This window comes from Stegostoma tigrinum, chromosome 41 (assembly GCF_030684315.1).
Source record: "Stegostoma tigrinum isolate sSteTig4 chromosome 41, sSteTig4.hap1, whole genome shotgun sequence".
Lineage (NCBI taxonomy): Eukaryota > Metazoa > Chordata > Chondrichthyes > Orectolobiformes > Stegostomatidae > Stegostoma > Stegostoma tigrinum.
The window spans coordinates 2,542,735-2,614,168 of record NC_081394.1 but is presented as its reverse complement, the minus strand read 5'-3'; the positions used below and the strand labels follow the sequence as shown (position 1 = coordinate 2,614,168).

At 48.1% G+C, this 71,434-nt stretch overlaps 2 protein-coding genes and 1 long non-coding RNA gene across 5 annotated transcripts in view; 1 reads left to right on the top strand and 2 right to left on the bottom strand.

Moving 5' to 3' along the window:
- Window positions 1–1,636, bottom strand: part of LOC132206698 (uncharacterized) — a 43,321-nt gene extending 41,685 nt beyond the window's left edge. The window contains exon 1 of the long non-coding RNA XR_009443100.1: window positions 1,536–1,636. This is a non-coding gene — a long non-coding RNA (uncharacterized LOC132206698). The remainder of the gene's footprint in view (window positions 1–1,535) is intronic.
- The window catches only part of LOC125448450 (nectin-1-like), a 25,504-nt gene extending 1,957 nt beyond the window's left edge, over window positions 1–23,547 (top strand). The window contains exons 2-8 of the mRNA XM_059641354.1: window positions 5,971–6,318; window positions 10,177–10,470; window positions 14,155–14,272; window positions 17,658–17,827; window positions 20,270–20,383; window positions 21,418–21,452; window positions 23,335–23,547. Of these exons, the coding sequence (XP_059497337.1) occupies window positions 5,971–6,318; window positions 10,177–10,470; window positions 14,155–14,272; window positions 17,658–17,827; window positions 20,270–20,383; window positions 21,418–21,452; window positions 23,335–23,454 (1,199 nt within the window). The 3' untranslated portion in view covers window positions 23,455–23,547. The remainder of the gene's footprint in view (window positions 1–5,970; window positions 6,319–10,176; window positions 10,471–14,154; window positions 14,273–17,657; window positions 17,828–20,269; window positions 20,384–21,417; window positions 21,453–23,334) is intronic.
- Window positions 23,548–32,393: 8,846 nt separating this feature from the next.
- LOC125448590 (uncharacterized) lies at window positions 32,394–68,591 on the bottom strand. Of its 3 annotated transcripts, none has more exons than XM_048523979.2 (8): window positions 68,480–68,591; window positions 61,208–61,359; window positions 54,350–54,703; window positions 46,051–46,164; window positions 45,672–45,694; window positions 42,695–42,736; window positions 42,323–42,366; window positions 32,394–33,650 (listed from the first exon to the last, which is right to left on the bottom strand). In XM_048523979.2, coding segments are annotated over exons 2-8 (624 nt in total). In that variant the 5' UTR covers window positions 61,254–61,359; window positions 68,480–68,591; the 3' UTR covers window positions 32,394–33,649. The 3 variants fall into 3 exon arrangements, with proteins under 3 accessions (XP_048379936.1, XP_048379937.1, XP_048379938.1); XM_048523980.2 differs by lacking the exon at window positions 68,480–68,591 and adding an exon at window positions 61,558–62,124; XM_048523981.2 differs by lacking the exon at window positions 42,695–42,736.
- Between the last annotated feature and the right edge of the window lie 2,843 nt (window positions 68,592–71,434).

The window sequence follows — 71,434 nt, the reverse complement described above, 5'->3', positions numbered from 1 at the left end:
TCATTTGCCCACAGATGCAGCCAGAGCTGCTGAGTTTCTCCAGAAATTTTTTTTTCTAATTTCTGGCATATGCACTTCTTGGTTTTATTCATGAAAAAGAGATAGTAGGAACAGCAGATGATGGAGAATCTGAGATAACACAGTGTAGAGCTGGATGTACACAGCAGGCCAAGCAGGGTCAGAGAAGCAGGAAGACTGACCTTTCGGGTCAAGACCTTTTCCATTTATTCATGGGATGTGAGTGTCACTGGCTGGGCTCAGCATTTATTGCCCGTCCCTAATTGCCCCCATTGAGAATGTGATGTGGACCTGCCTTCTTGAACCACTGCAGTCCATGTGCTGTGGTTTGACCCCCAGATACAGAATTCCAGGATTTTGACCCATTGTCAGTGAAGGAATGGCGATATATTACCAAGTCAGGATGATTAAATTCATTCACAGGCTGAGGGCATCGCTGGCCGGGCAGCATTTATTGCCCATCCCTAATTGCCCAGAGGGCCGTTATCAGTCAACCGCATTGCTGTGGTTCTGGGGTGGCTTGAAGGGGAGTTTGCAGGGGGTGGTGTTCCCATGTCCCTGCTGCCCCTTGTCCTTCCCGAAGGAAGTGGTCTTGGGTTTGGAAGGTGCTTCCTGAGGATCTTTAGTGAGTTTCTGCAGGGCACCTTGTAGATGGTACACACTGCTGCGACTGAGCGTCGGTGGGGAGAGGGAGTGGGATGTTTGTGGATGTGGTGCCAATCGAGCGGGGGCTGCTCTGTCCTGGATGACGTCGAGCTTCTTGAGTGTTGTTAGAGCTGCCCCCATCCAGGGCAAGTGGGGAGTATCCCATCCCACTCCTGACTTGTGTCCTGTCGATGGTGGGACAGGCTTGGATAGACAGCCCCTGGAGTATTGTGTGCAGTCGGGTGGGATGTCAGAAGGGTTTAACAAGATCACAGGACCGATATATCAAGAGAGATTGAATAGCTAAGGACTATTCTCTCTAGAGTTTAGCAGAACAGCAAGGGTGTTATAGAAACTGATAAAATTCCCACAGGACCAGACAGGATAAACACAGAAAGGAGGAACACAGCAGGCCAGGCAGCATCAGAGGAGCGGGAAAGTTGGTGTTTCGGGTCTGGACACTGTGTTATCTCTGACTCCAGCACCTGCAACCCCTGCTATCTCCAAACCAGGAAGGATGCTCTCGAAGACCAGGAGAGTACAGGACCAGGGGGTCACAGTCTGAAGGAAATGGGGAGGGACTGAGATGTGGAGAAATGTCTTCACCCAGAGAGTGGAGAACCTCAGGAATTCTCTGCCACAGAAGACGATTGAGGCCAAAACACTGAATGTGTACAAGAAGGAGATGGAGATAGTTTTTCGGGCTAACGGAATCAAAAGTTATGGGGAGAGCAAGCAGGAACAGGGGCTGAGATGGATACTCAGCCATGTTTGAATTGAATGGGGGAGCAGGCTCGAAGAGCCGAATGGCCTACTCCCGCTCTTATTTTCTCTGTTTCTCATTTGAGGAGGGCAGGAAGTGAGTTACTTACCACAACGAAGCTCTGTTAAGCTCCAATTCAAACATGGTAGAACATCGTCCGAAAGTATCCCATTTTGATTCTGCGTGTCGGTGAGCCTGTGCTGTTCTCGTTGGAACCAGGGGAACTGAGGCTGTATCTGTGAATACATTCACAGTTTCCAATTGCAGTGTTTCACATCCTTCAGCATTTCAGACTGTTAACCTTTTGAGATTTAGGACATTATCTGCCTAGTTAGAGACTTTAATTATTGTTTGCTTCAATTTAATTATGTCTAAAGCAGAAATTTATGCTCAACGGCGCAAAAGTTGTGGTGAAAATTTAACTTGTAAAATAACGATGTTTGTTGACTCATTTCGCTGTTGCTGACAGAGAGAGCAGAACATTCCTAAATGCAATCAATTACCTCACTACCTATATCTTTTCCGACTCCTATCATGGAAGAACTGAAAATTATTTTTCAAAATGTATCATCTCTCTGGATACCTCTTCAAATTTGGCCAAATCCCTTCGGGATTGAGGACAGTGAAGGAATTCAGCAATATCCTCATTTCCAAGTGGTAGAATTACAGAATTATTAAGGAGGCTGTTTGGTTTGTTGAGTCTGCACCTATCCAATGCCAACTCCGACTTTTATCTTCAATCTTTGAACCCTCTTTCTATCAAAATAACCATTGTGAATGCATCGATTAACCTGCCTCCACTACATTTCTAGACAGTTCATGCCAAACCTTCTCCCAATTCATAAAGCAAACAACATGCTCCCATCAGGGAAGGTCGTACTTTCTATCAAACTCCAGTTCCTAACTAAAATCCGAAAGAGCTGCGGAAGCTGGAAATCAGGAACCGAAACAGAAGTTGCTAAAAAAGTTCAGCCAGTCTGGCGGCATCTTTGAAGGAAAAAAAACAAAGTTAACAGTTTCATGTCCTTCATACAAAAACCAGCCCAGCTCGTCCCCGCCTCCCTCACCTGACCTTCCTCCCACCTATTCCCTCCTCCCACCTCAAGCCACAACCCATTTCCTACCTACTAACCTCATCCCGCCCCCTTGACTTGTCCGTCTTCCCTGGACTGAGCTATCCCCTCCCTACCTCCCCACCTACACTCACCTTTACTGGCTCCATCCCCGCCTCTTTGACCTGTCTGTCTCCTCTCCACGTATCTTCTCCTCTATCCATCTTCGATCCGCCTCCCCCTCTCTCCCTATTTATTTCAGAATCCCCTTCCCCTCCCCCATTTCTGAAGAAGGGTCTAGGCCGGAAATGTCAGCTTTCCTGCTCCTCTGATGCTGCTTGGCCTGCCATGTTCATCTAGCTCCGCACCTCATGACCTCATGAAACTGTTAACACTGATTTTGTTCTCTTCACAGATGCTGCCAGACCTGCTGAGCTTTTCCAGCTGTTTCTGTTTTTGTCCCAGTTGCTAACTATATTTTTTCAGCGCATAGTCATAGAGCTAAACAGCATGGAAAGAGACCCTTCAGCCCGCCCAGTCCATACTGAACATAATCCCAAACTAAACTAGCCTGCTCCTGGCCCGTAGCCCTCAAAAACTTTCCTGTTCATGTACTTGTCCAAATGTCCTTTAAATGATGCAACTGTACCCACATTCACTCCTTCCTGTGGAAGCTCATTCCAGGCATGAGCCATCCTCTGTGTAAAAATTGCCCCCTCTATGTCCTTTTTAAAATCTCTCTCTCACCTTAAAAATGAATCTTGAAATCCCGCATTCTAGGGAAATGACACATACCATTAACTGTATCTATACCCGTATTATTTTATTGCCTTCTATCAGGTCGCCTCTCAACCTCTTACACTCCAGTGTAAGAAGTCCCAGACTATCCAAACTTTCTTTATAACTCAAACGTTCCATACCCAGCAATATCCTGATAAATGTGGTGCTTGTGTTGAGTCAGCCAGGTTGATTTCATTGAATATGAGTTCCCCGATTGGAGTGTTGTTAATCTGGCCCAATCAGGGAGCCCTGGCTGACAGACAGAAACAGGAGGGTCAGGGGCTCGGCTCACTCTGACAGCTGGCTCTGAGGGAGCTGGGTCAGTGTCAAGGACTCTCCCCCTGTAAATAAAAGGGGGACTTGGTGACACGATACCAGCCTCTGTGGGGGGTATTTCACAGTATTTTCCTGAAACCATTTTTTTTACTCCCTGATCGAGCCATAGAGTGATACAACACAGATGTAGGCCCTTCGGCGCAAATAGTCCATGCCAACTATGCTTCCTAAACCGAACTAGTCCCACTTGCCTGTATTTGGTCCATATCCCCCTAAACACTCCTTATCCATGTATCTGTCCAAATATATTTTTTATTTGTATGTAATTTTAATGTTTCATTGTACCAGCCTCCACCACTTCCTCTGGCAGCTCATTCCTCTGTGTGAAAATGTTGCCCCTCAGGTCCCTTTTAAATCTTTCCCCTCTCACCTTAAACCTGTGCTCCTCTAGTTTTGGACTCACCCCTATCCTATTGGCTATTTACCCCATCCAAGACCCTCAAGATTTTATAAACCTCTATAAGGTCACCCCTCAGCCCCCGACGCTCCAGGGAAAATAGTCCCAGCTTATTCAGCCCCTCCCTAAGTCTCAAATCCTCCAGTCTTTTTAATATCTTGGTAAATCTTTGGTGCAACCCTTTCCAATTAAATAACATCCTTCCTATAGCCAGGTGATCAAAATTGTACAGAGTACTCCAAAAGTGGCCTGTTGTTCAGAAGAAAGGAATCATGCTAACTGTTCTTCCTTCAGCAATCTGCTGACGTTAGGTTTTTGCAGCCCTTGACGTTGCTAATTAACCTTATTGAGGAGAAAAGGACACATCTCGAGCCCAATGTTTCAAACAAAAAACTTGGACAATGCACTTTGCACTTCTGCTAAATACTCTCTCAGAAACCAAAATATTGGGTAAAAATCTTGTTGATGATGTATCCTCTTCATTGAGTGCTGTTATAGATCAGATCAAATCCCCTCAAAATATTCAGAACATAGTCTAGACCCTAATTTTTTTCTCTTTTTAGGGGTAGAGTACAGGGAGAAAGAGGGAGAATGGGGCGAGGAACTTATCGGTCTGATTGAATGACGGAGCAGATTCGACGGGCCGAATGGCCTAATTTCTGCTCCTGTGACTTTTGGCCTTATAAAATGTGAGGGTGCTGTGTTCCAGATGCAATTCGATTGGTCAGACTTAAAACAAAACGCCACTGTATTCAAACACTATAGTTAAAATGCCACAAAAGAAAGAAAAAATTAGAATAATTTAATTCTATTAGAAACTTGACAGAATAGTAGAGACGGTAACTATGACTAATTAACTGTTCTAATGTGATAACATCCCGTACACACATCCTTGGCAACAGGGAAATTCAGAAAGCAGGATGTCTCATATGCAACTCTCACAGCAAGAAATTAAATCACAGATTTTAGCTGTGAGCAAGAGAGGGAGAAAATTGCTTTTCCTTCTTTCAGACCCCAATGCAACGCCTGAATGCTAAACTAAAAATCTTGGTTAGAACATAGAACTGCAGAGCACAGTGCAGGCCCTTCAGCCCATGATGGTATGCTGAACTTTTATCCTAAACCTAAGGTCTATCTAACCTCCACCCCTATCTTATTCTGTGAGAGCTCACTCGCACTCGGTCAGGCTGCTTTTGTTGTTCCAACTTTGAAAAGGAAATACCTCAAGGCCTTAAAAGTTCTGTATCTGCTCAGAGACGGTTTCCCCTGTCTCTCATAAAGTATTGAACATTACAGCGCAGTACAGGCCCTTCGGCCCTCGATGTTGTGCCGACCTGTGAAACCAATCTGAAGCCCATCTAACCGACACTATTCCATTATCATCCATATGCTTATCCAATGATCATTTAAATGCCCTTAAAGTTGGCGAGCCTACTAGTGTTACAGGCAGGGCATTCCACGCCCTTACTACTCTCTGAGTAAAGAACCTACCTCTGACATCTGTCCTATATCTATCACCCCTCAATTTAAAGCCATGTCCCCTTGTGCTAGCCATCACCATCCGAGGAAAAAGGCTCTCATTGCCCACCCTATCTAATCCTCTGATCATCTTGTATGTCTCTATTAGGTCACCTCTTAACCTTCTTCTCTCTAACGAAAACAGCCTCAAGTCCCTCAGCCTTTCCTCGTAAGACCTTCCCTCCACACCAGGCAACATCCTAGTAAATCTCCTCTGTACCCTTTCCAAAGCTTCCACATCCTTCCTATAATGCGGTGACCAGAACTGTACACAATACTCCAAGTGCGGCCGCACCAGAGTTTTGTACAGCTGCAACTCTGTCTCTCTGTCTGAAAGAAACCAGGAGAAAATGCGTGTCGGAAAGCCGCGGCGTTATGACAGCGTTGTTTTTTCTGTGTTTACGGAGGGATCAGTGATCACGGAGGGAGTCTCACTCTGTTATGTTTTCTGTATTCCACAGGGGCCGTGGCTCAGAGCATTGAAGCTGCTGCTTTCGTGATAGGGGTTGCCGGGGAGCAACTCAACCTGCCTTGCCTGTTCATCCATGATGCTGCTAAACTCCACATTGTACAGGCCACTTGGCTGAAGCACGTAGGCAGGGTGGACGAGAACATCGCTGTGTACAACCCTCTCTTTGGGACGAGTTACCCCACCGTGTCTGGGAGGGTCAGGTTCCACAACGCCACATCCAGCAATTGTAAGCTGACCATCGACCCTCTGGAACTGGAGGACGAGGGTGCTTACAGTTGTGAATTCAATGTCTTCCCTTCGGGGAAGTTCGAATCTCAGACTAGACTCACCGTTCTAGGTGAGCGTCTGCTTTCGTCCTGGAGCCAGCTCGCGCCGTGTATCTCCCTCCCTCCCTCCATCTGAGGAGGCAACAATCTGAGCACCACCCCCCTGGCCCCAGCACCACCCCCCCTACTCCTCACCTCCACCAACACTCCTTGCAACGGATTGCCAGGATCCTCCTGTGCAAGGGATTCGCAGACCAAAGGAGGGATCCCAGGCCGCACGCCTGAACACGTGGAGTGGGCAGTGGTGCTACGGCCAGAGGCCGTAGATCCCGCACAGCAGGATCCCACAAGCAACGACATGATGCCAACCTGCCTCTGTCATTTTGGGGGAGTAGGGGGGTGGGTGGATGTGCGATGTTGGTTTTGAGGGATAAATATCACCGGGGTGGGTTTCCGTTGCAGCTCAACGCCCGAGACGTAGTGACCCTCAGGATAAACCCACCACCAGCCACCTCATTCCCATGAGAGAGAGACAGAGAGAAGGACTAGGGTGGCGGTACCTTTCTATAGAAAACAGGAGTAGGCCATTCGGCCCTTCAAGCCTGCTCTGCCATTCAAGAGGGATTCAGCTAATCATCCAACTCAGTGCCCTGTTCCTCACTTTCTCCCCCTTCGATCCCTTTAGCCCAAAATCCAACTCCAGTTCTGATGAAGAGCTGCTGATCCGAAAACACTCAAGTTTGCTTTCTCTTTCCACGGATGCTACCCAGACCTCCAGCAATTTCTGTTTTTGGTTTCAGATTTCCAGCATCTTCGCTATATCCAACTCCTTCCTGAAACATTTGGCGCTTTGGCTTCGACCGCCTTCTGAGAGAGAGAATTCCGCAGGCTCCTCACTCTCCTCATCCAAATCTGAATTGATCTGCCCTGTATCCCGGGACAGTAACCCGCCCCGGGTCATTGGGAACTTCCTATCTTACTCTATCTTAGCATTGTTGGAATTTTGTAGGTTTCAATGTGATTCCCCCTGCTTGTTATAAACTCCAGTGAACCAATCCAGTCTCACTCTCCTGGTGCAACGGAGCTGCTAACCCAGGGATCTTCCCAGAGCTACTGAGACAAAGTCTAGTTGAACATAGAACAGTGCAGTGCAGTACCATCCCTTCGGCCCATGATGTTGTGCTGAACTTTTACCCTAACCCTAAGATCTATCTAACCTCCACCCCTACCTTATACTATCATCCATAAGCCTATCCAGTAGCCGCTTATATGTCCCTAATGAGGCTGACTCCACTCCCCTCTCCGGCAAAGCATTCCACGTCCCGAACGCTCTCTGAGTAAAGAACCTACCTCTGAGGTCTCCCCTATATCTACCTCCACTCACTTTAAAACTATATCCCCTCGTAATAGCTATCCCCACCCTAGGAAAAAGTCTCTGGCTGTCCACTCTATCCATAGCTACATCTCTATCAAGTTCTGATCATTTTGTACACCTCTATCAAGTGACCATGATGAGTGAGTTAGCTAACAAATATCTCACTGCTCTGAGCCTATTTTTCAGGTTGAACAATAATTACTGCTGCCATCATTACTGGAGTCAATCCTTCATCAATGCAGAACAGACAATCCCACAGGGAATGGCTAGGGTGAATCCTGAAAGGATATTTTGCCTTCTAGTGGAATCAAGGAATAGGTGCCATGATTGAAACAGATCCCATGGAAGAAACACTGATTTTTTTTTCTCCCTGCCGTCATTTGTCTGTGTAAATCTTTTTCTCCGAGAAAGAGGCATTGAATATTTTTAAGAGATAGTAGGAACTGCAGATGCTGGAGAATCTGAGGTGTAGAGCTCTATGAACACAGCAGGCCCAGCAGCATCAGAGGAGCAGGAAAGCTGACGTTTCGGACTTAGATTTGGAGGAAGGTGTAGGTGGTCTGATCAGCAAGTTTGCTGATGACACTAAGATTGGTGGAGTAGCAGACAGTGAAGGGGACTTTCAGAGATTACAGCAGAATTTTGATAGACTGGAGAGTTGGGCAGATAAATGGCCGATGGAGTTCAATTCAGGCAAATGTGAGATGATGCATTTTGAACGATCAAATTCAAGGGCGAACTGTACAGCAAATGGAAAAGTCCTGGGGAAAATTGATGAACAGAGAGATCTGGGTGTTCAGGTCCATTGCTCCCTGAAGGTGACAACGCAGGTCAATAGGGTGGTCAAGAAGGCATAGGGCATGCTTTCCTTCATCAGACGGGGTATTGGGTACAAGAGTTGGCAGGTCATGTTGCAGTTGTATAGGACTTTGGTTCGGCCACATTTGGAGTACAGTGTACAGTTCTGGTCGCCACATTACCAAAAGGATGTGGATGCTTTGGAGAGGGTGCAGAGTTACCAAAAGGATGTGGATGCTTTGGAGAGGGTGCAGAGGAGGTTCACCAGGATGTTGCCTGGTATGGAGGGTGCTAGCTATGAAGAGAGGTTGAATAGATTAGGATTATTTTCATTAGAAAGATGGAGATTGAGGGGGGTCCTGATAGAGGTCTACAAAATCATGAGGGCTATAGACAGGGTGGATAGCAAGAAGCTTTTTCCCAGAGTGGGGGACTCAATTACTCGGGGTCATGAGTTCAAAGTGAGAGGAGGAAAGTTTAGGGGAGATATGCGTGGAAAGTTCTTTACACAGAGGGTGGTGGGTGCCTGGAACGCGTTGCCAGCGGAGGTGGTAGACGCAGACACGTTAGTGTCTTTTAAGATATATTTGGACAGGTACATGGATGGGCGGGGAGCAAATGGACACAGACCGTTAGAAAATAGATGACAGGTTAGACAGAGGATCTCGATCAGCGCAGGCTTGGAGGGCCGAAGGGCATTTTCCTCTGCTGTAATTTTCTTTGTTCTTTGTTTTCTTTGTTTAGACCCTTAGGCCTGCTGTGTTCATCCAGCTCTACACCTTGTTAGCTCAGATTCTCCAGCATCGGCAGTTCCTACTGTCTCTGAAACAATTTTAAGCCCACTGCGAAGCCATTTCTGAAGAAGGGTCTAGGCCTGAAACGTCAGCTTTCCTGCTCCTCTGACGCTGCTTGGGCTGCTGTGCTCATCCAGCTCCACACCTTGTTATCTCATGAATATTTTTCAGACTTGAGTTGCTGTGAAGTTCTTTACCACAGATGGCTGTCGAAGCTGGGTCATTAAGAATACTCAAGCCTGAGAAAGTATGTTTAATCAGGAAAGAGAATCAAGGATCATGGGGAAAAGGCTGGAGAGAGGAGTTGAGGATGATCAGATTAGCCATGATCTATCAAATACTAGGGCACACTCAATTAACTGATTCACCTACCTCTGATCCTCTATCTTATGGCCTCCCCTTATTATGGAACGCACAGTCTGAGGAGCTATTTAGGACTCAGATGAGGAGAAATATCTTCACCCAGAGAGTGGGGGAGCCTATGGAATTCTCTTCTACAGAAAGCAGTTGAGAGCAAAACAATGAATGTTTTGAAGAAGGAGATAGATGGCTATTCTATGATAGATAGATTCTCATGGATAAAGGAATCAAAGCGTTTCGGGAGCGGGGGAGAAAGAGGGAACAGTGGACTGAATAAAAACCGAAAGAACCGCGGGTGCTGTAAATCAGAACCGAAGTTCTGAGGAAGGGCAACCGAACCCGAAACGTTAAATCTGATTTTTGTTTTCTTCTTCACAAATGCTGCCATATCTGCTGAGCTTTTCCAGCGATTCCTGTTTGAGCAGGGGACTGAAAAAGATGATCAGCCACCATCATGTTGAATAGCAGAGCAGGCTGAAAAGGCTGAATGGCCTACTCCTAGTTCGTATTTTTAAGTTGCGTTTTGCTGCGAAATTACTCTTCGAGATTGTACGCTGAGCTCCAATATGTGCGCTCACCCTACTAACCCATCTCTCCCCCAGCCAGGCCCGTCAGTACCGTCAGCGCCATGCCAACAGAGACTGGGTTGGCCCAGGCACTGGTTGCCAATTGCACCGCAGCCAATGGGAAGCCTCCAGCCAACGTCACATGGATCGCACCATTCCTGGGGAAGGTGACATCATCTCGGAGAGAAAATCCGGACGGGACAGTGACTGTCTTCAGCCAGTACAGAATGGTGCCCAGTAGGGAGGCCAATGGGCAGAATTTGACATGTATGGTGTCCCACAATGCACTAGTGCATCCACTAAGCTTACCTGTGACATTATCAGTCCGATGTAAGTATTACAGGAGGTGGCCACGTTAAACATGGGTGTTGTTTTTCTCATAAAATTCTTTCATAAGACATTGGAACTCAGTGATAAGGCCAACTGTTGATACCTAATGCTATTAACCCTCGAAGTGAGCAGCTTGTTCACAGGGGACCAGTCGGGAAGCAATCGGTTTGTTGTGGGCCTGAAGCCGTGTGTAGGCCGGAACCAGTGCAAAGCAGTAGATTATCATCCCAAAAGGGCATTTTACCATAATCAATGGCAGGGCCCTGGCATGCTTTTTTTGGCATTACTGCTCCAAAGGCAGGCTCATGACACTCGAGGCTGTGGTCCAAGTGCTGGAAAGTGGGACCTCGTGTAGATTTTAGGGTAGTTTTCTTTGTCGGTGAAGACCCGATGGGCCAAAGGGCCTCCCAGAATCCCTGCTGTGCAGAGGAGGCCCTTCGGCCCATCGAGTCTTCACCGACAAAGAAAACTACCCTAAAATCTACACAAGTTCTCACTTTCCAGCACTTGGACCACAGCCTCGAGTGTTATCAGTCTGCCTTTGAAGCAGTAACGTGGGCCGAAGGCCCTCTTAGAGTCCCTACAGTGCAGAAGAAGCCATTTGGTCTACTGTGTCTGTAACTCTTACCGCCCACCCCGCCCCCCCTTCCTTGCAATTCAAATGGCTAACCCACCTAGCCTGCATATCCCGGGGCACTATGGGTAATTTAGCACGGCCAATCCAGCCTAACCTGCACATCCTGGGCACTATGGGTAATTTAGCACAGCCAATCCACCCTAACCTGCACATCCCTGGGCACTATGGGTAATTTAGCATGGCCAATCCATTCCTAACCTGCACATCCCTGGGCACTATGGCTAATTTAGCACGGCCAATCCACCCTAACCTGCACATCCCTGGGCACTATGGGTAATTTAGCATGGCCAATTCACCCTAACCTGCACATCCCTGGGCACTATGGGTAATTTAGCATGGCCAATACACCCTAACCTGCACACCCCTGGGCACTATGGGTAATTTAGCACGGCCAATCCACCCTAACCTGCACATCCCTGGGCACTATGGGTAATTTAGCACGGCCAATCCACTCTAACCTGCACATCCCTGGGCACTATGGGTCATTTAGCACGGCCAATCCACCCTAACCTGCACATCCCTGGGCACTATGGGTAATTTAGCATGGCCAATCCACCCTAACCTGCACATCCCTGGGCACTATGGGTAATTTAGCATGGCCAATCCACCCTAACCTGTGCATCATTGGACTGTGGGGGAAAACCAGAGGAGACCATGTGGAGAACATGCTAACTTCACACACTCACACAAGGCTGGACTCGCCCTGGATCCCTGGTTCCGTGAGACATCAGTGCCAACCACTGAGCCACCGTACCACCCTAGCCACTTCTGTGCCATGACAATCTAGTTTTAGAAGTATTTTATCAGATTTTAACTCCTCCAATTGCCATAGTGGGTCATGAATACCTGTGCACAGGGTGTGAGGTGGGCTTGTGATTTTACAAGTCGAGTTGGCATTACCATTGAAAATACCAACCCTTTCGAATTCAACATCATCTCAAAGTAGAAGGTTCACACATTAGGTACAACACTATATCACGATGAATGGAACGAAATGACAACATTTTTGACTTCTATCATGTGACTTCCCCAGCACTATTTACATTTCATCCTCATTCTTCCTTTCTGATGTCCTTGGGAAATTTCTGGGGAGCGAAGACATACATATTATGTAAAAGCAGTGCTATTGACCCAGCATGGTCATTGCATTAAGATAACATAGTGTGTGAAGCTGGATGAAGCAGGAAAGTGTGACGTTTCCGGTCGAGGTCCTTCTTCAGAAAATGAAGAAGGATGCCCAACTTAAAGAATCTCTGTAACATGGTCATTGCACCGTCTTCTTCCTTACTTGCAACATATAGTACTATCCAAGTGATTTATTAAATAAGCTTAAAGTGTTCCACAGTCAATCTCGATGATTCTCAACGACAGAACAGTTCATTTGTGCTAGAGAAGAGAGTTTGCAAAGATTGGCAACAGACAGACTGACCTCCAACAGCAGCAGTGTGTACTATCCACAAGATGCACTGAAGAAATTCACCAAAGTTCCTCAGAAAGCGCCTTCCAAACCCACAACCACTTCCATCTGGAAGGACAAGGGGAAGCAGATACATGGCAACACCATCCCCCTGCAAGTTCCCCTCCACTGCCCATCCTGACCTGAAGATATATCACCATTCCATCAGTGTCGCTGGGTCAAAATCTTGGAATTTCCTCCCTCAGGGACATTGTGGGTCAACCCACGGCACATGGGCTGCAGCGGGTCAAGAAGGCAGCTCATCCCCACCTTCTCAAGGGGGGCAACTAGGGACAGGGGCAAAAAATACTGGGCCCAGGCAGCGATGACCACATCACATGAACAATTGAGAAAAAGATAAAACTGAAACTGTTGTTGGTTTCTTCGAGAGATATCATATCCATATATTTTCTCTAAAATGAAAGTAGCAGGTGTTGGAATTAATTTATATTTCTAACTTATATTTAAATACGTTATTTTAAGAACTTGTACCTGAGAAAGAAAGACGTGGTTATTCCCATCTTTATTAACTTTGCATTATGTTAAAAATTGATATTTCCTTCTCAATTTTCCAACCAAAAGCAACATGGGTAAGACAAGGAGGAGTTCTGAAGTCCGTCCTGGCCTGGACTGGGCCTTGAGTTGCCGTGACAACTAGCGCATTGGGGCATCTTTCTCTTGTTATTCATTGGTGGTCTCCACCAGTGTTTATTACCCCATCCCTAGTTGCCCCCCTCGAGAAGGTGAGGGGTGAGCTGCCTTCTTGAGCCCCATGTGCTGTAGGGTAGACCCACAATACCCTTCAGGGAGTGAGTTCCAGGATTTTCATCCAGGAAGGAACAGCGATACATTTCCAAGTCGGGATAGTGAGTGTCTTGGGCGGGAACTTGTATGGGGTGTTATTCCCAAGCACCTGCTAGCCCTTGTCCCTCGAGGTGGACTTAGTCGTGGGCCTAGAAGGTGCTGTTGGGAAATCAGTACATTTATCACCAATCTTTGCAAACTCTCTGCTGTAGAGCGCGTTCATCATTCCAGCACTGAGTATCATTGAGACTGAGTGAGGGAGATTTTGCGATGTTCATTAAATCATAGGTTTAGTACAAGACAATGCAAGTAAGATGCAGAGCCAGTACCCCACTCTTATATTCCATGATAAATTTTGGGTACACCTCTTTGCTTGTAACCCTGGAGTTTTGGCAGAGGCTGCAGTGTTAATGTTCAAGATAACTAGGTGTGGAGCTGGATGAACACAGCAGGCCAAGCAGCATCAGAGGAGCAGGAAAGCTGACGTTTCGGGCCTAGACCCTTCATCAGAAAATGTTAACGTTCAGCCTTGTGATGAAGTGCGATTCGAAACTGATTGTTCCTGATCTCAAGGTGCAAAACATTTTTGTTTCACCACACGCACCTGATCTATTCATCTGGAAACACAACTGTGCCAATATGTTCTAATTACAGCCCTCAATAATTATATTTTCTTGCATTTGTTCAGACATTTCATGAACAACAGACCTCCCCTCCATTCTAAAATGATGATACAGAGTTGGCTGATTTTTTTTGTGTGTGTGTTTTTGGTTTTTTTCTCCTTCAGACCCACCAGAAGTGAGAATTACTGGATACGATGGCAACTGGTACGCAAAGCGACAGAAAGTTAGCCTCAGGTGCCTCGCAGAAGCTAATCCTCCAGCAAGAAGCTATCACTGGACAATGTATGTCAAACCCATGGGGAGGTGATGGCCTTGTGGTATTATCGCTGCACTGTTAATCCCAGAGGCCCAGATAATGTTCTGCGGGCAGTAGAAACTGCAGAAGCTGAAGAATCTGAGACAACAAGGTGTGGAGCTGGAGGAACACAGCAGGTCAAGCAGCATTAGAAGAGCAGGAAAGCTGACGTTTCAGGCCTACACCCTTCTTAAGGGTCTAGGGCCGAAATGTCAGCCTTCCTGCTCTTCTGAAGCTGCTTGGCCTGCTGTGTTCATCCAGCTCCACACCTTGTTATCTTTAATTTTCTGGGGCCCAGGTTCAAATCCTGCCACAGCGGCTGGTGGGGTTTGAATTCAATAAACTTCTGGGAATTAAGAATCTAATACAACGGTGAATCCATTGCCGGGGGAAAAACCCATCTGGTTCACCAATGTCCTTTACCTGGTCTGGCCTCCAGACCCAAAGCAATGCGGTTCACTCTGAACTGCCCCCTGGGCAATTGGGAATGTGCAATAAATGCTGCCGAGCCAGAGATGCCCTTAACATGTTCATGAATGAAATAAAGTCTCAATTTAGCTAACAAGACATCCTTATGCCAACATGACCTGGCACATAGAGCGTGCTTAAAATTCAGAAACCCTACAGTGCAGGAAGAGACCATTCGGCCCATAGAGTCTGTGCTGACCTTCTGAAAAACACCCTACCTTATCCCTGCAATTCCCACAGTTAATCCACCCAGCCTGCACATCCCTCCGCACTATAGGGCATTTTAGCAAGGCCAACCCACCCTAACCTGCACATCTTTGGACTGTGGGAGGAAACCGGAGCTCCTGGAGGAAACCCACACCGACATGGGGAGAATGTACAAACTCCACGCAGACAGTCGCCCGAAGGTGGGATCGAACCCAGGTCCCTGGCGCTGAGCCACCATGCCGCCTATCGTGCCACCTCTAATATTCCATTAAAATATTTAACATTCTGCCACATTCTTCCTGGTAGCCAACCTCTCAAGTCCCCTCAGCATCTTACATGTTTCAATGAGATCTGGTTGCTTCATCGAAACTCTAATTGGGAAAGGTGCAAATGTTCTACATTCAAAGGATGATTCAAGTGATCTTTCTCTGAACTAGTTCAAAAGCAATTATATCTTCAATGAAGGAGACCAAAACTGTAGCTGATGTTCTAAATGCTGTCTCACCAATACCCTGTAAAACTGCAGAACTGTTCTGAGGAGGTGTCACCGGACCCGAAACGTTAATTCTGCTGCTTTCTTCACAGAGCTTTCCCAGCAACTTCTGTTTTCGTTCATGAATTAATGGTCGTTGTCTGTTCCCTCGGGTGGGGAGGGGGTGGGAGGGGGACGTCGTCACAGTTTTAAGGTGAGAGGAGAGAGATTTTTAGAAAAGACGTGTGGGGTGTTTTTTTTACACGGGATTGTTTGTGTGTGGAAACTTCGTGAAGAAGTAAAAAACACTTAGATAAGTACATGAATAGGAAAGGTTTGGAGGGATGTGGTAGGCGAGAATGGATTATGTTTGAGATTATGTTCGGCACAGCCTGGTTGCACCGAGGGGTCTGTTTCTGAGCTGTATAATTCTGTGACTCTCTAAGGCATTAAGAATGTGGAATCCTCCACTAAACAAGAGGGTTAGAGCAAGTGAGATTAATGCTCTCAAGGGGCAGATTAGATTACAGTGTGGAAAAAAGCCCTTCGGCCCAGCAAGCCCACACCACCCCTTGAAGCATCTCACCCAGACCCATCCCCCATAACCCACACAGCCCTGAACACTATGGGCAAGTTAGATTAGATTTTTTTTGATTCCCTACAGTGTGGAAACAAGCCCTTTGGCCTAACAAGTCCACACCACCCCTTGAAGCATCCCATCCAGACCCATCCCCCTATAACCCACACAGCCCTGAACACTACAGGCAATTTAGCATGGCTAATCCACCTAGCCTGCACATCTTTGGACTGTGGGAGGAAATCGGAGCACCCGGAGGAAACCCACGCAGACACAGGGAGAATGTGCAAACTCCACACAGACAGTTGCTCGAGGCTGGAATCGAACCCGGGTCCCTGGCACTGTGAGGCTGCAGTGTCAACCGCTGAGCCACTGTGCCACCCCTGAGCCACTGTGCTGCCCTAAATTCTAATGAAGAAGGATGGTAGGAGTTTGGACTGGGCAGACTGTCTCGGCATAATGGCTTTACATTCATGCCAACTCACCAATGCCAGCCACAATCTTCCTCCAATCCTACTCTCTACTCATCACTCATCTTCTCTAACCTTCCCCATAAACAGTTTTACATTCTGCTCAGGAAGGATGTAGACACCTCGGCTACAGCTTAATACATTGTTGAAGGATATCAGTCAGGTCTTAGCACAGCGGTAGCACAGAGATAGTAGGAACTGCTGATGCTGGAGTCAGAGATAACACAGTGTGTGGAGCTGGAGGAATACAGTGTGGGGCTGGATGAACACAATGTGGAGCTGGGGGAACACAGTGTGGGGCTGGAGGAACACAGTGTGGGGCTGGAGGAACACAGTGTGGGGCTGGAGGAACACAGTGTGGGGCTGGATGAACACAATGTGGAGCTGGGGGAACACAGTGTGGGGCTGGAGGAACACAGTGTGGGGCTGGAGGAACACAGTGTGGGGCTGGAGGAACACAGTGTGGAGCTGGGGGAACACAGTGTGGAGCTGGAGGAACACAGTGTGGAGCTGGGGGAACACAGTGTGGAGCTGGAGGAACACAGTGTGGGAGCTGGAGGAACACAGTGTGGAGCTGGAGGAACACAGTGTGGGGCTGGATGAACACAATGTGGAGCTGGAGGAACACAGTGTGGAGCTGGAGGAACACAGTGTGGAGCTGGGGGAACACAGTGTGGAGCTGGAGGAACACAGTGTGGGAGCTGGAGGAACACAGTGTGGGGCTGGAGGAACACAGTGTGGAGCTGGAGGAACACAGTGTGGGGCTGGAGGAACACAGTGTGGGGCTGGAGGAACACAGTGTGGGGCTGGAGGAACACAGTGGGGAGCTGGAGGAACACAGTGTGGAGCTGGAGGAACACAGTGTGGGGCTGGAGGAACACAGTGTGGAGCTGGAGGAACACAGTGTGGGGCTGGAGGAACACAGTGTGGAGCTGGAGGAACACAGTGGGGAGCTGGAGGAACACAGTGTGGAGCTGGAGGAACACAGTGTGGGGCTGGAGGAACACAGTGTGGGGCTGGAGGAACACAGTGTGGAGCTGGAGGAACACAGTGTGGGGCTGGAGGAACACAGTGTGGGGCTGGAGGAACACAGCAGGCCGAACAGCATCACAGGAGCAGGAAAGCTGATGTTTCAGTTCGAGACCCTTCTTCAGAGAGTTGTTTCTTATTATTCCTAGGAGCGGAGGTTCTGTTCCCAAACACGCCCGCATAGCAGGTGATCACCTGATCATTGACCAAGTGGATTATTCTATCAATGGAACATGGACATGCGAAGCCACGAATGATCTTGGCAAGGGGAAAGGAGAGATTGTAATTGAAGTGAGAGAACCAGACTCGCCCCATGGAGGTAAGTGGACACGTAAAGTTAACTTTGCTTTTTGGAGGTGGAAAGACTTTTTTTGTCTTAACTAATGCGTGTGACAATTATAGAATCCTGACAGTGCAGACAGAACCATTCACCCCATCAAACCATCAGCGATCCTCCAAAGAACATCCCACCAAAACCCTACCCATCCACATAAGGCCACTAGAACCATAGCTCACCCACCTGGACAGCACGTTCTTTAGACACTACGGGCCAAATTAACAGGGTCAGTCCACCCTAACCTGCACATCCATGGGCACTATGGGTAATTTAGCACGGTCAATCCACCCTAACCTGCACATCCCTGGGCACTATGGGTAATTTAACACGGCCAATCCACCCTCTCCTGCACATCCCTGGGCACTATGGGTAATTTAGCATGGCCAATCCACCCTAACCTGCACATCCCTGGGCACTATGGGTAATCTAGCACAGCCAATCCACCCTCTCCTGCACATCCCTGAGCAGTATGGGTAATTTAACATGGCCAATCTGCCCTAACCTGCACATCCCTGGGCACTATGGGTAATTTAGCACGGCCAATCCTCCCTCTCCTGCACATCCCTGAGCACTATGGGTAATTTAACATGGCCAATCCACCCTAACCTGCACATCCCTGGGCACTATGGGTAATTTAGCATGGCCAATCCACCCTAACCTGCACATCCCTGGGCACTATGGGTAATTTTGCCTGGCCAATCCACCCTAACCTGCACATCCCTGGGCACTATGGGTAATTTAGCACGGCCAATCCACCCTAACCTGCACACCCCTGGGCACTATGGGTAATTTAGCACAGCCAATCCACCCTATCCTGCACATCCCTGGGCACTATGGGTAATTTAGCATGGCCAATCCGCCCTAACCTGCACATCCCTGGGCACTATGGGTAATTTAGGACAGCCAATCCACCCTCTCCTGCACATCCCTGAGCACTATGGGTAATTTAACATGGCCAACCTGCCCTAACCTGCACATCCCTGGGCACTATGGGTAATTTAACATGGCCAATCCACCCTAACCTGCACATCCCTGGGCACTATGGGTAATTTAGCATTGCCAATCCACCCTATCCTGCACATCCCTGGGCACTATGGGTAATTTAGCACGGCCAATCCACCCGAACCTGCACATCCCTGGGCACTATGGATAATTTAGCATGGCCAATCCACCCTAACCTAGATGTCCCTGGGCACTATGGGTAATTTAGCATGGCCAATCTACCCTCACCTAGATGTCCCTGGGCACTATGGGTAATTTAGCACAGCCAATCCATCCTAACCTGCACATCCCTGGGCACTATGGGTAATTTAGCATAGCCAATCCACCCTAACCTGCACATCCCTGGGCACTATGGGTAATTTAGCATTGCCAATCCACCCTAACCTAGATGTCCCTGGGCACTATGGGTAATTTAGCATGGCCAATCTACCCTCACCTAGATGTCCCTGGGCACTATGGGTAATTTAGCACAGCCAATCCATCCTAACCTGCACATCCCTGGGCACTATGGGTAATTTAGCATGGCCAATCCACCCTAACCTGCACATCCCTGGGCACTATGGGTAATTTAGCATTGCCAATCCACCCTATCCTGCACATCCCTGAGCACTATGGGTAATTTAGCACGGCCAATCCACCCTAACCTGCACATCCCTGGGCACTATGGGTAATTTAGCACGTCCAATCCACCCAAACCTGCACATCCCTGGGCACTATGGATAATTTAGCATCGCCGATCCACCCTAACCTGCACATCCCTGGGCACTATGGGTAATTTAGCACAGCCAATCCACCCTAACCTGCTCATCCCTGGGCACTATGGGTAATTTAGCACGGCCAATCCACCCTAACCCACGCATCCCTGGGCATTATGGGTAATTTAGCACGTCCAATCCACCCTAACCTGCACATCCCTGGGCACTATGGGTAATTTAGCATGGCCAATCCACCCGAACCTGCACATCCCTGGGCACTATGGGTAATTTAGCATGTCCAATACCCCCTCTCCTGCACATCCCTGGGCACTATGGGTAATTTGGCATGGCCAATCCACCCGAACCTGCACATCCCTGGGCACTATGGGTAATTTGGCATGGCCAATCCACCCGAACCTGCACATCCCTGGGCACTATGGGTAATTTAGCATGGCCAATCCACCCTCACCTGCACATCTTTGGACTGTGGGAGGAAACCGGAGCACCCGGAGGAAACCCATGCAGACACGGGGAGAATGTGCAAACTCGACACAGTTGCCGAGGGTGGAATCGAACCCGAGTCCCTGGCACCATGAGGCAGCAGTGCTAACCACTGAGCCACTCAGAGTAATGCCTCGAGTAATCAAGGCACGCAATGCGATAATTTTTTTCCTTGCCTGTTTATGCAATAAAATTAATGACATCTTCTCTGTGTGGAATTTTATAGGCAAGTTCTTCACATCCACAATAGTGCTCATTGTCACAGGAACCGTCATAGGGGTCTTGATCATAATGGTCTTTTTAGCCATTGTGTTGGTGAAGAAAAGGCGACAAATTGAGGGTAAGCAGTATGACATTCTAACAGATGCTTTCATCATCCTCCACACCGAGTTCGTCCATCATTGGAAACAGTTCTTACAGAAGCCTGGCCAGTCTGATTCCTGGAATGATGGGTTTGTCTTGTGGTGAGAAACTGAGCAGCTTGGGCAGGTAACGTTCACTTGGATGATCCCCGGTCTGGAAGTCTTACGAGCAAAGTTTAAACAGGTTGGGGGCTCGACTCTCTGGAATTTGGAAGAATGAGAGGTGATCTCATTGAAACTTATTGGATTCTTGAGGGGCTGGTCAGGGTAAATGCTGAGAGGGCGTTTCCTCTCATGGGAGAGCCTAGGACCACAGTCTCAGAATAAAAGGGAGCCGATTTAGGACTGAGATGAGGAGGAATTTCTTCTCTGAGGGCTGTGAGTCTTTGGAACTCATTACCCCAAAGATATGTGGAGAAGGTGAGAGTCCTCATCTATATTTAAGGCTGATATCAATTGATTCTTGATCAGTCCGGGGAATGAGGGTTATGGGGAAAGAGCAGGGAAGTGGACGTGAATGCTGTGTTGTATCAGCCATGAACCTATTGAATGGTAGACCAGCCTCAAGGGGCTGAATGGCCTCCTCCAGTTCCTAGCTCTTCTGGTCTTATGTCATTGGACTTTAGGAGAATGAAGGGCGAAGCACCGGGAGATGAAGTAGGGAGTCAATGTTCTCAAGGGGCTTTGTAATTTTGATTCTGAAGAACACTGGATGCTTTAGTCCAATCAAGGCAGTTAGGCAAATTTTCGATTAACCAGGGACTCAGAGAGTGGGGTGGAGAGGTGGAAGAGTGGATTCGATTGGTCATGACCTTATTGAATGGTGGAGCAGGCTTGTGGGGCTTCGAGTGTTGAATATTGAGGAATACTGTGTGATAACGACAGCAACAGATCACTAATGGGACAGTTCGCACTTGGTAACTGAGGTTCAGGTGAATATCTGACATAGAAATGGAGCTCAGAGAAGGGAAGGAATCTTTTCTCATTCTATCCCATTCCTTTATTCACACAGACTGTGCATCTAAAGCCAAGCTTTCTTCACGAAAGGTGAGCCGCTTTCGACAGCTAATTAATGTATGAGTCTCGAGAAGTCTGTCTAAAGCCTAGCACTGTTTCATAGCTGAAATCTCTGGAGGAGTTTGTTACCTCAGAAAGGTGGGAAATGAGATTTGAAATTTCACTATGTCCAATTCTACCTTGGTGATGCACTGAGCCATATTGGTCTTGTCATGCGGTTAAGTAGTGCCCTACCCTCTGGGACAGGAGGTCTGGTTCAAGTCTTACCTTCCCAGGGTCATAGAGTCAGGGTCATAAAGATACACAGACAGAAACAGACCCTTCAGTCCAACTCGTCCCTGCTGGCCAGATATTCTAAATTAATCCAGTCCCATTTGTCCCATATCCCTCTTAAACCCTTCCTATCCATGTCCCCATCCAGGTGCCTTTTAAATGCTGTAACTGTACCAGCCCCCACCACTTCCTCTGGCAGCTCATTCCATACACGCACCACCCTCTGTGTGAAAAAGTTACCCCTCAGGTCCCTTTTAAATCTCTCCCCTCTCACCTTAAACCTATGCCCCTCTAGTTTTGGGCTCCCCTACCCTGGGGGGAAAAGACCTTGTCTATTCACCCTATCCATGCCCCTCACGATTTTATAAACCTCTATAAGGTCACCCCTCAGCCCCCAACACTCCAGGGAAAATAGCCCCAGCCTATCCAGCCCCTCCCTGTAGCTCAAACCCTCCAACCCTGGCAACATCCCTGTAAATCTTTTCTGAACCCTTTCAAGTTTCACACCATCCTTCCTGTAGCAGGGAGACCGGGATTGAACACAGTATTCCAAAAGTGGCCCTAACAAATGTCCTGTACAGCCCCAACATGACCCTCCCAACTCCCTATACTCAATGCACTGACCAATAAAGGCAAGCATACCGAACACCTTCCTCACCGCCCTGTGTACCTGCGACTCCACTTTCAAGGAACTATGTACCTGCTCCCCCCCAAGGTCTCTTTGTTCAGCGACACTCCCCATTAAGCATCACAACATAGCCGGGTTGCTTGTTTCCTTAAAAAGATACCCATACATGGATTAAATAACAAACTCTGCATTAAAGTGTGCTAATTATTAATGATAATACTGGAATGTGGTTACAGCTCACCAGAACCCAACAGGGAAGCAGATCTGCCCTGACTATGTGACTCCAAACCCTCCACAGGGATGTAGTAGCTTCTAGCTGCTCTCTCTCTCCCACTCAGTGTTATCAAACGACTATGAAAATGGGTAATAAAATGTGAGGCTGGATGAACACAGCAGGCCAAGCAGCATCTCAGGAGCACAAAAGCTGACGTTTCGGGCCTAGACCCTTCATCAGAGAGGGTCATCTGATGAAGGGTCTAGGCCCGAAACATCAGCTTTTGTGCTCCTGAGATGCTGCTTGGCCTGCTGTGTTCATCCAGCTTCACACTTTGTTATCTTGGAATTCTCCAGCATCTGCAGTTCCCATTATCTATGAAAATGGGTATTTGTGGCCGAGTCTACAGCACATGGATTTTGTTGGTTTGGCGACACCTTTTCAGGGACGATTCGGGATAGTTTGCAAACTGGGGGCCTGATGGCTTGCATGGTGTAAACAGTGGCCACATTAATCCCTTCCACAACTGAAAACAGAGATCATGAAACTTATTATTTCTCTCTGTCTTGCGCGTCTTTGGAATTCCATTCAGTGGATGCGGAATCTTTGAACATTTCTCATTCCTGTGGGATTGGTAGGTAGACTGTTGACAGCTGAGGGGCTTGGGGGCGTGGGCTGAAGTTAAATCAGGTCAGCCACGAATGGTGGAACAGGCTTGAAGGGCCGAGTGGCCTACTGTTTGTTTGTATGTTCTTTATGGGAAAATCGACTCATACCCGATCCTATCCCACCAACAGCGGAGCCAAATTACCGTCTTCGCAACTCTCAACCTGAACGTGCTGGACGGCGCTAATTCATCGAAGAGGGATGATCGCGAAACAGAGGCGACAGTAAATGCAGACGTTAACGTTAATTAGAGAGAGCCTTCCTCTGTTGATCGAAATAATGGTCTGATCTGTTGTTGTAACCAGGTGCAATTAAAATCCAGACAAAAACTGGCTAGAAATCTGCCTTGTTTCCAAGCATTTTTGGACTGGACTGGTATTTCGGTGTGCAACCGAGCGGGACAGTCTCATTGATAAGAGATAATGGGAACTGCAGATGCTGGAGAATCTCCCCTCCCCCCACTGCATTCCAAAACCAGCCCAGTTTGTCCCCTCCCCCCACTGCATCCCAAAACCAGTCCAGCCTGTCTCTGCCTCCCTAACCTGTTCTTCCTCTCACCCATCCCTTCCTCCCACCCCAAGCTGCACCTCCATTTCCTACCTACTAACCTCATCCCACCTCCTTGACCTGTCCGTCTTCCCTGGACTGACCTATCCTCTCCCTACCTCCCCACCTATACTCTCTCCACCTATCTTCTTTTCTCTCCATCTTCGGTCCGCCTCCCCCTCTCTCCCTATTTATTCCAGTTCCCTCTCCCCATCCCCCTCTCTGATGAAGGGTCTAGGCCCGAAACGTCAGCTTTTGTGCTCCTGAGATGCTGCTCGGCCTGCTGTGTTCATCCAGCTCCACACTTTATTATCTTCTGCAGCATCTGCAGTTCCCATTATCACTCAGTACACTCTCCCCGCTTCCCCACTCCCCAATCCCTTTGATCCATTTTGCCCCCAAGAGGGGCAACTCAAGCCTTGAAAGCGATCGATGTTTTCACCTCGATTGCTTTCTCAGCAGAGAATTCCAGAGGCTCCCCACTCTCTGGGTGAAGAAATTTCACATCTCAGTCCTACCCCATCTCCTTCAGACTGTGACCTCTCACCCCCCCCACCCCACCCCGCCCTCTCCCCGGTTCTGGACTCCCCCACCATCAGGAAAATACTTCTTGTGTGTACCCTGTATAATCCTGTCACAAGTTCCTATCAGATCCCTCCCTAATTCTCCCAAACTCCAGCGAATATACTCCCGATCGAACCAGGCTGTCTTGAGGAACACAGTGGGCCAGGCAGCATTCCGGGTGGGGTCCCTTCTGGAGAGATGGCCCACGTGTAGCACTGGGTCGCGACTCCAACTGCCCCAGGAGAGGGTGTGTTCCTCCACGTGGGCTGGCTGAGTTTGAAGATAAAAATCATCTCCTCCTCCCTCCCAAGGCCAGTACGCCTTGCCGGTAATGGTCACATCCCGAGGCCAGCTGGTTTGTAAAAAAGAACACGCGAGCAAAAAGCTGCAGAAGGCTATAGTGGAGCAAAACGATATGAATTTTAGCTGGGAACTTTAATTCACAACAACGTTTCCCTTTTAACATGTGTGTGCATTTCCATCCAGGCTGGATGCCTGGTTTTTTGTAAGTGAGTCCAGTTTTCTTAGAGAATCCGCGCAGTTTGGAAACAGGCCATTCGGCCCACCCAAACCAGCTTTACCCTTGGCTGACCCACCCAAGCCTGCGGATCCCTGGACACTCAGGGCAATTTAGTGCGACCAATCCACCCTCACCCGCACATTGTTGAGCTGCGGGAGGAAATGCGTCGAGCCGAGGGTGAGAATCGAACCTGGGTCCCTAGCGCCGTGAGGCAGCGGTGCCCACCACTGTGGAGCGGGGGCAGGGCAGGACATTTTGGGACTCTGTCCCATTCCCGCTCACCTGGCCAGCCGCATTCTTCTTCCCCTTATTCATTCATGGGATGAGGGCGTCGCTGGCCGGGCAGAATTTATTGTCCATCCCTGAAAGCCCAGAGGGCAGTTAAGGGTCAACCGTATTGCTGTGGGTCTGGAGTCACATGTAGGCACAGACCAGGTAAGGATGGCAGTTTCGGTCCCTAAAGGACGCTTATGAGCCAGATGGATTCCTGGTCATCATTTGACTCTTAATTCCAGGTTTCTTTCTGAATTCAAATTTCACCATCTGCTGTGGCGTGATTCGAACCCAAGTCCCCAGACCCTTCCCTTTATCTCGGGATTAACAATCCAGCCATAATACCACTAGACCGTAGCTTCCAAATCTTTTCCTCGATTATTTCTTTATATAGTTTCTGTAATTAGCATGGCACTGAGCTTTGCTGACTTATACACATATACTGAATTTTCACAAATACAAGTGACAATAACTTGTTATTCTAATATCCTCCATTCCATTCTATCCCATTCCACTCCATTCCATTCCATTCTATCCCATTCCATTCCATTCTATCCCATTCCATTCCATTCTTCTCCATTCCATTCCATTCTATCCCATTCCACTCCGTTCTTCTCCATTCCATTCCATTCTATCCCATTCCATTCCATTCTATCCCATTCCATTCCATTCTTCTCCATTCCATTCCATTCTATCCCATTCCATTCCATTCTATCCCATTCCATTCCATTCTTCTCCATTCCATTCCATTCTATCCCATTCCATTCTATTTTATTCTATTCTATTTGATTCCATTCCATTCTATTAATTCCATTTGATCCTATTCCATTCTATCCCATTCCATTCTATTCCATTCCATTCTATCCTATTCCATTCTATCCCATTCCATTCTATTTTATTCTATTCTATTTGATTCCATTCCATTCTATTAATTCCATTTGATCCTATTCCATTCTATCCCATTCCATTCTATTCCATTCCATTCTATCCTATTCCATTCCATTCTATTCTATCCTATTCCATTCTATCCCATTCCATTCCATTCCATTGTATTCCATTCCATTCTATTAATTCCATTTGATCCTATTCCATTCTATCCCATTCCATTCTATTCCATTCCATTCTATCCCATTTCATTCCATTCTATCCTATTCCATTCTATTCCATTCCATTCTATCCTATTCCATTCTATTTCATTGTATTCCATTTGATTCTATTCCATTCTATTCATTCCATTTGATTCTATTCAGTTATAATCCCATTCCGTTTGATTCTATTCTATTCTATTCCATTCCATTCTATCCCATTCATTCTATCCCATTCCATTCTAATCCATTCTATCCTATTCCATTCTATTTCATTACATTCCATTTGATTCTATTCCATTCTATCCCATTCCATTCTAACCCATTCCATTCTATGCCATTCCATTCCATTCGATTCTATTCCATTCTATGCTATCCCCTTCTGTTCTATTCCATTCTCTCCCTTTGACTGAGGCATGCTGTCCCTCAGGTTAAATCACCACCTGTTGGCTCTCTCTGGAATGGAAGTGCAGTGCTTTGGCCTGTTAAGACAAAAGCAATTTGTCTCTTTTTTCCTTTTTATCCACCTCTATAAGGTTCAGAAATAATTTGGATGTCTGTATCAGCCCTCACTCTCACTTCTGGTTGTCAGAGATCGCAGGGCTCGTTCCTTCAGACAGAGAGGGTGACAGACATGACGCAGCTGTGTTGGTGCCTGTAAACTAGCGCAAATGTGGAACTGAAAGCGGGTGAATCATCCCAATCACAAGATGGGAAAACAGGAAAAGCACCGCGGGGGTGCAGTTTATAGATTTCGTCCTCTTTCACCAACGGCATGTGATCTCCCGCTGTTGTCTCGGTTTTATTTTTGGGAGATGATGTGATGCCAGCTCGTGGGAAGTTCTGCATTTCTGTAGCACACCATACAGCTTCAGGACTGCCCAGCAGCAGACCCTGCCCCCACCCCACCCATCCACCCCGTTTTGTGTTGTAACCGTGACGGTGATCTGCAAAGTACGCATTATGCCTTTGTGATTATTTTTGTTCAATGATGTTATTGAGGGGTATAGACTGGGAGAAACATATTCCCCTTGATGGAGGGATCAGTGTCCCAGAAGTTTTAACTCTAAGGTCAGGGGCAGGAGGCTGAGAGGGAATATGAGGAAAAAGGAATTCACTGAGGGTGCTGGGAATCTGGAACTGGTTAGTGTAAGGGTTGGAAGGCCAGAAATCCTCATATCATCTAGGTGTGAGGCCAAGGTTACAGGCCAAGTGCTGGAAAATAGGGTTGGAATGGTTAGCTGCTTGTACTTTTATTAACACAAGGCCGATGGGCTGAAGGCCCTTCTTCTGCGCTGTCGATCTCTATGACTGAGGGAGGAATGTTGGCCCAAACTTCCAGGACAGGGTGCCCCCTCTCTTCCTCCAAAACGGTGGCCAGTGTTGGTACATGTCCCACCAACCATCTGCCACAACAGAGCACCTCCTACAGGTGGGATGGCGACATAGCAGATGCCTGGGGCTAACATTGAGAACCCCGTATGGCAGCTGAAGGGCAACTCAGCAACAGGTCTAGATCTTTAGCCCTTCTTGCAAGCTGGTGCTCCGGGTCCACATCGATCGATTGCATCCGGCCACAACAGAATAAGCAACGCACAGATCGCAACATGACAACTGGGGTGGGGGGGGCAACAATGCCTGGAATATTCCGTGACACTCAAGAAACAAAACACTACCCTCTAAGGATAGGGACTGAACCATTCAGGGGCAGATAGGCAGAGGAATGTCTTCACCCGGAGAGTGGGATGTTCTGCTACAGAAAGCACTTGAGGCCGAAACATTGGATGCCCTCGAGAAGGAGAGTTGGATATAGCTCTTTGGGCTAAAAGGGAGCAAAGAGTGTGGGGAAGAAAGTTAGGAACAGGAGATTGAGTTGGTTGACCAGCCATGATCCTGCTGAGAGGATGGAGCAGGTTCGAGGGGCTGAATGGCCTCTTCCTCATTGTTTCAGTCAGCTGCGTTCAGCTGCATTGTCAATCTGTGTCCTGTGAGGAAATTGGAACCTCATTAGCTTGCAATCGTGTGCACTTTTTGGACAAGTACATACGTATGTGCCCGACCTGCGTAGGACCTAGGGTCCAAAAGATGTGTGACTACCTGGGGGTAGGGGGCATGGATGGGGCAGATGAGAAGCAGTTTCACCGAAGGGTCGATGCACAAGGGAGCATCATTTTAAAGGGAAGGGCTTTCAGGGGAAAGCTTCTCACGCAGAGAGTGGTGGAGGGTCTGGAATGCACTGCCTGGGAGGCTATCTCACAGGGAGAGAAGCTGCACGACTTTTTAAAAAACATCTGGACCAGCACCTGGAACGTTCCAGGCTTTTGGCCTCATGTTGGAGTAGTTTTGTCGCTGGTAATTTGATGGGCGGATGAGCCTCTTCTGTACTGTACAGTTCTACGCCAACACACGAAACTTTTAGAGCAGCCTAAAATGCTGCTTGGCCTGCTGTGTTCATCCAGCCCCGCACTTTGTTATCTCGGATTCTCCGGCATCTGCAGTTCCCATTATCTCTGATCACCTTTTTTCGTGTTTTTGTTGCTTCATTTTAGTTTTATTTGTCTGGTTTTAATAAACCGTGGCCGGGCCCGCCTTGGTTTCTGCATCCGGTTCAGCAAAATTAGACATCAGCCTGAGGCTACATCACCAAAATATGAAGGGGAGAGAAGACCAAAGGGAGGCGATATCAATGGTAGGAGCCCGTTTCTCATTTTCACTGGGTTTTGCAGAACCCCAGGGTTTCGTTTTGACAGGATCGCGCCTTCCTCTTTCAAATTGTCTGGACGCATTCCAGAACCCCTGCTCTTTAATTGTGCGAGTCTGGCAATCTTCCAAGTTAGAACTGCGGGGTCTGAGAACATTTTTACAGCGTGGAAGAGGTCCATCGTATCTGTAGCGGCTCCCAGAAGAACGAGCCAACTAGCCCCAGCTTCCCAGCAGTTTCTCTGCAGCCCTCGAAATTCACCACTTCCAAATTTATACCCAGCTCTCTGTTGAAATCTCCTGTGGCAGCTGCCTCCACCATGCTCCCAGGCAGCGCATTCCAAATCCTCAAAACCTTCTCAGTGAACTGGTTTCTCCATATGCAACTCCTGGCTCTTTTGGAAGCCTAGCTACCGACAAACTGATAAAGGGGACCCAATAGACGCAATATATGTAGATTTTCAGAGCAACCTCAAAAAAGCCCTCAAGCACATGGGATAGCAGGTAATAGGAAGGATGTTGTGAAACTGGAAAGGGTTCTGAAAATATTGGAATACTTTTTGGTTGGATTAATTTAGGATATCTGGTTAGCACAGACAAGTTGGACCGAAGGGTCGGTTCCCATGCTACACAGCTCAATGACGCTAATGTACTGTCATAGGCTAAAGAAAAACCAGAGTGGGAATAAAATGGGTTACTCTTGCCTTGGCAGGTCATGACCAATGGGATACAGTAAGGATTAGAACTTGGTCTCCAGCTGTTTATAATATGTCAGCTATGTGGAGTTGGGAACCAGATGTAACATTCCCAAATTTATTGAGGGGTGGGACACAGAATGAAGAGAGAAAGTTCATTGTGAAGAAGATTCAAGAAGACACTCCAGGAGGATCTGGACAAGGCTTAGTGAATGGTCAAGTGAACATGGCAGATGGACTAGAACATGGGAGAATGTGAGATGGTCCACTATGGAAGGAGAAACAGCTGTGCAGGATATTTCTGACACAGAGGGAGGTTAGAAAGTGTTAGTGTACAAAGGGTGCTGGGTGTCTTTATCATAAGCCCCTGAAAGCTAACATGCAGGTTCAGAAAGATATCCAGAAGGCCAGTGAAATGATAGCCTCTATGGCAGAAACAGCTGAGCATGACAGCAATGAGGTCTGGCCTCAATCTTATAGGTTTTGGAGAGACATGGCCAAATGCTGGCAAATGGGACTAAACTAATGTTGATTTTCAGGACTGCACCAGGGGTGCTATGTGCTCTTCTAGCCTGGGGAATGAACAAAGATTCTCAAAGGTTCTCACCAGAGAGTGGGACTGTCCTATGGGAGACATTCAGTAAATTGGGCCTGTATTCTCCAGAGTTTTGAATAATGAGAAGTGAAATCATTTACAAAATATTTAAAAGGGGTGGATTTAAAGGGATAGAATAAAGTTACAGATGAAGATATTTCCCCTGATAGGACCAGGGCCATAACATAAAAACAAGGGGATGACACTTAGGTCTGAGATGAGAAGTTTTTTTTGCTCAGAGGGTTTGGAATTTGTGCAATTCTGTCCCACAGGGAGCTATGGCCTCTCAGTCTTTGAGTCTATTAAAGGTAGAAGCAGTTATATTTCTGACTCCCAGTGGGTGATGGAACGGGGGACTGGCATTGAAGCGTTCGATCAGCTGTGTTCACATTGCATGGCAAGGAAGACTCGATAGGGCTGAACGGCCTACTTGTGCTCTTGTGACCTGCGAGGCCAGTTGCGAATGAGATGCATGAAATTCCCGCTGGATGGGAGTGGAGGGTGGGGCGCATGGACGACAACACTGCCTTCGAGCCACTGAGAATCTGCTCTTCCCAGACCCTGAGATTGCTTGAATCCATCCACTCGGACCAGCCTTTGGTGGCCCTTCCCTTGAGACTGCAGGGTCTTACCGAGAGGCATGGTAAGCTTGGCTCACCTTTCAATCTGAGGTGGTGAAATCCCAGGTGGATTGTGGGTGCTTATGCTCACCTGACCTGTGATCTGCAGGAACGCTATCTAACGATGATTCGTGTTATACATTAATGGCCTGGACAAAGGAAGTGCAGGCGCTGTTGCTTTGTTTGCAGATAACACAAAGATAGATGGAGGGACAGATAGTGTTGAGGAAGTGAGGGGCTCCAGAAGGACTAGGACAGGCTGGGAGAGTAGGCCAAGGATTGGCAGATGGAAAACAATGTGGGAAAGTGTGAGGTTATGCACTTTGATCAGAAGAAGAGAGAGGTAGACTATTTTCTAAATGGGGAAAGGCTTCAGAAATCTGAAGCATACAGGGACTTTGGAGTTCTAGTTCAGGATTCTCTCAAGGTCAACATACAGGTTCCGGAGGCATTAGGGAGGCAAATGCGAAGAGATATTCTGCTCAGGCTGCATCAGGCTCCGGTCAGACAAGGCCCCGTATCTAAGGAAGGATGTGCTGGGGAGGGTGGACAGGAGGTTTACAAGAATGATCCCCAGGGATAAAGAGCTTGTCATATGAGGAGCGGTTGAAGACTCTGGGTCTGTACTCGATGGAGTGTAGAAGTGAGGGGGGGTGGTGGACTCTGATCACACACTTACAGAATGATGAGAGGCCTGGATAGAGTGGACACGGAGAAGATGGTTCCACCAGTGGGAGAGACTGGGACCCGAGGGCAGAGCCTCGGATGAAGGGACGGCCCTTTAGAGCTGAGATGAGGAGGACTTTCTTCAACCAGAGGGGGGTGAATCTGTGGAACTCATCGCCGCAGAGGAGGCTGAAGAGGCCAAGTCATTGAGTATATTTAAAACAGAGATAGGCAGGTTCCTGATTAGTGAGGGAAAGGAGGGTTATGGGGAGAAGGCAAGAGAATGGGTTTGAGAGACTTATTAGCTATGATCAAAGCAAACTTGATGGGCTGAATGGCCTCATTCTCCTCGTATATTTTGTAATCTTATGACTGGATGCTTATCTGGAAGTACAACACATTCTAGATTGGCAAAGCGATAACCATTCTGGAATATAACAACTTAGTGATGAGTTCTATTGCATAATTTGATAGTAATTGAATTGTTTCGATCAGCGACTGTAAATTACAGCTGGTTACCAGAGCGAAACCAGTTTGAGAGCAAGTGGCAATGGATTCTAATGAAAGCTTTTCACTGGGTGAATGATTAAGATCCAATATTCCATTCTGGCATGGTTTACTGCCGTAACATAGGGGAAATTGAGCCAGAATCATTTGAGATTTGAAGAAAAATGCAGAAGTTATCAATTTACCCAATTTTCTGATGCATTTTGAAAGGGAGTGCACATCAGTTTTTGCATTGAGTAAGAATCACAGTTGATTGCAAGAAAAGTCTTTATGTACAGATAAACAGTTATGATTCATGGCATGGAACACCACTGGTTAAAACATTAATCTCCTTAGAAACTCCCCCTTCCTCTCCTCTCATATGCCCTGTCCTCAGCCTACCTCCCCGCTCCCCAACACACACACACACACACACACACACACACACACACACACACACACATTCACAGATACACACGCATGCACACACATGCACACACATTCGCACACACATTCACACGCACGCGCACACACACACACACACATTCACAGATACACACGCATACACACACGCACACACATTCGCACACACGTGCACACACATACATTCACACACTCACGCACACACACACACACACGCACGCACACACAGACACACATGCACGCACACATATACACACACGCACACAAACACACACATGCACGCACACGTACACATACACACACGTGCGTGCACACACACACACACACACACGTGCACACAAACACACACGCACGCACACACACACTCACATTACACACAGGAACACGCACACACATCAGCAGGATTTTTTAAAAATGGGTGGTTTGGATAGAGCGTACATTGGGAAAGCAGCTCAGCATCTCATGTTCATGGAACCTGCTGAGAAAATCCATTTGATGATCAGAATGTGGCTTCTCAGTCTTCCTTCTCTGGATGCTTTCATCCATTTGAGGCAGGCACAGGGTGGCTGGTTCACACTTACAAAAGGTGCCTGACTAAGTATAACTTACAACAACTGATAGGGAAATGATAGGCTGTTTTTTTCTTCAGGCTGAAGGAGTTTTTACTGCGGAGAAGAGAGAGCTGCTGAGCTGGTGGGGGTGTAAGGGTTTCTCTGTGTCTTGCTCAATGCCCCAGTCTGTTCCTGAGAACCCATTATGTAGTTATTAATAGGCAGAAGGCCTTTATCATTGATAACTGGTCACATGTTCCCAAGTCAATCAGCTACTTACTGCTAGCTGAATATCAGTATTAACGTTGCTGTTTGACTCCGGTTTATCTGCACACTGCACCTCAACTACCATCAGAACCAGCAGCAACACAAACCGTGCTTACAATGGGTGTCAGGCTTCATGCCTTTCGAAATGTACAGCAATTCTCCAACAATCTTTGGTTTTAAAAGTGGTGTTTTCTCTTTTTAGTTTGCGATAAAAAATGCAGAAGTATAAAAGCATACAGTCTGATCAGGAATTGATAAACTTTATGAACTTATAAGTTATGAAATAGTCATTATAGAAAATAAAACTATCTCATTTCTGTGCGTGCAAGGTACGAAACCACAAAAGAACAGCAGCGATACAGGGTCGCAATGTTGTATACACACAGTAAGTGGTGACATTAAAGGTGAGCTCTCTTAAAGGTAAGGTACCAGAAGGTTCCACCAAGCACGTGCCATCTGAAAAATGAAGCCACATCAGTAAAACATGAAGCCTAATCAAGGTAAAATGTTATGAACCCTGAATTGCAAGGGTTGTTTGAAGTTTATAACTGCTGGCAAAACTAAACAGAAATTCTCAATTAACAATTTGTAGCACGGTGGCTCAGTGGCTAGCACTGCAGCCTCACAGCACCAGGGACCCGGGTTCGATTCCAGCCTCAGACAACTGTCTGTGCGGAGTTTGCACATTCTCCGTGTGTCTGCGTGGGTTTCCTCCGGGTGCTCCGGTTTCCTCCCACAGTCCAAAGGTGTACAGGTCAGAATGGATTGGCCATGCTAAATTGCCCATAGTGCCCAGGGATGTGCAGGTTAGGGTGGATTGGCCATGCTAAATTACCCATAGTGCCCAGGTATGTGCAGGTTAGGGTGGACTGGCCATGCTAAATTACCCATAGTGCCCAGGGATATTGAAGGTTAGGGTGGGTTGGCCGTGCTAAATTGCCCATAGTGCTCAGGGATGTGTGGGTTAGGGTGGATTGGCCGTGCTAAATTACCCATAGTGCTCAGGGATGTGCGGGTTAGGGTGGATTGGCCGTGCTAAATTACCCATAGCGCCCAGGGATGTGCAGGTTAGGGTGGATTGGCCGTGCTAAATGTAGTGTTCAGGGGTGTGTGGGTTATAGGGGAATGGGTCTGGGTAGGATTCTTCAAAGGGCGGTGTGGACTTGTTGGGCCAAAGGGCCTGTTTCCACACTGTAGGGAATCTAATCTAATCTAATGTGATCTTACATCCAGACCTAGGTAGCACACTTTGGGGGAGAGTGTGAGTGTCCAGGAAGTGGTCTGGGTGCGGGGGCGATGGGGGTTTACCAGAATAGTGGGAGGGAATGAGGAATTTATGAAATGAGTGTGGCGAGGAAGGCATTTAGCGGGCTCCCTTCCCTGGTCAGACTGTTGACTATGAGAGTTGAGACGTCATGTTGAGGTTGAGCAATGTGTTAATAAGGCTGCTTCTGGAGCGCCATGCGCAGCTCTGGTTGCCCAGTTATCGGAAGGGTATTATTAAACTGGAGAGGGTTGAGGAAAGAACATTTACCAGTATGCTGCCAGAAATGGAAGGTTTGATTTATAAAAATAGGCTGAGACATTTTTTTTCACTGGAGCATAGGGTTTTGAGGAGTAACCTTATAGAGGCTAATAAAATTACGAGGGGTATAGATAAGGCGAATAGCCGAGAGTCTTTTCGCTTGGGTGGGTCAGTTCAAAACCGGGGGCATTTTTTAAGGTGCGAGGGGTGAGATGTAAATAGGACAGGAGGGGCCATGTTTTTACACAAGAGAGTGGTTTATGTGTGGAGTGGGCTTCCAGAGGTAGTGATGGGTGCGGGGATAGTTACAGCATTTCAAATAAATTCGGATAATTACGTGAACGGGAAAGATTAGGAGGGATATAGGCCAGGAGCAGGCAGGTGGGTCTGGTTCAGTTTGGGAACACAGTCAGCCTGGGCTGGTTGGACCGAAGGGTCTGTTTCCATGCTGCATGACTCTATGTCTCTCGAATACTTAGAAGAAGCTAACGTTGTTCTCTATGAATGAACAGAGATGGTTAGCAAATCTGATTGAAGTGCACAATATTGTGGTAGATATAATAAAACAGGCAAAGAAATATTGTGCCCATTGGACAACAGCGTGAGGACCAGGAGGCATGGATGTAAAGTTCTAAGTAAGAGAGGCAGAGAGGAAGAATATTCTGGTTGTGAGTTTGCTCGCTGAGCTGGAAGGTTCGTTTTCAGACGTTTCGTCACCATTCTAGGTAACATCATCAGTGAGCCTCCGACGAAGCGCTGGTGTTATGTCCTACTTTCTATTTATCTGGTTAGGTTTCCTTGGGTTGGTGATGTCATTTCCTGCGCTGGTGATGAACATCAACTAGCCACAAAACGACATGACCCACTATCACTCGTATCCTTACATACAGATGAGGAAGGACACCACTTTGATTGGGACAACACATCCATCCTAGGACAAGCCAAACAGAGACACGCACGAGAATTCCTAGAAGCATAGCATTCCCACTGGAACTCCATCAACAAACACATTGATTTGGAGCCAATCTACCATCCCCTGAGAAAATGAACAGGAAATGACATCACCAATGCAGGAAATGACATCACCCACCCAAGGAAACCTAACCAGATAAATAGAAAGCGGGACATAACACCAGCGCTTCGTCGGAGGCTCACTGTTGACGTTACCTAGAATGGTGACAAAACATCTGGGAACAAACCTTACAGCTCAGTGAACCAGCTTACATCTCGAACACAATAAAGAACCACTCTCTTGTGGACCGAGAGGAGGAGAGTGCTGTGTTGGAGGTGAAAGGAGGACGTCAGGTTGGCTGTACACCCTTGCGACCAGTGGATATTAATGCTGGCTTCGGCCTAATGCTGGTTCAGGGGAGCAGCCAACCTGCAACGATAGCTGCGGCAAGTGCTCGTGCCCCAGGTCAGGGGGTCCGGAACACCATCCGTGTTTCTGTAAAGAAGGTGGATGAAGGTGCACCTGTGGACCGCACCTTCTTCGTGAAGAAGGTCCTGTTGGACCGTTGTGGGTTTGCTGCTGCGGACATTTACTGCCTGCAGGATTTCCCCGGAGGAGGTTTTTACGATGTGACCTTCCGGAGTGCCAAGCTTTGCGAGCGCTTCCTGGAGGTTTTCAAGGAGAAAGGAGGTGAGGGCCCCCTCTCTGTATTGACCGCTGTCCCGCTGTTTGTGATGCCAGCGCAGAGGAGCCGTATGGTGACTGTACATATGTACAACGCATGTGCCAGCAGTTGATGTCCTGACCTTCCTCGGAAGGTATGTGAAGGTGGAAGGGGACCTAACTGACATGGTGGACCCCTTTGGCATCTGGACGAGTAAGAGGCAGGTCAAGGTGACGCTGAGGATGGGCGCAGACGGGAATGTCGCACACCCACCGTCCAGCTTCGCGATCGGCGGGAGCAGGGGCTACCTGACCTATGCAGGGCAACCTAAAGCCTGCCATGCCTGTGGTAGGTCAGGTCACGTGGCGGCCGACTGCAAAGCCACCATCTGCAGGAACTGCAGGGAGGAGGGACACCTTGCAAAGGATTGCCCACGAGAGAGAAGCTGCAACCTTTGCGGGGAAGCGGGCCACTTCTATAGGGCATGCCCGCGGCGGGGTACCACCTACGCCCAGGTCGCCGGCAGGGGAAATGCGGGGCCAGCCCCCCCGGAGGAGAGGAAGGCACCAGGGCCCAGCAAGGACCCCACTAATGTGCAGGAGGGCCAGGCCGTGCAGGAGGCCCCAGCCCTGCAGGATGGGCCCGAAGCCAGCAAAGCGCCCCTGCAGGCTCCGATCCCCCCCAACAACCCGGAGCCAATGGAGGCGGCGACAGGCGACCCAGGGGAGTGGACAACAGTCCGGAAAGCGAGGAGGAAGGTGCGTCGATGGGCCCAGGAACCGCAACAATCAGGAGGGAAGAGGCAGCTACAGGGGGGCTATAAGAGCTCCTCTGACGAGGAGGATTCGGAGAGGGCCCACCCGAAGCAGAAGTTAAAGGTCTCGAGGGGGAAGGAAAGCAGCACCCCGCTTCCAGGTGACGGGAGGCGTCCTGAGGCTCACTCCAACACCCAGTCAAGTGCCGCTGGAGCACTGGAGGGCCCCCCGGAACTTCCAGGCGGGAAGGAGGAAACAGCACGTCCCCAGCCTGATCCGGAGCCGGGCCCTCCTGCCTCCGCACCCCTGACGGGGGGATGCCACCCGGAAGGCAGCACAGACGGTTTCCTGAGCCCGGAGAGCGTCCAGCAGTTAGCCCGGGCAATGGGCATGAAGGGACAGATGGAGGGGCTGGACCTTGGACTTGGGGAGGGTACTGCGGTCACTGCCCACAATGGGGGTACGAATTGCGAGCATTAATGTGCGCAGCGTCAAGCCAACCACGAGATGTGTGTCCACGTTGGCCTACCTGACCACCATCAAGGCGGACCTCCTGTTTCTGCAGGAGTGCGGGATACCGCACCTCGGCAAGTACGGGAAATGGTCCGGCGCCTGGACCTGTCGGCCTTCGATCTGGTCGGGGGATAACGACTGTCGCTGCTCGGGCCTGGCTATTCTGCTGCGGGGGCACAACTTCACCATCTCTCAAGTTCAGGAGGTGGTGGTGGGGGGGGCGCCTCCTAGTGGTTGATGTCACCTACAGGAACGCTCCCCTGAGGCTGATCAACGTGTACGCCCCAGCGGTACGGAGTGAGCGGTTGGCCGTCCTGCAGCGGCTTCCACCCCTGCTGGCTACGTCCAGGCCGGTCATCCTGGGCGGAGACTTCAACTGCATCATTTATGGAAGATCCGGCGTGGGGACAGCGGGTGGGGGGAGTCAACTGGACGTCACGTCCAGATTCCTGATGGGCACGGTGAAGGACGCCAAGCTGCTCGACGTCTTCAGCACCCCTGAAGACGGAGCGCAGCAGAGGTACACCTGGTCGCGGCCAGACGGGTCTATCCGCTCAAGGATAGACTTCCTGTTTGTGTCACGGACGTTCTCGGTCAGATCCACTGGTGTCGAGCCGGTGTTCTTCTCTGACCACTGCCTCCTGTTGGCCGACTGTCACTTACAGGACGACCAGCCGGCCGGCAAGGGGACGTGGAAGCTCAACACGACTCTGTTGACCCCAGAGAACGTCGAGGAGCTTAAGAGGGAGTACGCCGGTTGGAGAACCGTGAAACCCCTCTTTGAGTCTCCAGGCGACTGGTGGGAGACGGTGAAGGAGAACATCAAGAGGTTTTTTGTCCTCAAGGGTGTTCGGAACGTGAGAGAGAGGCGGGGAAAACTGTCGCGACTCCAGAAAAGGGTGCAGAACCTGCTCCTTCTGCAGTTGATGGGGGTCGATGTCACGGAGGACCTCCGCGAGGTGAGGGGCCAGCAAGCCTCGCTCTTCGCCGCGGAGGCCTCCAGGATAATCTTCCGGTCCAGGGTCCGCTCTGTGGAGCAGGACGAGACGTGCTCGCGTTTCTTCTTTCAGAAGGTGCACAAAGAGAGCTCTGTGCTTAGCCGGCTGAAGGAGGACGACGGCTCGGTGACGTCGTCTCGGCCCGACGTTTTGAGGATCAGCAGATCCTTCTATGCCGGACTGTACGACACGAAGCCCACGGACAGCACGGCCTCCGAGTTGTTCCTGTCGTCTATCACGGAGGTCTTAGACGACGGCACGAGGGAGTGGCTGGACCGGCCGATATCCCTGGACGAGCTGGCCAGAGCCCTCATGTCCTTGCAGAGGAATAGGACTCCCGGAAGCGACGGCTTACCGGTCGAGCTGTATTCTGCTCTGTGGGGCCTGGTCGGCCAGGACCTGCTGGAGGTGTACGATAGTGCGCTTCGGGCAGGGGAAATGTGCAAGTCCATGAGGAAGGGCATCATCACCCTCATTTACAAGAGGAAGGGGGAGAGGGAAGAAATTAAGAATTGGCGTCCCATTTCACTTTTGAACGTGGACTACAAAATCCTGGCCAAGGTCATTGCCAACCGGGTCAGGTCTGTCCTGGAGTCGGTGATTCACCCTGACCAAACCTGCGCTGTGCCGGGCAGGAAGATCGCTGAGAGCCTTGCGCTCATCAGGGATACGATCGCCTACGTACAGGACAGGCGGGTGGACACCTGCCTCGTCAGCCTGGACCAGGAGAAGGCCTTCGACAGGGTCTCTCATGCTTACATGAGGGACGTCCTCTCCAAATTGGGGTTCGGGGAGGGCATCTGCAATTGGATCCGGCTGCTCTACGCCAACATCGTTAGCGCAGTCTCGATCAACGGGTGGGAATCAGACAGTTTTCCTGTTAGATCTGGAGTCAGGCAGGGCTGCCCGCTCTCTCCTGCCTTGTTCGTGTGCTGTGTGGAGCCCTTCGCTGCCTCCATCAGGAAGGACGTGAGCCTGAAGGGCGTGACTATCCCAGGCAGCGGAGGCCTTCAGGTCAAGACCTCCCTGTACATGGATGATGTCGCCGTCTTCTGCACCGATCGTCGGTCGGTGAGTAGGCTGTTGGACATCTGCGGCCAGTTTGAACTGGCCTCGGGTGCCAAAGTCAATAGGGGTAAGAGCGAGGTCATGTTCTTCGGGAACTGGGACGACCGCTCCTTCATCCCCTTCACCGTCAGGACAGACTACCTGAAGGTGCTGGGTGTTTGGTTTTGTGGAGCTGGGGCATGCACTAAGACTTGGGAGGAGCGTATCTCCAAATTTAAGCAGAAGCTGGGCAGGTGGACGCTCCGGTCCCTCTCCATCGCGGGTAAGAACCTGGTTGTCAGGTGCGAGGGGCTTTCGGTACTGTTGTATGTGGCGCAGGCCTGGCCTATTACCTGGACCTGCGCCGCTGCGGTCACCCGGGCCATCTTCCACTTCATTTGGGGGTCGAGGATGGACCGGGTCCGCAGAGATACCATGTACAAAGACCTGGGAAATGGGGGAAAGGGCGTACCGAACGCCACCCTCGCCCTGACGGCTACCTTTGTGTGTGGCTGCATCAAGCTGTGCGTAGATCCTCAGTACGCAAACACCAAGTGTCACTACTTACTGAGGTTCTACCTGTCCCCGGTGTTGCGAAGGATGGGCCTGGCCTCGTTGCCGCGGAACGCTCCGAGTAGTTGGACCGTTCCGTACCACCTGTCCTTCGTGGAGAAATTTTTGAAAGGAAACACCTTTGACCACAAGGCCGTCAGGCAGTGGTCAGCACGTAGTATCCTCGAGATCCTTCGGGAAAAGGAGAGGGTGGATCCCGTCGTGTGGTTCCCCACACAGACTGCCAAAGTCGTTTGGCAGAATGCCTCATCGCCACAACTTTCAAACAAGCACAAGGACATTGCTTGGCTGGCGGTGAGAGGGGCTCTGCCAGTGAGATCCTTTATGCATGCCCGGAATCTCTGCACCACCGCACGCTGCCCTCGAGGTGGCTGCGGGGGGGACGAGACTGTCGATCACCTCCTTCTGGAGTGTGCCTATGCGCAGGAGGTCTGGAGGGGGATGCAGTGGTATTTGTCGAGGTTCGTCCCGAGCAGCTCCGTGACGCGGGACTCCGTGCTCTACGGGCTGTTTCCGGGGACGCACACCGAGACCAACATCAACTGCGCCTGGAGGACCATCAATGCGGTGAAAGACGCTCTTTGGTCTGCCCGCAACTTGCTGGTCTGCCTGCTGAAAGAACTGACCCCGACCGAGTGTTGCAGACTGGCGCACTCCAAGGTCCAGGGCTACGTGCTGAGGGACGCGCTAAAGCTTGGGACAGCCGCCGCCAAGGCGCGGTGGGGAAAGACCACCGTATGAGCCCCCTCGTCCAGAAAAGGGAAAAGAATCCTGTCTGGTAACTGGGCCCAGCTGGCGCCTTCCCCAACTGGTCAGGGGTCCAACTGGGACTGTGCGGGGTGACGACTGCTGGGGTATTTTCTTTGCTTTGTTTTTTTTTTTCTGTTTTGTTTTTTTTCCTTTAGTTGGTGTATGTACCCCCTGGGTAACCCGGAGCGGCTTGCATGACTGGGTAGGTGTGTAAATATGTTTTATTTTTTGTACATCTTACGAATAAAGTATATTTTTTCAAATAAAAAAAAGGTGACGAAACGTCTGAAAACGAACCTTCCAGCTCAGCGAGCAAACTCACTCCAGAAACTCAACCTGAGCTACAAATCTTCTCAAAACTCGCTAGGAAGAATATTTTTAGAGTGTGAATGGTAAAGTTCTGGAACACGCTGCTTATGAGGATGTTTGCATTCAAAAAGCAAATTGGACCTGGCAATTAAGGAGATGAATTTGTCGTGCTACGATGAGAGAGAAGAGGGGGCAATGGGACTGACTGGGAGTGTTAATTACCGGTTTGATGGACCAAATGCTTCCTTTTGTACAGTGGTGCCTTGAAACAAGACAAAACCCTGGTGAAATGTTAACAAAGAGAATTTATTTTAATGTATTCATTCATGGGATGAGGGTCTCGCTGGCCGGGTAGCATTTATCACCCATCCCTAATTGCCTAGAGGGCAGTTAAGAGTCAACCACATTGCTGTGGGCCTGGAGTCACGTGTAGGCCAGATAAGAATAGCAGATTTCCTCCCCTAGAGTTCTCCCTATCATCAATTCATAATTAACTCCAGATTTTTATCCTGTTCAAATTCCACCAGCTGCCACAATGGACCTGAAACCTAGGTCCATAGAACATGTCTGGATCTATAGTCCAGCGATAACACCACTAAACCTTGAGAAGGCTGGGATAACGCTCATCGGAATTTAGAAGAATGAAGGGGGAAATGCCTGAAATTCTGAAGGGAATAAATAACATAGAAGCAGGGAGGCTATTTCCACTAATAAGGTGAAACCAGAACTAGGGGGTATATCCTTAAAATAAAAAGGGGATCAGGTTTCGGACTGAGTTGAGGAGGAACGTCATCACCCAAAGGGTTGTGAATCTGTGAAATTCCCTGCCCAGCTGAGGCTCCCTCATTGAATGTATTTAAGGCAAAGATCGATAGATTTTTGAACAGCAGAGGAATTAAGGGCTAGGGCGAGCGGATGGCTAAGTGGAGCTGAGCCCACGGAGAGATCACCCATGATCTTACGCGATGCCAGAGCAGGCCCAAGGGGACAGATAGTCCACTATTGCTCCTATTTCTCACATTCTCTCTGATTGCGAACTTACCATATCAGATTGCTGTAAATTTCCTGGTGGTTTAAGTTAAGATCCTTAATGTGAAATAAATAAGAAAGGATGAGTAATTTCCTCAGAGTTATTTAAGGCTTCAAAGCTAAATCAAGCAAACGTAAGTAGATGAGATAATGGGAACTGCAGATGCTGGAGATTCCAAGATAATAAAATGTGAGGCTGGATGAACACAGCAGGCCAAGCAGCATCTCAGGAGCACAAAAGCTGACGTTTCGGGCCTAGACCCTTCATCAGAGACGGTCTAGGCCCGAAACGTCAGCTTTTGTGCTCCTGAGATGCTGCTTGGCCTGCTGTGTTCATCCAGCCTCACATTTTATTATCTTAAACGTAAGTAGATAATCTGTTTACCATATACGTTGAATTTACATTTTGCCTGCTTCCTTGATGATTCTGTAATTCGCAAACAGATGAGGACATCATTAAATCACTGTGATCGAACACTAGCACTCACCAAAACTGAAATTAATACTGCAAATCAGAGAGAAAACAAAACACAGAGAATTGCTGGAGAAACTCAGCAGGTCTAGAAGCCTCTGCAGGGAGAGAGGACACTGAGCTAATATTTTGATTTTGAATTGGTAGAACGTATGAACCAAACACTGAAATCGCTGGAGAAAATCAGCAGGTCTGACAGCAGAGTTCCGTGTCAGGTCAGCTGCGACTCTTCGTATTCTCAGCGGTCTCTACCCTGTTTATTCCCCTCACAATGCTACGCATCTCAACTGTGTTCCCTCTCAATCTCCTCTACTATTAGGAGATCAACTCCAATCAGTCTACAAATCTCCTCTGCACCCTCTCCCAGTGCAGTCACATCCCCTCCCATCTGCAGTTCTGAGGAACAGTCGCCGGACCGGAAATGTTAACTCTTACAACTCTCTGGTAAACAGGGTAGATAGGAAGGAGCATTTCCCCTTGGCAGAGGGATCAATGACTGGGGACATAGATTTAATGCAAGGGGTAGGAGGTTTGGAGGAAACACAGTAGGCCTGACAGCATCTTCATAGAAGAATAGAATATCCACTGTGTAGAAACAGGTCCTTCGGCCCAACAAGTCCACACTGACCCTCACAGCATCACACCCAGACCCATCCCCCTATAACCCACTTAATCTACACCGTCCTGAGCACTACAGGCAATTTAGCATGATCAATCCACCCTAACCTGCACATCTTCGGACTGTGGGAGGAAACCGGAACACCCGGAGGGAACCCACGCAGGCACAGGGAGAATGTGCCTCCACACAGACAGTGGCCCGAGGGCGGGATTGAACCTGGGTCCCTGGCGCTGTGAGGCAGAGGCGCTAGCCACTGTGCCACCGTGCCGCCCTTGAAAGGGAGAGAAATCAGAGTTTACATTTTGGGTCGAATGACCCTTCCCCAGAACCCAGAGATCCAAACTGAGCACAATTCTCCAGAAAGGGTCACTCGACCTGAAACTTTAACTCTGATTTCTCTCTCCACAGATGTCGCCTGACCTGCTGAGCTTTTCCAGCAATTCCTAGTTTCGTTACCAATCTGTTACCCCCTTAATGGAAGGAGAGGGAGAGAGACAGAGATAGGTGGGTGGAGAGAGAGACAGAGAGAGAGAGAGAGAGAGAGGACGAGAGCAATATGATTGATGGTGGTTTAACAGAGGAGGTAGTGATGTGTACAGCAATCCCAGCTGGTAAGGGAATTAAATTTGGGCCGTACATGCCAACTCACATCCCTCCAGCTAATTAAGTGACCTTATATGTGAGGGAATTGTGAAGGAGTGATGGTAATAAATCTACCCAAGATATCTCAAAGGGTTCCAGTGAACATGGCAACAAAATATAAGCCAGGTTTTAGCATGAAAGCCAGCAGCTCAGCATAAAACTCCCCATCCTCACAAATGTCACAAACTCCTGCAAGAACGGGTTGCCAAGAAGTGATACAAATTTGAACATTAGCCGTTGCAATTAAAATTTTAAGCTCTTGACTTTTTGTTGGTTAAGTTTTGCTGATGGTAATGCCCTTGAGGATTCTGGGTCTGAAAATCCGCTCTTTAGCATTTCAGTGTCTGCTTGTGAAATCGTTGAAGGATTACAGATAGCGGGCAGGACAATGGGGGTTTGAGGCTGGCATGATCGTGTCAAACGGTGGAGCAGGGTGGAGGTGCAGAACGGCCTGCTCCCACTCCTGGTTCTCAATTCTCGTTTTCAAACGGGTAAGTGAGAGGTCTGGAGATAAAACAGCCGCTCGTTTTAGTGTTTTCTATAGGTCAGGCCACACTAATTGCGCTACAGAGAGTCAGGCTCTTGTTGAGACAGTTGTCTTCAATTTTATTAGCACCACTCGCAATTAGACAGATAAAATATCCGAGGCTTAGGCACAGAGGCCTAGTTCTGTGGCCATCTAGAAGGGTCGAGTCCTGGAATGTCAGCTTTCGTGCTCGTCTGATGCTGCTTGGCCTGCTGTGTTCATCCAGCTCCACACTTTGCTATCTCAGATTCTCCAGCATCTGCAGTTCCCATTATCTCTGAACACACATTAGCTGACTGAACACACTTCCCATGACAAAGACACACTGAGAGAAGGCAGATAACAAGCTGGGTGAACACAGCAGGCCAAGCAGCATCTTAGGAGCAGAAAAGCTGACGTTTCAGGTTTGGATCCTTTTTCGGTGAAAACGATTCAGAGAAAAGTGAGATTGAGAGAAGGCAGAGATAGCAGGAACTGCAGATGCTGGAGAATCTGAGATAACAAGGTGTGAAGCTGGATGAACACAACAGGCCAAGCAGCATCTTAGGAGCAGGAAAGCTGCCGTTTCGGGCCTAGACCCTTCATCAGAGTTCGGTCTGCCTCCCCCTCTCTCCCTATTTATTCCAGAACCCTCACCCCATCCCCCTCTCTGATGAATGGTCTAGGCCCAAAACGTCAGCTTTTGTGCTCCTAAGATGCTGCTTGGCCTGCTGTGCTCATCCAGCTCCACACTTTGTTATTGAGAGAGGGCAATTGCTTCAGCTGGAATGTCAAGAGATACAATGCATTTCAGAAGTAAATGTTTGTCTGGCCTGGAACTCTTGCCAGAATATAAGGAAACTTAACCCAAAGGTTTTTGACCTCAACTGTTTGGGAAATGGATCGACACTTCACAATTAAGAATTACTAAACTCAGAAGAGAAAATCCAGCAGATCTTAACACTAGTAAAACCACATTCAATGTAAAACAATTGAAAGAAAGCAGAAAATATGCTGGTGAAATTATTAAAAGAACGCATACTGCACTTGTAAGACATGACGTTTATACTGTGACAGAGCCATTCAAAATATTTTCTCAAATGACAACTGAAAGCAAGACCCACCTGGGATTCAGCATTCCGATCCCCTGCCACATAAAAGGAAAATAGAGCAAGGTTAGACGTGGGAAATTCAAACTGGCAGAATTTCCCGTCCGAAATCCGCCCCTCGCTGGGATTAAGCCACGGGGAGCACGCGCAGTGGGCCCGACAGAAACGCAGGCTGTCGTTTTGGTCGCGGTGGTGCTACAGCAATGCAGGCTGCTTTTGTTGCAGGCGGTCAGGCCACGTGCTGGCATTAAGCGGTCAAAATGGAATTGGCCAGCCGCAACACACCCCCCAAACCCCACCACCGCCCCCCCCCCCCACCCCCACCAACACGCCCGAGCTTCACCGCAATTCGGAACGGTGGAAGACACCGATGTGTCTCATCTTCTGAACTCACCCTGATCTCTCGCTTTTCTCTTGCAAAAACAAATTACCCCAATGATGGCCAGCAGTAGGAGGCCCACACCAGCTCCAACTGCGATGTAGATAGGTCCTAGATCTCTGGAGTCCACTGTGAAAGAGAAATGAAGTCAATCCAGAGATGAGACCCAACTTATTAGAGCTTGGGCAAACTTGGGTGGCTCAGTGGCTCAGGGGTTAGCACTGCAGCCGCACAGCACCAGGGGCCTGCGTCTGATTCTGTCAGTGTGGCGTTTGCACATTCTCCCCATGTCTGCATGGGTTTCCTCCGGGTGCTCCAGTTTCCTCCCACAGTCCAAAGGTGTACAAGTCAGGGTGGATTAGCTATGGTGAATTACCCATAGTGCCCAGGAATGTGCAGATTGGGGTGGATTGGCCATGCTAAATTACCCATAGTGCCCTAGGATATGCAGGTTAGGGTGGATTGGCCATGCCAAATTACCCATAGTGCCCAGGGATGTGCAGGTTAGGGTGGATTAGCCATGCTAAATTACCCATAGTGCCCAGGGATGTGTGGGTTAGGGTGGATTGGCCATGCTAAATTACCCATAGTGCCCAGGGATGTGCAGGTTAGGGTGGATTGGCCATGCTAAATTACCCATAGTGCCCAGGGATGTGCAGGTTAGGGTGGATTGGCCATGCTAAATTACCCATAGTGCCCAGGGATGTGCAGATTGGGGTGGATTGGCCATGCTAAATTACCCATAGTGCCCAGGGATGTGCAGATTGGGGTGGATTGGCCATGCTAAATTACCCATAGTGCCCAGGGATGTGCAGGTTAGGGTGGATTGGCCATGCTAAATTACCCATAGTGCCCAGGGATGTGCAGGTTAGGGTGGATTAGCTATGCTGAATTACCCATAGTGCCCAGGGATGTGCAGGTTAGGGTGGGTTGGCCATGCTAAATTACCCATAGTGCTCCGGGATGTTCAGGTTGGGGTGAATTGGCCGTGCTATATTACCCATACTGCCCAGGGATGCACAGGTCAGGGTAGATTGGCCGTGCTAAGTTGTCCCGTAGTATGCAGATTAGGCGGGTTGTTGGGAATGGGTCTGGGTGGGAAGCTCTGAGGGTGGATGTGGACTTGTTGGGCTGAAAGGCCTGTTTCCACGCTGTGGGGATTCTATGATCAAGGGTGAGTTTGACAGGCAGCTTAAAGGAGGGACAGAGCACAGGAGCAGGGAAATCTCGCTACAATTGCACAGGGGCGTTGGGGAGACCACCCCATGGAGTACTGTGTTTGCAGCTTAGGGGTCTCCCTTTCTCAGGAAGGGGGTTGTGGTGATGAAGGGAGGGCAGTGAAGGTTTCCCACACTGTATTCCTGGGTTGGATGGATAAAGAGAACTGGATCGGTTAGGAATATATTCATTGGAATTTAGATGAATGAGGTGGTATCTCATAGAAACCAACAAAATTCTGACAGGTCTAGACATTGGTAAAGAAAGGAAGGATGTGCCTGATGACCAGGGGAGTCCAGAACCAGGTGTCATTGTCTAAAGATACAAGGTTGGCCATTCACAGAGTGGTACAACATGAATATAGACCCTTCGGCCCATCTCTCCGTGCTGACCCAGATGTCCTAAATTAATCCAGTCCCATTTCCCAGCATTTGGCCCATTTCCCTCTAACCCCTTCCTATCCATGTCCCCATCCAGGTGCCTTTTAAATGCTGTAACTGTACCAGCCCCCACCACTTCCTCTGGCAGCTCATTCCATACACGCGCCACCCTCTGTGGGAAAAAGTTGCCCCTTAAGTTGGCTTCTGGATAATCCAAGATAGAGGACATGAAAAAACTTTGGCTGTAAGAGCAGCTACGTGTTTGAGATTGTTTTCAGCGCCGGAGCCTGATCGCTGCGATTTCTGGAGCAGTAATGACTGTTTTATGAGCTGTTGCATTGCCTCGGCAACTTTGGAAAAGAGGATTGCCACGATCTCATTGAATGGTTGACAGGCTCAAGGCGTGGCATGGCTTACTCCCACTTCAAAGTACAGGAATTTCTACACCCAGAGTGTGGGGACCCTGTGGAATTCTGTCATAAAAAGCAATGGAAGACGAAACATTGAATATTTTCAAGAAGACATTCTCAGAGGTTTGGTTGTAAGCATCAGAGAGAAAACAGGAAGAGGGGATGAGTTGGATGATCAAGCATGATACAATCGAATGGGTGTAGCAGGGCCAAATGGCCTGCTCCTATTTTCTATGTTTCCTTGGTTATGAGTTTATCTCATTGAGTCACAGCCAATCCCAAAGAGATTTCACCTCTTAATTATTTGAGACAACTATGCAATCAATGATACTTCGAGATACCTCCAGGACCTTGATGCAGGGAAGTGGAAGAGACATTTTCAAGGCTGGCCGACATTTTCTTGTGGAAATTACCTTGTGCCTCTCCCTCTCTCTCTCTCTCATTCGTGAATTATCCTGTAACCTCACCATCGCACAACATTACAGGAGAACTAAGCATGCTGTGTTCGAATAGCATAACGAGTGTATCATATCAGATACTTGGGAACCCTGCAGCCCAATGGTCTCAATGTGGACTTCACAAGCTTCGAAATCTCCCCACCCCCGACCTCATCCCAAAACCAGCCCAGCTCGTCCCTGCCTCCTTGATCTGTCCGTCTTTACTCCCACCTATCTGCTCCTCCCAACTCAACACGCACACCCACCTCCTACCAACCAGCCTCATCCCCACTTCCTTGACCTGTCCATCTTGCTTCCACTGGCCAACCCCCACCCCAACTCCCTGCCTACACTCACCTTTACTGGCTCCATCCCTGCCTCCTTGGCCTGTCTGTCTCCTCCTCACCTATCTACTCCTTTATCCACCTTCCATCATCGCTTCCCCCCTCTCTTGAATTATTTCAGAATCCCCTTCCCCTCATCCAGACCCGAAACGTCAGCTTTCCTGCTCCCGAGATGCTGCTTGGCCTGCTGTGTTCATCCAGCTCCACACTTTGTTATCTCGGATTCTCCAGCATCTGCAGTTCCTACCATCTCTAAATGTCAAATGTTGTCTTCCGACTGCCCAGCAGCTGCTGAGGAGCCTGGAGTGCTTCAGGAATAATGCCAATGACAACTTAAGATTGTCGCCTCACAGTGTCTCTCACTTAATGCTCGCTAGGTGTTGCAAATACACAGGGAAATCCGTCATTCTCAGACAATAGGAACATGACCTGAAAGGGCTGTAAGGGCATAGATGAAACCTGGGCATTGCACTGACTGGGGAATGGGAGCAGTACTGCGCCCTACATATGGCACCAGGCACTTGATCACAATTAATGTCTCCAGGAAGTTATGTAAAAACAGTTAATTGGCTGTTAAAAGGCATGAAACACAAAATAGGGGAGTCACCACAAATTCATGTCAAACATTTGTTCAGCTCCAACTATAGTACTGTGCCCGAATTGCTGGCTCTTTGAAGGGAAGTGAAGACATCAAAGATGCCATGGTAAATATTCACGGGACAGGCCCAGGAATGTGGGGAATCGGTGGTTTGGAGAAGCCTGGGGCTGTTTTCCTTTAAGAAGTGAAATGTGCAATGAGCTATGGCTTTAAGAGGTGCATTTTGTGCCTGTTTCTTCTATAGAAGGTGTGGAAGTGACGGTGTTGTACTGGGTTAAAAATCCCATGACATCAGGTTACAGTCCCACAGGCTTGTATGTAAACACTAGCTTTAGGAGCAGAGTCCCTTTATCACCTGATGAACAGCTTGTGCTCCGAAAGCTTGTGTTTTCATATAAGCCTGTTGTGACTGTAATCTGGTGCGGTGTGATTTCTTTTAGAGAGAGATTGGGACTCAGGTGGTGAGAAGATAAACAACTTGTGAAGGCCTTAGAACAAAGTTACTGAAAAAGCTCAGCAGGTCTGGCAGCATCTGTAAGGGAAAAAAAAATCAGAGTTAGCATTTTGGGTCTGGTGACCCTGCCCCAGCTCTGAGGAAGGGTCACCAGATCCAAAACATTAACCTCATTCATTCATGAGATGAGTGTGTTGCTGGCTGGGCAGCATTTATTGCCCATCCCTAATTTCCCAGAGCGCAGTTAAGAGTCAATCATATTGCTGTGGGTCTGGAATCACATGTAGGCCAGACCAGGTAAGGATGGCAGTTTCCTTCCCTAAAGGACGTTAGTGAACCAGATGGGTTTTTCCAACAATTCACAATGGATTCACAGTCATCATTAGATTCTTAATTCCAGATTTTCTTTTTATTGAATTCAAATTCCACCATGTGCCGTGGTGGGATTCAAACCTGGGTCCCCAGAACATTATCTGGGTCTCTGGATTAACAGTCCAGAGATAATACCACTAGGATTTATTTCTTCACAGATGCGGCCAGGCCTGCTGAGCTTTGCAGCAACTTCCATTTTTGTTCCTGATTTACAGCATCCACAGTTCTTTCCGTTCCTGTGAGGCCTTGGGTTTTGTTTTCAAGTTGGAACAATAGAAGCAGAATGAGCGAGTGTGGTTAAGCTCCCTGATCCAGGATTTTTAGTTCTGGCTTTCAGCAGAAGCTGTTGTGGGCTTGAAGAACTTGAGGGTATTTTATTTCCCTCTCTCAGTTACAGCTACAAGCTGGAGTTTCTCTTTTTACTGTAGAAGTTGCACGTGAGACAATCTGTTTGCTGAATTTGGCCAAGGGATGTGTTTGTGGGAAGTTAATATGTCGGAACAGTTAATTAGTAATAGGCACTGTATTTATTTGGCTGTTAAGTTTTCCAGTAGAGTTAAATTATTGTAAATTCCACTTTCTTTAGTTGTATTTTAACTATCCTGATTAAATACTTCTCTTTTGCTAAATGTTGAGTAGTTTGACCAATCAAATTACATCTGGAATGCAGCATTTCGTGTTTATCTTTAAAATAAGTAAACGTTAGGTAATAGGCTGCCTTTTTAAAATGTTTTGAGGGGATCTGGTCTGGAATAGGGAATTTCAAAACTGGGGCCACATTTTTAAAGTGAGAGGAAAGAGATTTTAAAAATACATGAGGGGAAAATCTTGGACACAGAGGATGGTTTGTGTGTGGAGTGAAATTCCTGAGGAAGTGGTGGGCGTGGAGACAGTTACAATGTTTAAAAGGCATTTAGATAAGGTCATGGATAGGGAAAGGTTTGGAGGGATTTGGGTCAGGAGCAGGTAGGTGGGACTGGGTTAGTTTCGGATTATTCAGGGTTTGAGTGAAGATTTGTAGCTCGGTGCTGATTGTAGATGTTTGTGTGAAGCTTCACAGGAGGCTCTGCAATGCTGAGGATGTCACCTAGAAAAGGGACAACATGTCTGCTATCAAACCTCCTAGCTCAGGGAACACACCAAAATCTACAGTTTGGGATTATGGTCAGCACGGGCTGGATGGATCGAAGGGTCTGTTTCCATGCTGTACGAATCTATGGACCTTGTAACCAGTTTGCCTCATCTTGAATTCTGGCACATCATTTCGATCATTGTCTCATAGAGTTCACTTCAGATAGAACTTAGGCTCGTATTGTGACGTTGAGCTATGGGGACATACAGCATAGAAACAGACCCTTCGGTATAACTTATACAAGCTGGCCAAACTGAACTTGCCTCATATATCTGCATTTGGGTCCATTCATGTCCCCATCCAGATGCCTTTTAAATGCTGTAACTGTACCAGCCCCCACCACTTCCTCTGGCAGCTCATTCCATACACGCACCACCCTCTGTGTGAAAAAGTTACCCCTCAGGTCTCTTTTATATCTTTCCCCACTAACCTTGTACCCATGCCATCATAGTTTTGAGCTCCTCTACCCTGGGGAAAGAGACCTTGTCCATTTATGCTATCCATGCCCCTCATGATTTTATAAACCTGTATAAGGTCACCCCTCAGCCCCTGATGCTCCAGGGAAAACAGCCCCAGCCTATTCAGCCCCTCCCTGTAGCTCAAACCCTCCAATCCTGGCAACATCCCTGTAAATCTTTTCTGAGCCCTTTCAAGTTTCACAACATCCTTCCTGTGGCAGGGAGACCAGGATTGAACACAGTATTCCAAAAGTGGCCCTAACCAATGTCCTGTACAGCCCCAACATGACCCTCCCAACTCCTATACTCAATGCACTGACCAATAAAGGCGAGCGTACCGAACACCTTCCTCACCGCCCTGTCTACCTGCGACTCCACTTTCAAGGAACTATGAATCTACAGCCCTGGGTCTCTCTGTTCCACAACACTACCCAGGACCTCATCATTAACTGTGTAAGTTCTGCTCTGTTTTGTTTTACTAAAATGCAACTTCTTGCATTTATCCACATTAGACTCAGTCTACCACTCCTCTGCACATTGGCCCATCCGATCAAGATGCGCTCGAAGATAAATTTCTTCGCTGTCCATCATACCAATGTGCACTTATCTCATTGGCCTTTTGCACATTCTAACACTGTTTATTTGGGACTCAGCTCCAGCCTCTGGCTCGCGTCCCACTCCAGGATCTATGCTCAGAAACATCGGTCACAATGCACTGCAGCACAGACAGAGGGCCACTGTGCAGGCTGGAGGGGGTTATTTTCTTTGGAGGAGGCATTAAACTGAGAGCCAACCCACCGCGCCCCACCCCCCCGCCAACAACACTGCAGCACCCCAAACCCCACCCTCACCCATACTCAGGTGTGTATGAATGAACTGGAATCACCCTTTTGTAAGAGAGTAGGTCTCTCATCCCCTGTTTCTACCCTTAGCCCTGTAGCGAAAGAAAGTAGTGGGAGGGTACTGTAAACACATTGGTTCCTGTGACTCCCACAAATCCTTCAAAAGGATTTCAAAGGCACATTGAAACAAGCAATATATAACTATGAGCCTTGTGATTGGAAAGCTCACTGGTTACAAGCAGTCTGTTTGTTTTTCTGGTCCTTTATTTCATTTTTCATTTAAATTCATTCATGTGATCACCACTGGCTAGCCATGCCCTAGCATTTATTGGCCAGAGGGTAGATAAGAGCCATGGGTCTGGGCTCACATGTAGATCAGGCAACAATTTCCTTCCCTAAAAGATATTAACAGATGAAACAAGTTCTTTTTTTCAATCTCCCCCTTCCTGTGACAATAGTCAGCACCCAGAGTTTCATCGAAATTAAGTCTCACCACCTGCTGTTTCAGGGATAGCAGGAACTGCAGATGCTGGAGAATCTGAGATAACAAGGTGTGGAGCTGGATGAACACAGCAGGCCAAGCAGCATCAGGGGAGCAGGAGGGCTGACGTTTCGGGCCTAGACCCTTAGGCCTGCTGTGTTCATCCAGCTCCACAACTTGTTATCTCAGATTCTCCAGCATCTGCAGTTCCTACTATCTCTGAAACAATTTTAGCCCCGCTGCAAAGCCATTTCTGAAGAAGGCGTCTAGGCCCGAAACGTCAGCCCTCCTTCTCCTCTGACACTGCTTGGCCTGCTGTGTTCATCCAGCTCTACACCTTGTTGTCTCACCTCCTGCAGTGGCAGGATTCAAACCCAGGTCCCCGGGACATTGTGTGGGTCAGCTAGGTCAACAGTCTCGTGTTAATGCAGCTAAGCAATCACCTCTCTAATGGGGGAAAGGATTGAAAAAAAATCATTTCAGAATCATCATCAAGCGTAGTACTGACAGATGCTGGAAACCAGAAATAAAACAAGAAAATCTCAACAGATCTGGCAGTATCCATGGAGACTGAAACAGGGCTATCATTTTGAGTCTAGTTTCACAGTATAAAGAATAAGGGGTAAGGACTGAGATGAGGAAGAATCTCTTCACTCAGAGAGTTCTGAACCTGTGGGATTCTCTCCCAGAGGAAGCTGTCGGGGCCTGTTTGATAGAAATATTCAAGGGGGAGCTGGAACATGGACCTCAAGTCCATGGGATCAAGGGGTATGGCGAGAAAGCCGGAATGGGATACTGAGATTGTATGATTAGCCATGATCATATTGAATGGTGGAGCAGGCTCCTGCTCCCACCTCCCATGTTTCTGTATTTATCTGTCCTTCAGATAGAGGTGACACTGCTAAGGAAGGTGGGGGAGAGAACGGGAAAAGAAAAGAAGGTCAAGGGGAACGGTTGGAGGGCAAGACTGATGCAAAATCAATCATGTCTCTGGAGAAAGACCAAGGAAGTGCTAATGGTTGAAGTGAAGTGATATGGAATGTGTCGGGATTAGGTCTTAATAGCAGAGCATCACTCTAACTTGAATGCAAAAACACAGAGATAAGGGGGAATTTGCATCAAAATGAAGACTTCCTCTTCGAAAAAAATGCATTCTCCGCGTGAACGGTTTCAGAATAAAATTCTAACCTTTGTATATGAGCCAGGTCTTTTCTTCAGTGATGCTTTTCGAGGTCCATACAATGCAATGGTAGAGCCCAGCGGAATATTGTGCAGGGGCCATGCAAAGTGAGCAGTTTCCATTTTCCACGCAGGCCTCGATGGATATTCCCATGTCAGCCCAGTCTGTGTGTCTCATCAAATTCCCATTCAGGACTTGCAGCAGAAGTTGTTCCTTCTGCTTTCCTGAAAAATCCGTCCAACGCCATTGGACCAACGCTGCCCGCACGTAGGCTGGGTTGGAACAGTTTAGCATGACCCGATGCAGACCATCAAAGTACACCTGTGGGCATTTATGCTGCTCATGCTTAACGCCACCTATTACTGCAACAATAGAACACAAATTTGTGAATGGGTTACAAGAGCATATGTGATTTCAACGTCAAATTTCACTTCATTCATAATTTTCATCCACAGACAAAGGGGGCGATGAAGCTGGAAGGCTCACAATTTAAGGACAAGATGATCAAAAGCTGAATGGAAGAACATTATTTCAGAGATAGTAGGAACTGCAGATGCTGGGGAATCTGAGATAACAAGGTGTAGATTTGGATGAACGCAGCAGGCCCAGCAGCATCAGAGGAGCAGGAAAGCTGAAACTTCAGGTCTCCCCCATTTTTGAAGAAGGGTCTAGACCCAAAACGCTTGGCCTGCTGTGTTCATCCAGTTCTACACCTTGTTATAAAGAACAAAGAACAAAGAAAATTACGGCACAGGAACACGCCCTTCGGCCCTCCAAGCCTCACCAATTGAGATCCTCTGTCTAACCTGACATCTATTTTCTAAGGATCTGTATCCCTTTGCTCCCTGCCCATCCATGCACCTGTCCAGGTACATCTTAAAATACACTAACGTGTCTGCTTCTACCACCTCCGCTGGCAACGCGTTCCAGGCACCCACCACCCTCTGCGTAGAGAACTTTCCACGCATATCTCCTTTAAACTTTCCTCCTCTCACTTTGAACTCATGACCCCTAGTAATTGAGTCCCCCACTCCGGGGAAAAAGCTTCTTGCTATCCACCCTGTCTATACCCCTCATGACTTTGTAGACCTCAATCAGGTCCCCCCTCAATCTCCGTCTTTCTCATGAAAATAATCCTAATCTACTCAACCTCTCTTCATAGCTAGCACCCTCCATACCAGGCAACATCCTGGTGAACCTCCTCTGCACCCTCTCCAAAGCATCCACATCCTTTTGGTAATGTGGCGACCAGAACTGCACACAGTATTCCAAATGTGGCCGAACCAAAGTCCTATACAACTGTAACATGACCTGCCAACGCTTGTACCCAATACCCCGTCCGATGAAGGAAAGCATGTTATCTCGAATAACATTAGTGAGGTTAACAATGAAGGGTTATTTGTGCCACACAAATGCCAGGCTATGACTATCTCCATAAAAAGACAATCTGACCATTGCACCCACCCCACATTCATTGGTGTGACCACCCCCCCCCCCCCCCCCACTATCAACATCGTGGGGGTTACCAGAAATTCAACTGGGACCCACCACATAAACACAGTGGCTACAAGAGCAAGTCAGAGGCTGGGATTCCTGCAGTGAGCAACTCCCCTCCTGACTCCCCCCAAAGCCTGTCCCACCATCAACAAGTCAGGAGGATGATGATGTGGACTGGGAGTGGACAACGTCAGAAATCAAACCACACCAGATTATAGCCCAACAGTTTCATTTGAAATCACAAGCTTTCGGAGCCTCGCTCCTGCTTCGGGTGTTAGTGAGAGAGACAGAATTTATAATTAAAAAGGTCAAAGTGAGATGCTGTTAAATCTGTAATCAGTTAGAAGGTTTCTAATCGAGTAATATGTGTATGTGAATCCCCGAGTTCCATTTTAGTCACTGCCCTGGGAGAACGAAAGGTTTTATCCGTGTAAAGAAGTCAGACAATGAATGTTAGGGTGTGAGGCCTTGTTTAGGATCTGTTTGTGTTTTAGTTTGGTTTTATTTCTAAAGTAGGAATTTATCAGATGCCACATCGGCCTTCTGTCTATAAATTGTGTGCAAACTTAATACATTCGCGCAAGGCCTCAGCCAGAATGAGAAGCATACACCAGGGAAGTGTTGCAAACAAAGGGCTTGACTTCAGTTATGAGAAGCACTCGGGTGCAGTTCACACTGAAGGTAGTAACTGGCTCAGAGCCAAGCCTCTCGGGGTGGATTGAGTTGGGAAAGAGACATCCCGTTTGGCTCAGCGTTTTTTTCAATTAGAGAATGGCAACCTCGGTGAAACCCGAAGCAAGCATCCCAGGAGCTTTTCGGGAAGGGATTGGCGGTATCAAATGGGTTCAAACACACTTTACCCAGCAATTCTGAGATTTTGCGGTGACAGGGCGGTAAAGACAACCCAAACATTGAAGGCAGTCTAAGAGAAGCAGCGTCCAGCGTCAATTGATACGAAACTGTCCCGTTTCCTGCTCAATCGTAGGGCCACCCCTCACACATTTAGCTCCAGCAGAGTTGCCGACGAGGGGAGGATGATCCTGTCCGCACCTGGGGGCGAAGTGCAAAGCCGCTGCTGGATCCCCATTGCAGGGTACGCGCCTCCTCTAAGCGAGGAGGGGACAACTGAATTGTGACGTTTGGGTGCCGGATCTAGGGCGATGGCCCCATGTGGATATGGGGTGAGGTTGGCATGAGGTCAGGCCAAAGGTGGGGGCAGGGGTGAGACAGTTCTGAACAAAGAGCTGAAAGCTGTTAGCACGCGAACCGGGGCAGGAGCAAAACAGACCCCGTCCCTCAGGACAGCTGGATAGGTACCCCCAAGCCAGCCGCCCGACACCTCCCCACCACCACCCACCCCCTCCACGGCCCACTGCCTGGTGCCAAGGAAACTTCAGGGTACAAGGTGAGCACAGAAGAAGACAAAACTCTCCTGAGGCATCCCGGAGGCACATTAGTGGGTACGGCCCAGTACGTGTCATCCATATACCAGTCTGGGTGAGAGGAACACACATTGAAGGATGCAAGTGATAGACCAGGCTGAAATCCCAGGACGTGGAGGTGTGAGAGTGAGCTGATACTGGGATAACATCCCATTGATTTCTATACTTCTATAAATTAATGTCCTTTATCTGCCTACACATAGGTATCCAGGCACTGCCCTAAAGCTTCCTGCCCAACTAGGAATTCGCTGTAAGACTTTGTAACTCCTTATCTTCCCACACATTGGTATGCAGGCACTGCCTTAAGCTTCCTGTCTGAATAAAATTAGAGTTAAACTGTGCAAATCTTTACCTTCCTGAATGGGAGTATGTGGAAACTGTCTCAAATAAGGTTAAGTGAGGAACATTCGTAAAGGTGTGAGACTTCTGAAGTATGTAACTTCTGTCGCTGTCAAAGGGGCCAGGGCACTGACTTTGTTCCAGCCAGACACATCGGCAACTTGAAATCACAATCTGTCCCATTAACAACTTGAAATCGCCTCCTGCCATTAGCAGCCACTTCACGAACGATCAATACTATATCCTGGTCTTTTACGTTCTTGATGTAATAATTGTTTTGTATCCTGCCTTTGTCTGTTGTAATAATTGTTTTATGTATCACGTCATTGTGAGATGTAAAATTGTTTTAAGTATTATGTACTTAGTAAAGTATAAAAAGCAGGAACTATCCACTGCTCGGGGAGAATTACTTACGGGACTCTGCACTCTGCGCCGGGTTAAGCACAGTAATTCTCCACAGCTTGTACTTGCTCTGTAATAAAAGGATTTGTGTTTTTCTAAACAGGTCAGCGTCTTGCTATTGCATCACGTCCGTGAGGGTCTCCGAAAACAAACCTGATGGGAGGGTGGAGGGAGGATGTAGCAACTGGAGCCAGGTGGATATTGTTGACCACGAGGCCATTAACCTCAAGAAAGCCGTGGCTGGCTGAGATATACCCAAGCATTCGGGATCTCCTCAGTTCAGGGGCTGGCTCTGAGCTGGCCGGTCACAGGGCGCATGTATACATAAATGTGCTGGCTGGATACCAGCCTCTGAGCTGTTATTCCAGGAGGGAAATCTGCCATCCCCACCTGGCCTGGCTTACGCATGACTCCAGACTCTCTGAAAAGCCACTCCGGTGTATCAATACGGTGTTTGGAACTGGCTGGGGTTTGGCGAGGAGACGGAGAGTTGCGGGGAGCAGGCAGGAGCATGGGGTTGAGAATCACATCAGCCACGATCGAATGTCATAGCAGACTGGATGGGCCGAATGGCCTCGTGCTGCTCCAATATCCTACGGCCTGCTGACATTGTTTGTATCTCCTGGCACTGACCCTCAGCACTGAGATGGCAATGTTTTGATGAAGGGTTTCAGGAGCAAAGAACAAAGAAAATTACAGCACAGGAACAGGCCCTTTGGCCCCCCAAGCCTGTGCCGATCTAGATCCTCTGTCTAAACCTGTCGCCTATTTTCCAAGGATTTGTATCCCTCTGCTCCCTGCCCATTGATGTATCTGTCTAGATACATCTTAAATGACATTATTGTACCCGCCTCTGCTGGCAACGTGTACCAGGCACCCACCACCCTCTGTGTAAAGAACTTTCCACGCATATCTCCCTTAAACTTTCCTCCTCTCACTTTGAACTCATGACCCCGAGTAATTGAGTCCCCCAACTCTGGGAAAAAGCTTCTTGCTATCCACCCTGTGTATACCCCTCATGATTTTGTAGACCTCAATCAGGTCCGCCCTCAATCTCCGTCTTTCTAATGTAAACAATCCTAATCTACTCAATCTCTGTTCCGGCCCAAAACGTTGAGTTCCCTGCTTCTCCGATGATGTCTGACCTGCTGGGCTTTCCGAGCCCAACGTCTATTGACCCTGGTTTCCAGCATCTACTGTCCTTACTGTCTTGAACGCTTTTCCCAATCCTGCCCCTATCCAATCTTCCCATCGGGATGGCCGTGGTTCAAGAAAGCAGCTCACCAGCGCCCCCTATACTGGGCAATTAAGGAGACGCAATAAATACAGGACTGGCCAGTGACCCACGCCACCCCTTGCCACGGCCTGTGAACGCATTAATTTAAAAACCAGCCAGAGTGTTAGACCATAAGACATAGGGGTGGAAGTAAGGCTATTCGGCCCATCAAGTCCACTCTGCCATTTAATCATGGCTGATGGGCATTTCAACACCACTTCCCTGCACTCTCCCCGTATCCCTTGATTCCTTCTGAGATCAAGAATTTGTCGATCTCTGCCTTGATAAGACCATAAGAGACACGTTGTCTTTCTCTTTGCAATGTCATGCCCATCTCGAGGTGAGAGCCAGAAACACACAAGTTGTTCATATTGGAAAGGGAGAACAAAATGGAGAAAAGCTGTGAAAAGCTGTCACGCCAAAGGGTTTGGTGAGGGGTTGAAGAGTAGAAACGCGGAAAGATAGCCCACAGGTTCAGGAAGGCTCATGGAATTGGAGATACTAGGAACTGCAGATGCTGGAGAATCTGAAATAACAAGGTTTAGAGCTGGATGAACACAGCAGGCCAAGCAGCATCAGAGGAGCAGGAAGCTCATGGGATGTTCTGAGGAAGGGTCACTGGACCCGAAACATTAACTCTTGATTTCCTCTTCACTGATGCTGCTGGACTTGCTGAGCTTCTCCAGCTACTTCCTGTCTTTGTCTCTGATATACAGTGTCTGCAGTTCTTTTGGGTTTTTAATGGTACGTTGGCCCTTATTTCAAGGGAAGTTGGTGTATGAGAGTACACAGTGTGCTGGAGAGACCGCATCTGAGGTACAGCAAGCAGTAGAGAAGGATATTGTGTCATTCGACGCAGTTCAGAGAGGACTCACTAGGATGGTTCCCGGTATGGAGGGGTTGTCCTACAAGCAACATTAAACAGGTTAGAACTGTACTCACTGGAATTCAAAAGGATGAGAGGTGATCTCATGGAAACACTTAGGATTCTTAAGGGTCTTGACAGGGCAAAGGCTGAGAGGATGTTTCCCCTCAGGGGAGAGTCTAGGTCCAGAGGGCATAGCTTCAGAATAAAGGGGCACCAATTTAAGACTGAAATGAGGAAGAATTTATTCCCTCAGAGGGTTGTGAATCTTTCGAACTCCTTGTCTCAGAGACCATGTGGGAGAAGATGTATGTCTGTCTGTATCTGTGTGTGTGTGTGTGTGTGTGTGTGTGTGTGTGTGTTTGTGTGTGTGTGTGTGTGTGTGTGTGTCTGTGTGTGTGTACGTATCTCTGTCTGTGTGTCTGTATCTGTGTGTGTGTCTGTGTGTGTGTGTGTCTGTGTGTGTGTGTCTGTGGGTGTATGTACGTATCTCTGTCTGTGTCTATATCTGTCTGCCTGTATGTCTGTGTGCGCGTGTGAGAATATGTGTTAGGGAGTGTGTCTGTGTGTGTGTGTCTGTGTGTGTGTGTGTGTGTGTGTGAGTGTGTGTGTGTGAGTATGTGTGAGTGAGAGAGAGAGAGAAAGAGAAAAGGAGAGAGAGAGAGCGTTCTCTCGGGTGTGGGATCAGGAATGCCAAATATTACATTTTTCTGGAGGTCATTGAGCCAATAATGTAAGCCCTGCTGGAGAATTAGTCAGTGGTTTCTCTGAAAGGGGGAATCCCATTCTTTCTTGAACAGCATGGCATTTAGGTTACCTTTGTGTATATTTAAGGCTGAGATAGATCAATTCTCGATCTGTCAGGGAATGAAGGGGAAAGGTCAGGAAAGTGGAGGTGAGGAACACCTGATCAGCCATGATCCTATCGAATGTGGGAGCAGGCTCGAGGGGCAGAATGGCCTAATCCTGTTGCTATCCCTCGTGGTCAATTTGAACTGCATTGATAGACAATGTGCAGCAGATTTATCACAATTCCAGTACCTACCGACCGCAGCTTCAGTTAAGAGGAGGAAAGAGAGCGCGAAGAACATTTCAGAGCGTCCCAGGCACAATCACATCAACTGAATATATTTCCCCCTCTGGTTCTTGGAGTTACTTCTGTAACCGAGTCAAACAATCACACAACAACCTCCGAACCTGGCAGAGAGAAACAAGCAATTTTCAGTAACGTCCAAAGTGATACTTTCTCAACTTTATGAGATTGCTGCCTATTTGCTTGTCACAAAGGAGCTGTGCAGTAATTAACACATTTTGTGATTGAAACTAAGGTTCGTACAGAGAAACAAGAATGTTAAAGGAGTGTAGAAATTACATTCCAATATTTAATTATCTTACGCCTTCAGTCTGTGTTCGTCCCAGTCGACAGTGCAATGAGGCATTACTTTCAGTTACGCTAAATATACCTGCGTGCAATAGCACTGACATGAATTTGTCTGGCGCAGCCGGTAAAAAGCCAAACCACATGAGAATGATACGAAGAGAGGGGAGCAGATGAAGCCTGGTGATGTCCCGGGTTTTACGGAGTTCATGTATTGCCGAAGGAACGTGTCCCTGTGTGTCTGTGTGCGTACGTCTGTCTATGTGTATCTGTCTGTGTGTGTGTGTCTGTATCTGTCGGTGTATGTCTGTCTGTCTGTGTGTGTCTGCGTGCGTGCGTATGTGTGTGTGTCTGTATCTGTCGGTGTATGTCTGTCAGTCGGTGTGTCTGTATCTGTCTGTGTGTGTGTCTGTGTGTGTCTTTGTATGTCTGTCTGTCTGCGTGTGTGTGAGTATGTGCGTCTATGTATGTATCTCTGTCTGTGTGTCTGTATCTGTCTGTGTGTGTGTGTGTGTGTGTGCGAGCGAAAGTGTGTGCACGTGTGAGAATGTGTGCGTGAGAGTTTGTGTGTGTGTGTGAGAGAGAGAGAGAGAGAGAGTGAGTGTGTGTGAGAGAGAGAGAAAGAGATAAAGACAGAGAGAGAGTTATTTGGGGTGTGGGATCCGGAATGCTAAAAGTTATATTTTATTGGAGGTCATTGAGCAACAGCTAAGCACTGCTGGAGAATTATCTAGTGGTTTCTCTGAAAGAGGAATCCCATTCTCTCTCGAACATCATTGCATTTAGCTTACCCGATTGGAGAACTGGAGTTGGGAGGGAACATTGACACAGTTACCTGGAGACAGGGGAAAATCTCCGTTTAAATCATGATGACTCACACTGGGAACATTCACCAGTCACGGCTGTCACTTTGGGCTGCAAACGTGAACTGAATGCCCAGTTATCTCCTGTCTGTTGTGCTATAATAGGACAGTGACTCAAACCTGGGGCTGCTCTCCTTGTGGCAAAGAAAGTCCCAAGCAATTGAACTGCTCTTTCTTGGATGGTGTCGAGCTTCTTGAGTGTTGTTGGAGCTGTCCCCATCCAGGGGCAAGTGGGGAGTATTCCATCCCCCTCCTGCCTTGTGCCTTGTCGATGGTGGGACAGGCTTTGGAGGGGAGTCAGGACAGGAGTTACTCGCTGCAGGATTCCCAGCCTCTGACCAGCTCTTGTAGCCGCTGTGTTTATGCGGTGGGTCCAGGTCGATTTCTGCTCAACAGTAACCCCCAGGATGTTGATAACGGGGGATTCAGTGATGGGAACACCATAGAATGTCAATGGGTGGTTGGACTGTCTCTCCTGGTCACTGCCTGGCATTTGTGCCATGCGCATGTTACTAGTCATTTGTCAGCACAAGCCTGGATATCGCCCAGATCTTGTTGCAAGTGATCTTTGACTGCTTCAGTATCTGAGGAGTAATGCATGGTGCTGAACATTGAGTGATCATTGGCGAGCATCCCCACTTGCTGTTCTTCCGGAGGAAAATGTGGTCCATAACTGAACATTAGGGACACTAGGGCACCTCAGGTCACAGGCACAATAAAGAATGAGGTGCCCACCAGGTGCTACAATGGAGAATGGACAATGTTTTAGCCCTCCCACAATGTAGCTGAGAGACCTGATATTTTATAAAAAGATAGCTCGCACCAGTAAAAGTTTGAAATAGATGTTAGCGTGCAATGGAAATATCAAAGGTGGGTGGTTTTTGTCCAAATCTCTCATCCGAGACTGAGACACAGAGGGACAACTTGAAGCTCACCATCCCTCTAGCAAGGGTTTGGGTCAAGAAAGTAAGATTTCCATGGGGATTTTAGACTGCGCAGGAGCTGAATTTATGCTGTTGGTGCTAGCCTGTAGCCCAAACCCTCTGAGTTATTAGAAATCCAGTAACAATGTGGCTGTAATTACAAACATAACATGACATTTCTCAATGAATGAATTGTCAGAGCGTTATAATTAATCCTTTTGGTCTGAAGAGTGAGAGGAGACAATTTAAAACAAAGGGCAGGCTGTTATGATGCAGTGATAGTGTCCTCACTTATCAAACAACAAGCCTGGGCTCAAATCCCTGCTCTACCCCAGAGATGTATCGCAGAAAACTGATAGGTAAATGCTGGTGACAGGAAAGTTGTATTTCTAAAGGAGGAACCAAGACCTGTGGGTTTCGTGTGACAGAGCATGTCATGTGTGGCATATGCAAGGTCCTGGGTTTTAAAAATAACGACAGAGAGAGAGAGAGAGAGAGAACAAAAATGAGGAAGTTTGGGTGAACTGTCCTGGCCTGGCTCCCTTTGGCATATTCTGTCCCGGTCTGTGCTCCTCACTTGAGGTGATGATGCAAGTACACATGAGGCACTGGTGAAAGGATCTGTGGTTTTGGGTGTTGCGGGGTGGTGTCAGTGTGATGGAATGGAGTCACATGGATTGGAGAAGCCCAGTCTGTCGTTTTCTGACGGGCAGGAGTTTGAGAGTAGATTTTTCTAAACCATTTGGGGGGGGTCGGGTCAGATCGGAATGGTGAGAGCTGGGGGAAATCCGTTCTCATTAGCGGCAATGTGGAGAACTAGAAGACATGGAATTAAGTCAGATCAACCAAAAAGAAAATAAAAGGTGAGAGTGAGACAGATCATTTTCACACAGAAAACAGCTGGAACATGTAGGTATCCACAAAAAGGTAACTGGGTCATCCGAAATCATACTATAAAATGAAATAAATTAATTTTAAAAAGCAATCACATCTAGGGTGGTGATAACTTAATTATTGGAAAGGTCAGTGTTTGGTGTGTATTTGTGTGTGTGTGTGTGTGTGCACATTTCTGTGTGTGTGTGTGTGTTTGTGTGTGTGTGTGTGTTTGTGTGTGTGTGTGTATTTGTGTGTGTGTGTGTGTGTGTGTGGGTGCGTGTGTGTGTGTTTGTGTGTGTGTGTGTGTGTGAGTGTGTGTGTGTGTATATGTGTGTGTGTGTGTGCACATGTCTGTGTGTGTGTGCATTTGTGTGTGTGTGTATTTGTGTGTGTGTGTGTGTGTGTGTGTATGTGTGAGTGTGAGTGTGTGTGTATGTGTATGTGTGTATATGTGTGTGTGTGTGTACATTTGTGTGTGTGTATTTGTGTGTGTGTATGTGTGTGTGTGTGTGTGTATATGTGTGTGTGTGTGTGTATGTGTGTGTGTGTGCACATGTCTGTGTGTGTGTTTGTGCGTGTGTATGCTCATGGATGTATGAGTGTGTGAGAGAGTGTGTATGTGTGTGTACGTGTGTGTGTCTGTGTCTGTGTGTTTGTGCATAAGAGAGTGTCTGTGGTGTGTATGTGTGTGTGCATGCGTGTCTGTGTGTGCATGCGTGTCTGTGTGTGCATGTGTGTATGCGTGTGTCTGCGTGTCTGTGTGTGCATGCGTGTCTGCGTGTGCATGTGTGTATGCGTGTGTCTGCGTGCTCTGTTAGCTGATGCTCACTCCATCTTTCTGACACTGTGCCCGCCTCCCACTAAGTCTCACACTCTCCCACTCTCACTGTCGCCCACAGTGTCTCCCCACCCCCTCCATTGGCTTTCGCTCTCCCCCACCACCACACCCACCACCCCTCCCCACATCCCGTCAGCATCACCAAACCTGCATGGCTGTCCACACTATCTATGGCTCACTCACCGTCACCAATAGCCATACTGCTCACTTCCATCATGTTCAATCCCTATATTCTCCTGTCACACAAGGCCGTTTGAAATAGGAGAAGATATTAGACCATTCGGCCCAATGGGTCTGCTCCACCATTCACTTCTGGCTGATTGGCTTCTTAGCCCCGTTCTCCTCCCTCCTCCCTGTAACCTCTCTCATCAAGAACCTATCTCCTTCATTCAAGGAAATTTGGTAACTCTCCACTATCCTGCCTTTTCTCCCTTCTCTTAACTGTTTAAGAACCTTCCTCAGCCTTGAAGATACTCAATGACTCAGCCTCTCAATCTTCTGAACTCCTATATGTAGGGGCCAAACCTACTCGGCTACACCTCATGAGACTGTCCATCCACACCCAGGATCGTTCTAAGGACCCTGTCTCCAAAGCCAATGTATCTTTCCTTAGATAAGAGGTGTAACACTGTTCTCAGTGCCTAAGGTGTGTTCTGACTTGCATCTTGCGCAGTTTTAGCAAAACCTCCCTAACGTATGCATTCTATTCCCTTTGAAATAAAGATGAACGTTCCGGTGCCTTCCCTGCTGAACTTAGTTGCTTCCTTATAATGATTTGTGCACATGAACTCACAAATCCCTTTGCCATACGGCTTTCCGCAGTCTTTCTCCATTTATATAATATTCAGCTCCTCTGTTCTTCCGGCCAAAATGTATTACCTCATGCATTATATTCCATCGGCTGCATTTTTGCTGTCTCGCTGAACTACTCTATATCCCTCTGCAGATTCGGAGTCATCCTCTCCACTCGCCTTCCCTCCGATTTTTGGGTCATTCACAAACCTGCCAACAGTTCATTTGCCTTCCCCTTCCATGTTGTTAATATCGATTGTAAATAATAATGGCCTCGGCACTGACCCCTGCAGCACTCCACCAGTCACAGGTGGCCATCCTGAATTTGCACCCCCCCCCCCACCGCTTATCCCAACTCCCTGTTTTCTGCTACCTAGCCAATCCTCTCATGTTCACTTAACAAATTTCATCCGTTTGGCGTGGGGGGGGGATGCCAAAAAATAAATCACATTGAGGGAGAATGTATTCAAGGCAACATCTAAAGGGCTTGAAACACAGAAATGTAGAAAATAGGAATAGCAGCAGGCCATTCGTCCCTTTGAGAATGCACCATCATTCAATATGATCATGGCTGTTCATGCAATCTCAGTATCCCACTCCCGCTTTCTCTCCATGACTCCATGATACCCTTTTGTCCGAAGGGCCGTGTCCTGCACCCTATCTATCCAACTGGCCCCAACAGCTTCCTGTAGGAGAGAATTCCACAGGTTCACATCTCCCTGAGCGAAGAAATTCTTCCTTATCTCAGCCCTGAATGGCCTACCCCTTATTCTTAGACTGTGACCCCTAATTCTGGACTTCCCCAACTACAGAGAACATCCTTCCCACATCTGGCCTGTCCAGTCCCATCAGGATTTTATCTGTTTCTATGAGATAACACACCCTCCACTCCCATTTCTAAATTCCAGCGAGTACAGGCCCAGTCGATCCAGACTTTCCTTATATATCAGCCCTGCAATGCTGGGAATCAGTCTAGTGAACCTTCACTGTACTCCGTCAACAACAAGAATGTCCTTCCTCAGACTAGGAGATCAAAACAGCACATAATATTCAAGGTGTGGCCTCACCTCTTGCTCCAATTGAATCTTCACAGTTTGTTGAAATTGTTATTTTGAGTTTATGTACAACTTGCCTGACCCAGGATAAAGTTAAAGTGATAAAAGCATTATAATCCAAACAAGTCTTCAGAGAAACAGTGGAGATGTAGACTCGGTTGTACACAATAGTCATCATTTAAAAATGAAATGATAAATCAATAAGGTGTTTAAGAAGGTGTTTAGCACACTGGCTTTCATTGCTCAGACATTTGAGTGCAGGAGTTGGGACGTCATGTTAGCCCATAAGACCATAAGATATAGGAGTGGAAGTAAGGCCATTCAGCCCATTGAGTCCACTCCGCCATTTAAATCATGGCTGATGGACATTTCAACTCCACTTCCCTGCACTCTCCCCGTAGCCCTTGATTCCTCGTGAGATCAAGAATTTATCAATCTCTGCCTTGAAGACATTTAACGTCCTGGCCTCCACTGCACTCCATGGCAATGAATTCCACAGGCTCACCACTCTCTGGCAGAAGAAATGTCTCCTCATTTCCATTTTAAATTTACCCCCTCTAATTCTCAGGCTGTGCCCACGGGTCCTAGTCTCGTTGAGGTCTAACAGGATGTTGGTGAGGCCTCTTCCAGAACACGGTGCCCAGCTCTGGTCGCCCAGTTATAGGAAGGATATTATTAAGCTGGAGAGGGTTCAGAAGAGATTTACCAGAATTTTGCCAGGAATAGGTTTGAGTTATAAGGAGAGGCTGGACCCATAGAATCCAGAGAAGCTCTACAGTGTGGAAGCAGGCCATTCAGCCCGTAGAGTCCACACTGACCCTCTGAAGAGCATCCCATCCAGACCCACCCCTTCCCATACCCCTGCATTTCTCACCCTAGACACTATGGGCAATTCAGCATGGCCAGTCTGGATAGGCTGGGACCCTTTTCGCTGGGGCACAGGAGCTTGAGAGGAGACTGTTATCTTTTCCCCAGGGTGGGGGAGTTCAAGACTAGGGGGCACATTTGTATGGTGAGAGGCGAGAGATTTAAAAAATGTGCGAGAGACAACGTTTTTTTTACACAGAGATGGTTCGCGTTTGGAATGAACTCCCAGACGCCTGTGGGTACAGTTATAATGTGTTAAAGACATTTGGATAGGGACATGAATAGGAAAGATTTAGAGGGATATGGTCCAGGAGCTGGCAGGTGGGACTGGTTTAGTTTGGGATTAGATTAGATTCTCTACAGTGTGGAAACACGGCCTTTGGCCCAGCAAGTCCTCACCACGCCTTGAAGCATCCCACCCAGACCCATTCCCCTATAATCCACACACCCCTGAACACTATGGGCAACTTAGCACGGCCAATGCACCCTAACCTACACATCTTTGGACTGTGGGAGGAAACCGGAGCACCCGGAGGAAACCCACGCAGGCACGGGGCGAATGTGCAAACTCCACACAGACAGTCACCCGAGGCTGGAATTGAACCTGGGTCCCTGGTGCTATGAGGCTGCAGTGCTAACCACTGAGCCACCGTGATGCCAATTAAGATTGGCATGGACTGGTTGGTCTGCTACCTTGCTCTACAAAAAGATTAAAATGCGCAAACCTCAGTGTAAGTCCAATCCCTGGCGTTTTCTTTCCCTTCAGCAAATTTTGAGAATGCAATAGTTCTGTCGCTTGACTTTGTTACAGCTGGTTTCCTCCTGAAGCTGTTTCAGTGTTGGGTCTAAGGCTTCAAATGACATAATTTCCTGTTGCATTCTAAAACAGAAAATTGACTAATAGGTGCCACACTGCTTCACCCAGAGATATAAAACTGCCATGCCACTGCAGCTTTATGGAAGGATAAATTTTATAAGGGTCTGTAAACAATGCATTCAGTTTGAGACATTTCCTCAGGATGGCCATAGAAGAAAATGAGACTTAGAAAGGGAACAACAATTTGTGTCGTTAAGGAGATGATTCGTAGAACATAGTACATAGAACAGTACAGCACAGCACAGGCCCTTCGGCCCACAATATTATCTTACTAAGATCGTTTTACTATCCTCCCTGTGCCTACCCAAGAGTCACTTAACATTCTCCAAAGTATCTGACTCCAGTACCGCTACCAGCAGCATATTCCATACTCTCTGTGTGAAGGTCCCACCTCTGACACCTCCCTTATACTGCCCTCCAATTAACTTAAAATTATGGCCCCTTGTAGTAGTCATTTCCGCCCTGGGAAAAAAGTCTCTGACTATTCACTCTATCTATTCATAGAACATAGAACATAGAAAAGCACAGCACAATACAGGCCCTTCAGCCCAGATGTTGTGCCGTGGAATAATCCTAATCCAAAAATAAAATAACCTAACCTACATTCCCCTCAATTCACTGCTGTCCATGTGCATGTCCAGCAGTCGCTTAAATGTCACTAATGACTCCGCTTCCACGACCACCATTGGTAAACTATTCCTCTCATCATCTTGTACACCTCTATCAAATCACCTCTCATCCTTCTTTGCTCCAATGAAAAAAGCCCTACCTCCCTCAACCTTTCCTCATAAGACCTGCCCTCCAGTCCAGGCAGCGTCCTAGTAAATCTCCTCTGCACCCCCTCTAAAGCTTCCACATCTTTCCTATAATGAGGTGACCAGAATTGGACATAACATTCCAAGCGTGGTCCACCCAGGGTTCTATAGAGCAGCAGCATAACCTCTCGGCTCTTAAACTCAAGTCCCCTGCCAATGAAAGCCAACACACCATACATCTTCTTTACAACCCTATCAACTTGGGTAGCATTTTGAAGGATCTATGGACGTGGACCCCAAGATTCCTCTGTTCCTCCTCACTGTCGAGAATCCTGCCATTAACCCTGTGTTCTGCATTCAAATTTGACCTTCAAAAATGAATCACTTCACACTTTTCCGGGTTGAATTCCATCTGCCACTTCTTTGCCCAGCTCTGCATCTGATCAATGTCTTATTGCAGCCTACAACAGCCCACCACGCTGCCCACAACTCTACCAATCTTCGTGTCAACGGCAAACTTATTAACTCACCCTTCCACTTCCAAATTCTCGGGATTGTTTGGACTATTCATGGAATGGAGGCATAGGTGCCTGTGTGGTGCAGTGGTAGCGGCCCTGCCTCTGAGCTGGGAGGCCTATGATCAAGTCCAGAGGAGTGCTGTCACATCTCTGAGCAGGCTGGTTAGAAAATATCTGGGATCGGGGTTGTGGCAGAATCTGTGAAACTTTCTTTCATTAATTGAGTGAATTTCCAACTAGGAAATTCAGCCCAGGGTGTGGAAGGGAGTAACTAGCCCTGTTTTCCTCAAGGTAGTGAGTCGAATGTGGGGACAGGTTTCTTCTGTTTGCAACCGACAGACCCCTGGGTGCCTATCGATGTTGCCCCCACATGTGCGTAAAACTACGAGCCCACCTGACAACCCGATATTGGTTCCCAGGGGAATTCCTGGCATAGCCGGGATTGTTGGGTAAATGTTGCCTGATATTAGAATCATGTCAAATGTCGGACACAGTGTTCAGAGATTGGTGAGTGAAGAGGGGTGGGGTTTGGGAGTACACCCTTCTGCTGTCGATCAGTTTCACAATCTGCTCAACCAAACACAGAGATTGCCAGAGAAACTCAGCAGGTTGGGTGGCCTCTGTGGAGAGAGAGAGAGAGAGAGACAGACAGACAGACAGACAGACAGCGAGTTGGCGTTTTGAGTCCTGAACCCTCTTCTTCAGAATATTTTGTCATTTCTGAAGAAGGGTCACACTGAATACAAAAGCTCTGTTTCTCTTTCCATCGACGCTGCCCAGACCTGCTGAGTTTCTCCAGCATTCTCTGTGTTTATTTCAGATGTCCATCATCTGCAGTATTTTGCCTTGTATCTAGTTTCCGTACGTTGACAACACATTGGCAAACCCAGATATGCAAAGCACTCACTTACCTTGTACATATCTTCTGTCTCACATGCAAAGCCTTACTTCTTTGGACCGTGCTCACCTTCCCTCTACTTTTCAACAACCTTTTTCCAATTTATAAACCAAAAGAAAGCTTTCAGAGAAAGAAATTAATCTTAACTGCTGTTCTGTCTTTGTATTTTATCTCTGCTTTTCTTATTTGTGCATTGAGATGCAGAGGGATCTGGGTGTGCAGGACCAGAGGTCACTGAAGGCAGCAACATATGTAGATAAGATAGCAGTAGGGGTTTATGATATTGGAAGGGGTGCTGAGTATAAGGGTAGGCGAGTTATGCTGCAGCTTTACAGAACTTTAATTAGGCCACAAGACAACAAAGTGTGAAGCTGGATGAACACAGCAGGCCAAGCAGCATCTCAGGAGCACAAAAGCTTTTGGATAGATTGGGTTTGTTTTCCCTGGAACGCGGGAGGTTGAGGGGCAAATAGATGTTTATAAGATTGTGAATGACCTGGATAGAGTGGAAAGTATGAGGCTTTTTCCTCACAGTGGAGGGTTCAGCTACTAGGGGACACAGGTTCAAGGTGCGGGTGGGGGTAGAGATGTGCGAAAGGGGTAGTGAGTGCCTGGATCGTGCTGCCAGAGGA

Excerpts from the sequence above, each read along its gene's own strand:
- LOC125448590 (XM_048523979.2), bottom strand. The coding sequence starts at position 61,253 with ATGTTCTTCGCGCTCTCTTTCCTCCTCTTAACTGAAGCTGCGGTCG. Across the intron at positions 42,737-45,671 it reads ATCGGAATGCTGAATCCCAG|AATCATCAAGGAAGCAGGCA; the intron begins GTGGGTCTTGCT and ends TGCGAATTACAG. Across the intron at positions 42,367-42,694 it reads ATGTAAATTCAACGTATATG|GATCTTAACTTAAACCACCA; the intron begins GTAAACAGATTA and ends TTTCACATTAAG.